Source organism: Anoplophora glabripennis, unplaced genomic scaffold, assembly GCF_000390285.2.
Source record: "Anoplophora glabripennis isolate ALB-LARVAE unplaced genomic scaffold, Agla_2.0 scaffold2, whole genome shotgun sequence".
Classification (NCBI taxonomy): Eukaryota; Metazoa; Arthropoda; class Insecta; order Coleoptera; family Cerambycidae; genus Anoplophora; species Anoplophora glabripennis.
In genome coordinates, this window is record NW_019416325.1 from 1,794,202 (window position 1) to 1,865,269 (window position 71,068).

The 71,068-nt window shown below is 34.3% G+C and overlaps 7 protein-coding genes across 8 annotated transcripts; 2 read left to right on the top strand and 5 right to left on the bottom strand.

The window, feature by feature from the left end:
- The first annotated feature begins 8,484 nt into the window (after window positions 1-8,484).
- Window positions 8,485-12,327, top strand: LOC108916904 (proline-rich protein HaeIII subfamily 1-like). Its single transcript, XM_018723225.1, has 2 exons — window positions 8,485-8,630; window positions 11,465-12,327. Exons 1-2 carry the CDS (start codon window positions 8,588-8,590, stop codon window positions 12,292-12,294), a joined length of 873 nt encoding a protein of 290 aa, XP_018578741.1. The 5' UTR covers window positions 8,485-8,587; the 3' UTR covers window positions 12,295-12,327.
- Window positions 12,328-16,565: 4,238 nt separating this feature from the next.
- LOC108916430 (heterogeneous nuclear ribonucleoprotein A3 homolog 1) lies at window positions 16,566-29,278 on the top strand. 2 transcript variants are annotated; one of them, XM_018722682.1, is made up of 5 exons: window positions 16,566-16,887; window positions 24,264-24,447; window positions 28,373-28,465; window positions 28,682-28,961; window positions 29,024-29,278. In XM_018722682.1, exons 1-5 carry the CDS (start codon window positions 16,824-16,826, stop codon window positions 29,201-29,203), a joined length of 801 nt encoding a protein of 266 aa, XP_018578198.1. In that variant the 5' UTR covers window positions 16,566-16,823; the 3' UTR covers window positions 29,204-29,278. The 2 variants fall into 2 exon arrangements, with proteins under 2 accessions (XP_018578198.1, XP_018578206.1); XM_018722690.1 differs by lacking the exon at window positions 28,373-28,465 and having other exon boundaries at window positions 16,575-16,887.
- A 1,978-nt stretch (window positions 29,279-31,256) lies between these two features.
- LOC108916614 lies at window positions 31,257-35,931 on the bottom strand. The gene is made up of 2 exons (XM_018722914.1): window positions 35,787-35,931; window positions 31,257-32,581 (listed from the first exon to the last, which is right to left on the bottom strand). Exons 1-2 carry the CDS (start codon window positions 35,839-35,841, stop codon window positions 31,410-31,412), a joined length of 1,227 nt encoding a protein of 408 aa, XP_018578430.1. The 5' UTR covers window positions 35,842-35,931; the 3' UTR covers window positions 31,257-31,409.
- A 3,927-nt stretch (window positions 35,932-39,858) lies between these two features.
- LOC108917008 (tyrosine-protein kinase Drl) lies at window positions 39,859-45,466 on the bottom strand. Its single transcript, XM_018723420.1, has 6 exons — window positions 45,221-45,466; window positions 42,984-43,111; window positions 41,679-42,244; window positions 41,196-41,624; window positions 40,839-41,135; window positions 39,859-40,776 (listed from the first exon to the last, which is right to left on the bottom strand). The coding sequence occupies exons 1-6, from the start codon at window positions 45,333-45,335 to the stop codon at window positions 40,665-40,667; spliced, it is 1,647 nt and encodes a 548-aa protein (XP_018578936.1). The 5' UTR covers window positions 45,336-45,466; the 3' UTR covers window positions 39,859-40,664.
- A 944-nt stretch (window positions 45,467-46,410) lies between these two features.
- LOC108916114 (apolipoprotein D-like) lies at window positions 46,411-48,902 on the bottom strand. Its single transcript, XM_023454106.1, has 5 exons — window positions 48,620-48,902; window positions 48,439-48,569; window positions 48,276-48,367; window positions 46,707-46,799; window positions 46,411-46,647 (listed from the first exon to the last, which is right to left on the bottom strand). The coding sequence occupies exons 1-5, from the start codon at window positions 48,731-48,733 to the stop codon at window positions 46,508-46,510; spliced, it is 570 nt and encodes a 189-aa protein (XP_023309874.1). The 5' UTR covers window positions 48,734-48,902; the 3' UTR covers window positions 46,411-46,507.
- A 34-nt stretch (window positions 48,903-48,936) lies between these two features.
- LOC111691388 (apolipoprotein D-like) lies at window positions 48,937-50,411 on the bottom strand. The gene is made up of 3 exons (XM_023454105.1): window positions 50,107-50,411; window positions 49,495-49,679; window positions 48,937-49,437 (listed from the first exon to the last, which is right to left on the bottom strand). The coding sequence occupies exons 1-3, from the start codon at window positions 50,346-50,348 to the stop codon at window positions 49,091-49,093; spliced, it is 774 nt and encodes a 257-aa protein (XP_023309873.1). The 5' UTR covers window positions 50,349-50,411; the 3' UTR covers window positions 48,937-49,090.
- A 3,236-nt stretch (window positions 50,412-53,647) lies between these two features.
- On the bottom strand, window positions 53,648-60,048 carry LOC108917027 (transcription factor Ken). The gene is made up of 4 exons (XM_018723448.2): window positions 59,619-60,048; window positions 56,636-56,977; window positions 56,205-56,546; window positions 53,648-56,149 (listed from the first exon to the last, which is right to left on the bottom strand). The coding sequence occupies exons 2-4, from the start codon at window positions 56,945-56,947 to the stop codon at window positions 55,124-55,126; spliced, it is 1,680 nt and encodes a 559-aa protein (XP_018578964.1). The 5' UTR covers window positions 56,948-56,977; window positions 59,619-60,048; the 3' UTR covers window positions 53,648-55,123.
- Between the last annotated feature and the right edge of the window lie 11,020 nt (window positions 60,049-71,068).

The following is a 71,068-nucleotide window of genomic DNA, read 5'->3' on the forward strand; positions in this document are numbered from 1 at the left end:
ACACAAATAGGCGGATCGTTTTACGTTTAATGTCGTAAATTTCGTAATAACGGCCCTTGAGATAAACCCTGAGGCACCATAAAAAAACCCTAACCCACGGAACGTCCCATAATTTATTTATAATTTATCGTTCTTTAAACATTTTGCGGAAACCACAATCAGAAACGCATTAGCAAGGGTAGCTCGGCCTAAATTCATTAAAATGTATATAAACGTGTACCTCCATAAATGAGTTCTTTTGTTCCGTACAATTATGATGATTAATAGCTACAAGGGGCTTAGGTCAACATTTCGAATTTACATAGATTTAAATTACAGTGTGCAGAATGAAACTTCACACGTAAGTTCGTAATAAAATGTAGGCCAAAGTAAGTTGGTTCAATAAAATTAATTTAACTGATTGTTTTATGAGATACAATAAAGTAACTATATAAGTATTTATTACATTTATTAAATTTCGATCTTCCTGACCTTTTGCTCGATTGTGTGGAAGGAAAAGCTGCACATCTCCCGCAAACATAATCCTGCAACGTAACACAATAAATGTATATCAAATATCAGCGGAGTAATCTAACTCATATTATCTTGCTCTGATTTTATTGGACCGAGCTTGTTCGGCGGAGATCCGTGGCTATTAACAAAAACCCAGATATTTCTTTTAAAAAGGAAACCTCAGATAAATATGTTTTATTAAATCGTCTTGGAAATAAAATGCTTTCTTATTTCGGTATCGAGATAATACAAATTGTAAAGGGAACAATATCGGAATACGGTCGATAGAAATTTATACCTGCCCTTTGTAGCTATCCTTTAACGCACATCTGAAAATAAAATTTTGTAGCTCGTTACGTTGGTTATTTGTCATTCCTGAGTAGACCATTAAGCCCTCGGATGTGGATTCGAGGAGAAAACCGAAAGTGAAAATGTTCGTGATAGAAAACATCACATTCAGTTGATATACAGTTATACTGATTCAATATATTACAATGACTACTGTAAAATTACAGTAATTAAGTTACATACTTGTTGCAATACCCAATACACGTTGTACACAATTGAAACTGAAATGAATTGACAATAACATTGTTAAGTGTGTGCAAAAATATTCTGTAAAATTACATTCTACTTATTGTAATTTCACATTTATGGTAGATTAAACATTTGGGTTGATTTACTACACGTTTACCCAAAACGATGCGATTTTATTGTAAAACTACAGTTGTGTGAATAATTGGAAGCAAAACTTCCACTTCTAACATGTGTAGGTGCTGTAAAATTACAGTAATTAAAGCAAGTTACAAGCAATAAATGTTGTGCCCAATTAAAACTGAAATAAATTCACAATAACATTGTCAAATATGTGCAAAAATATTATGTAAAATTACAATCAATTTTATTGTAATTTCACATTTATAATAAATTAAAAATTTGGATTAATTTACTACACGTTTACCCAAAAGATGTGATTTTATTGTAAAACTACAGTTGTGTGCACAATTGGAAGTAAAACTTCCACTTCCAATATATGTTGTGCGCAATTAAAACTGATATCAATTCACAATAACATTGTGAAATATGTGCAAAAATATTCTGTAAAATTACATTCAATCTTATTGTAATTTCACATTTACAATAAATTAAAAATTTGGGTTAATTTACTAAATGTTTTCCCAACGATGTTTATTTTATTATGAAACAACAGTTGTGTGGATAATTGGAAGTAAAACTTTCAGTCTAAAACGTATACTGTAAAATTACAGTTACAAAGTTAAAAGTTAAAATGAGTTACAAGCAATATATGCTGTGCACAATTGAAACTAAAATGAATTCACAATATTCAAAAGTGTGCCAAGATCATCTTTCTGTAAAATTACATTCAACCTTATTGTAATTTCACATTTCTAGAAGATTGGGTTAATTTATTACACAAAACTTGTAATTTTATTGTAAAACAGTAAACAGTTGTATGTGTAATGCACACTATAACTGTTGCAGCTAAAATTGTAAAATTAAACCAATGGTATTCTAGTATAAGGACATAGGTTGTCCTATAATGTACGGTGGCAACATACGAAATGATAATTAAATCGCATTAGGGAAAAGTATATTCAATTTACAGAAAAATGTATATTTATTGTAAAGTTTCTGTTTAATCAGACGGGTAGGAAAATTACAGCAGTCGTCAATGTAAAATTACAGGGCAGTTTTTAGAGTTTTGAATGAGTTTTAGTACATTTCAAATTTAAGTAAAATTACAAAAACTTATGTTGACATGTATAATTTAAAAAAAGTTAGTTACATTAAAATTCCATCAAAATTAATATTGATGACCTATAAATTTTGAAGGACAAGAAAATTACAGCAGTCGTCACTGTAAAATTACATAAAAATAAATGTTCTCTGCAAATTTTAGTTTATTGAGGATTATATTCGTATAATTATGTTTATGCCTGTAAAATTACATTAACCAGTATTTTCGCTGTACTTTTCCGAGAGACTCATCATAATTAGCCGTCTTTTTTTCAGTGCCTGGCTAGAGTGGCCTTTGCATTATCATAAGAAGTGGTCAGTTATTTTTCCATTCGACAAGTAGGATAAAAGTCTCCGTTATCCAAAAGTGTTCATTTAATCCGTGACGTGTCAAAACGAGTTTAGCATGCCGTTAGAGTCAAGGGGGCTATCTTTGGCTGTCACTTGCACGTTAGCCTTATGTATCAGTTACTGGGACACGCAGGCAAAAAATTCGTATATCATACATTGTGGACGTGGTATCGAACGGATTGATTGACGCTTATAGCGACCTAGTTTCGATTCATTTTGCGGCAAAAACTTTCATATGTCCGTTAATTTTTCCTATTAGCTTTATGAAACAACTTTGTACCGCCATATTCCAATGTACGAACTAGTTTTTTCTGTGCTGTACACTGACAAAACGTACCAGTTACACTTGATTAATTTATCAAATCTTGTAATGGATGTAATATATTTTTCCCCGCGTAAGCCGTTTTTAGGTCAATATTCCTAATTGGTTATTTTGTCGAATAAATGAACGAAGGTATAAAAAAAATTAATATCAGGCAGCTTCAGAAGCGACCGAAAGCCTGATTATAGGGAGCGCGTTCCTTCGAGTCATCGAGAAATTATTCTGCAAAGAAAAATCGTTCCTTTACCAATTAAGCTTTATCCGGTAACTTATCAGAAACCGAAGGTTTACGTTTACCAGGGAACTTTACCAGGAAATATCCGCTCTTTATAATTCCATTTTATATCATTTTTCTGGTTTACGAATTTGGTTACAGTAGCATTCCGTTCGATAACCAGCCATCCAGGTTCGTTAAATGAAAGGTTGAATTGCAGCGGTCGGTATAAGTTGTTTATTGCAGTTGAAACAAAAAAAAAATTGATTATGCTGAATCTGCGTGCAGTTCTACGTACATCTCGATTTTATAACTGGTCACGACCGCTGCCACAGTGTGTTTTTTCGCGGTACGTAAAAATACATCACATTTCCATCCAATCGAAAGGATTTTAATAATATTCACTGAATCACCGATTAACTCAGGGGCACCTTGGTGGTCGACCCGGAGGTTGATTCGAACATATCCCAAGGCAAAATACCATAAATCATACGCATATGCACGGCTCGTAGAAGATGAGGACAACAACGATAACTCGTAATGTTATTGCGCTTCTTGTGGAAAGAGGTGCGAGTTTCTTAAGACAGTTGATATGATATTTATTCCTTGTACAAAATTAGAGAAACATTTCTCAACTACTTTACTTTTATAAGCTAAAGTTGTAATAAAAAGGTCAGTGAAATGTTCATTTGTTCATTTGATATCCGCGAAGATCATGTAGTGTCTCAGATATCCAAATAATTTCTGTTGTAGAGTTGTATATCGGTTTTCCATTTCGCGTGGTAAAAATTGGTATGGAGAAACGGCGCAACAGAGCCATGTTGTAGCCGTTAAAACAGTTCTCTTGTTCCGCGAACGTTCGCCTACTTTATTATCCTGTCGTCGATCCATTATTGTGTATCTAAGGTCGGAATACTGCTTTAGATATACCGGTTGACGAATTCGCAGCATCGCGTGTACAATTTGCAATAAACTTTGATAGTGGAGTAAAACTTTTAACGATTTGCCATTACAGTTTGCAATAAAATGCAGCATAGCGTCGTTTAATTATAAGGACAAGACGGCACAAATACGGTTAAGAAAAGAATATAAACTACCTTCTTGCTGTTTTCGTCTAACTTCCGAACAAAAACCGAGTTGAAATTTACATGTTTCATAAATTGTTTTTTCTCGTGTGCGGAGAGAATTTTTTCGAACGATTTAAACAATTGTGTACGTGTAGTAAGCGAAGACGTCCGAAATCGATTCCGATTTAGATATCGTTTTTGGTTCAATTTAGCGGAGGGTTTCGCTTAAGAGGAGAATCTTTTTTTGACGCCAGTCGATCTGGGTACAGTATAGTCCACATTCCTAAATTGTAAAAAACGCTGACGTGTTGATCTAGCAACTGAACGCGATTTTTTTTCAATCGTACTCTTACAGGGTCGCTCTTTATAACGATAATACAAACAAGTAATGATATCATTGTAGTAACAATTTCGTTTTAATTAGAATATAAACAATCTAAACAGATTTAGTTGTTTGTTCTCTATATAAGACGCGTTGGCGTTGGAAGTCTTAATCTTGCTAAGTCAACGTGAGGGGTAAACCCAGTATTTTGGAACAAGATGCTTAAATTTACCAATTAAAAATAATTGGTTCTATTATTTAGAAGGGCAGACTGAGGGTAAATAATTCCATGTCTACTAATTATGTTGGTATGGTAAATTTATCGGGATCTTCGGTTTTGGCTCAGACTTTGTTTAAAAAATGCGTTTGTTGTGCGTGATGCAGAAAACAATTGTTACTGCTGCCAATAGAGATAGACCACGAAACATAAATTAAGTTATTAACTGTGTTGACGGGTTGTAAGTTATTGGAAATACTTTAGATAAGCAGAGCAAATAATTTAAAAAAGGTACAATATAAAATTACTTGGCCTTAATTTTGTCGCGTTACTAAGATAAGTAATTTACGGTACCTATTACTCGCCTGTTTGTTTACTGATAATTACGAATGGCTCAATTTTAGACTTGCCTAATTCGGAAACTGTTTATTTTTCTTATCTCGGACATGCGTGCTTCTGACTGGTTGTAATAAAAACGCTTCTAGGAACACATTTTTTAATATATTCAAAGAATATCTCAACGGGCAGGAACTTACTCATATCTTAAGTTGTTCCAATCGATTACTCACTTAATAATTTGTCATATAATTTATTTACAATATATTTGTAACAAGTATAGCTATAGCAATAAACGAATAATATATTGCTCTTGTGGTTCACGATTTTTCGGCTTCTGTTTCAATATTTGCTATTTTTCATATCGCAAGCTGCTTGATGTTCCATCATTGTAAACGTTCATCAAAGAGTCATATTAAACTTTGTCGGCACGAAGCGGTTTTTTTTCAAACAAAAATGAAACGAGCCGTTATTAAAAAGGTTTCACACTAATTACTGTCGTTCGGTAAAACGCTTTTTGGTTAATATTTGGAATATTTCGACTGATTCTATGTAGCAATTTCTTTAAACTTTGACTGCGAACTGTTCTGTATAACCTCAGTTCGTTGAATAAAGTTTTTATGCAACTGTTTGCAGCAATGCCTTGTTCCGGGGTATATAGTTCCACGTATCCGAATAAAGCATCGCAATATTTCTAGCTAGATAAATGTAGTATTCTTCGGAGAGTTATATTAAAATATTCTACACGGGACTATGCAGAATTCACAAAATAAAAATGTTGCGAATCTACTCGAAAGAAAATGTATTCAATTTAAATACAACTTCCAGTCTATTCGAGCATTAAGCCAAAACAGACGCATTTCATCTTGCCAGGCTGAAAGCATTTAACACGAAATAAAAAGCGCAAAGCGTTGTACTCTCGATATGATGTTTGCTAAATTCAAAACAGCGTGGACGCGCTCGTATTTGAAATGAACGTTCGAAACATGAGTAAATTTATAAAATATCCCCAATTTAGTGTAGTTGTCTAATATAAAGTCACTCCTGCACTTATACTGCTGTCAAATAAGAAAGGGAACTTTATTCTTTATTATGTGTGAAAATGAATAGTTGATATCTTCATCTGAGACAAGGTCAAATTAAATAAAAAAATATGTGGGTATTTCCGCAATTGTCTTAAGTTTTGAATATATTGAAATTTCGAAATAATTCATATGAATTTCTTTTTCGAAACATGTACTCATTCTTGATCTTAGTACAGTTGTCTAATATAAAGTCACTCCTGCACTTTTACTGCTGTTAAATAAGTAAGGGAGCTTTTTTTTCGTTTTATGTGTACTTTAGACGAAAAAATGAATATTTGACATATTTATGTGAGACAGTCAGGTTAAATCACAACAAATGCGACGATTCCCACCGGAATAGTATGTTTTTTGCTGCACTTTGGAAACAATTTTGGGTTATCCATACATTCATCACCTGCTTGAAATTCCTTTTGGAAACATGAGTAAATTTGTACTTGATATATCCCGATCCTAATGTAGTTGCCTGATATAAAGTCACTCCGACACTTATACTGCTGTTAAAGTAAGGGACCTTTATTTTTTATTTTGCGTGTACTTTTAGATCGAAAAATTAATAATTGACATATTTATGTGCGACAGTCAGGTTAAATCACAACAAATGTGACGATTCCCACCGGAATAGTATGTTTTTTGCTGCACTTTTGAAACAATTTTGGGTTATCCAAACATTCATCACCTGCTTGAAATTCTTTTTCGAAACATGAGTAAATTTATATTTAGTATATCCCGATCTTAGTGTAGTTGTCTAATATAAAGTTACTTCTGCACTTATTCTGCTGTTAGATAAGTAAAGGAGCTTTTTTCATTTCATGTGCGATTTAGACGAAAAAATTAATAGTTGACATATTTATGTGAGACAGAGTCAGGTTAAATCACAACAAACGTGACGATTGCCACCGGAATTGTATATTTTTTGCCGTACTCTCTAAACAATTTTGGATTATCCACACATTCATCACCTGCTTGAAATTCTATTTCGAAACATGAGTAAATTTGCAATGGCTTAAGGATGAAGTTACTTTCGTGCTTGCACCGTTTATAAGAAACAAGTGAACTACTACACGTTTATTTAAAATGTGACCCGTACCATTTCTGCAATAGAAATTCCCTTTAATGACAGTTTCATTATACGAGTAGGTACGCCTTTCTAGTTGAACTCGCTGATCTTTTAAATTGGATAAAAGCTACCGCTCTTTCTCTTATGGTCTATTATCTGCCTACCCCGTGAAAATAATATACCTTTTGCTGCTCGGTTGATTAGCAACTGTCAGGTACACATTAGGCGGAAGGGGAACAAACGCTTTACAATTTAAAATTGTGCTTTTAAGGAGCACTCCGCTCCTGCCGCTGACTTTGTCGCATTGCGAATAATATAATAAATCTAAATGACAAATGTGTATTCCCTCGAAAACTTGAAGGCGAAGTACAAAAATTTAAATGTACAGGGATATCCTCGAAACGTCGTCTCCGTTCTCTCTTTCACTCTTACGAAATTTGCTTGCCGTTTCAGAGCTCTTCAGACAAATAATTGAATTGGGAGATAAGGAACAGATGTGTATTTGTTAAATAACGCATTGATCTTATAGCAAGTTCGTTTAGTCTTTTTTTGAAATCGAAACGTCTTTCAGGAATGTGTTATACTATCCACTTGAAGTATACTGCGAAGCAGTGTTAGCTGCAGGTTTTCGAATAATTCGTTTGTTACTTATTGTATGCAACCAAATATACATTGGTCAATACAATTGACTAATAAATTTAACATTTGGGATTTTAAAGTTAATTAAAAGACAATTTGCAAGGCCAGGTGTTTTAGTTGGAGAAGTGGATAGTTGATTTAATAATAATAAATCCAAATGAGTCAGAATCAGGTTAAATTGAAACTGTGATGACTTCGACGGGAATTACGTAACTTTCGAATTCTTTGGATAATTTTCTGTAAATATTTTGCGGGAACTAATTTAGAATTTAGGATATATCAGTTTTTAAAGTTCCTTGCTCTACAATTCGTTTTCCGCTCTGTTTAACAAGAAAATAAATAGACAAATTATGTGTGCGAGCGGTTTGCCGTGTAATTTGCGATTCCAGCTTTGATCCACGATATTGTGGAAGTAGTTTTTTATTCCGTATGTCAGGCGCGTATAATTTAAACTTCTGCGTAAACATCCCATTGTTCTCGAATAATAATTAGATGAAACTAATAATATTCTCCCGGCATACCAAATTCCCACAGAAACACTGAAACAAAAATTTACTATGCTAAGCAATTCGCAGTCGGTTTCGGCAGGGAGTTTAAAGCTAGATAGAAATTCCCCTTCATGACTAGCAATAGGTTTCTAATTACTATTTTTGACTTTATAGAAACTGGTTTTTATTAAGTAATCATAGCTGATGATGCTCATTTATTAGTCGTAACATATTCGAAGATGGGCTGGCTCGTTTTCGTGGTTTTTGGTGCAGCCTTTTGTGGTGAGTCTTATCTTATTAAATATAGCAGCAATTAAGAAAGCTCCGTCATCGTTAAAAATAATTTATCGATTTTAAACAATAGTAATTTAATTAGAACCTATACTGTTACTTTGAAGAATTTACAAACCCGCTTTTTACGACGAATTTTTACGTTTTTGTGCAATATCGAAAATATGCTTGATAATTGAATAAGCTGATGGAATTGTACCGGAGACTTTGAATTATTTATGAATAGGATATAAATTAGGCACAATAAGGGGTTAAAAACAATCGCGGAAGTAATGAATCCTGATCTGTTTGCAGCGGGGTAAGCACCTTTGTGTAGATAACGGTTTCTTTATTATTTATTTAGCATATTTAATTTAGCCCATAAATTGACGACAAAGAAAATTGGTTCGGTTCACTTTCCCTAACGATAAACGACACAGTTACGCAACAGAGGTGTTAACATATTCAAATGAAGTCTTGTACTGGAGTCTAATTGATTTATAAAGGAAAACCTAAATGTTTGCGGTTTTGTTTGAATATGAACGAGATACACGCCTCATCGATTCGCCCGTGAAATGTTTTAAAACTTGCCCGTTTTCGTGACATTTCGGACAACGCTAAAGAGAAAATTTATCTTATAATAACCGAGATAAGCCGTAATTGAAATTTTCTAAGGAACTCGATATAGCTCCCTTCTTACGTCAGAATTACTTATTTTTTTTTCTGTCGTAACCAGATGCGGCCGGTTTGCCAAACAATTTTCATTCATGGCCTTTTATCGGTCGTGGATCCACCGGAAAACTTTACAAAGTAATTCCTCCTTTGTCCTAACTTTGATGATGTTAATAACCCCGAGCTATATAGGCATCTCCGAATATTTTCGGTCTTGAACATCAAATACAACGATTTGCCCCTTGTTCTAACGATGTTTTCAAGTCTTTTTTTATATATCAAAATATGAAAACAGTTTAATATCAAAAATTATTCGTTATAGGTACTGCTTCAGATAAAAGTTGGCACATTCATCAGGGGAAAAATTATTTCCTTAAAGCTCACGATCTTTCAGGGGCAAATTTGTTTTTTTCAAATAGCAGTGTATATTATTTTAGGCATATTTCGTTTGAAACTTTTATTTTGAAAATTGTGCAGTGTTTGGGTCATTTTGAAAGCATAGAATCGATTATCAAGTGCAGATGGTTATTTAATTGAACCACAATTGTTTGGGCAAACTACCCATTGGTCGATTTAGTTGGATTTTTTACAAAACCACTTCAGTTATTTCCTGGACGATAATTAGGTTAATAGTGTTGTTCAAACAAGTTGACGTGCCTCCTCAATTACTTAAAATAACATACAGAGTGTTAAAGAAAATATTCCTTGGCGGTGGCGTATAAAATAGTCGAAAATAAAACGAAAAATTATTCACACAAAAGTCTTTGTGTCTTCTAATAGACCAGGGCGGATCTGTTTTGAGGTGGATGTGAGAGGGGGCAAGTAAATTTTTTCTGGATTACCTTCAGTACAACTCACATAATTAGTGTAAAAAGTGTAGATTCCTAGATCTGGGCGAGGTCCGGAACATTTTCAAAATTGCAAAATACCTATTTTATCTGAGTTTTTTACTTATATCTTGGAACTTATACATTTTGGAAGAATATTGAGGAGGAAAAAAAGTTTTAGAATTGAATTTTGCGCAATATACTGCAATTTAAAAAGGTTTAAATTTATTACCGATGTTTCAAAATAGCAATAATTGATGAAAAAAAGCAAACTAATCAAGTTTTTTGGATCATTTTTAAAAAATGGGAAATGGGAAATTTCCGTTGGGAAATGTTTTTGGGACACTGTATAAACAGCAAAAAAGTCAGTAAGAGCGTGACTGCTTTTTTGTTTATAACGGTTCATTGAATTCTCCAAAATACGTTTTATATTTTATTATGTTATACTTGTACTATATTTGTTAAAAATTTTTTTAATGCGTGCATTCCAAATATGTGTTTCCGCACCAGAATTATTATATATTAGGTGCTACCTGCTATTAATGCAGCCTCGGTTATCTCTGGAGAAGTGTACACGCTGTGAACCCGAATATAAATTCCTCAATTTGCATCTTGCTCGTTATAAATGCCCTCTATCCGACGTTCTCTATCAGATTTTAATCTGGTGTAATGGATTATAGACACAAGCTTATTAATATCTAAATAAGCCGAAACTACTCAGATCACTCAAAGTCGGACCGAATTGTTTTATATATCAACCGAAGCCCTATTGGGATGTATTGTTACTATAATTAGAACTCTCTTGAGTTGTTAACTACAATAGAAACAGATGATGGAGTAACTCGACTCAACGGTTGAGGCGTTTTGTACAAATTTAGACCTTACCAACTCCGTTACAAACAGGCTAACCTCGGGCGCAAGCAATGTATCAATATGGTTAAATTAAAGCATTAAATTCAAAACTGACCTTTTTTTTGTTTTGTTCCCGAAACTAGTTTCATATTTTCTTTTTTTAGTCCACGACTGTATTCGATAAAAAACCAAACTCATCTTATATGTAGGAATCCCAACTTTTGTTCGGGGTGTTAATGAGTTCGGCCCAGGGCAGTTCAACTAAAAGGCAGTGTATGGGAATATCAAAGCTAAAGCGTAACCAACTCTTCATTAGCATTGTATTGTTCCACGAAATTGGAATTCTATATGTCACCTCACCCTCTATTGATTACTGTTGTCTTTGTGCGATTTAGTACTGTCATCTACCTACATACGTACACGTCAATTTAGATATTAATAGAGAAAATGACATAATTGTAATTAATGCTATATCAAGAAAATATTTATTTGCAGACACTCTTCTGTACGTCACGCAGGGCTTTCCATTCGAATCAAACATTAGGGGGAAAAGACATCCACAAGAGAGCGGCTTAGTTTTCCAAACGAATGGTGCTTTAAACCTAGGTGGTCTGAATCTCCCACAAGTGAGAAAACGCCTACACGACCTAGTTGACACTGTGACAAACCCCTTGAATATCCAGATCGTATCCCAGGTGGAGCCTGTAAACTATGAATACGACCAACAGTACGAGTATGGCGATCAACAGTATCAAAATGGCCCTCCCTCTTTTGGACCTCCCCCAGGGGGCCCTCCACATCACGGCCCCCCTCCGCATTACGGTCCTCCTCCAGGCGGCCCCCCACATCACGGTCCTCCTCCTCCTGGGGGCCCCCCACATCACGGGCCTCCTCATGGGGGCCCCCCACATCACGGGCCTCCTCATGGGGGCCCCCCACATCACGGGCCTCCTCCAGGCCCCCCTCCATATTACGGTCCTCCTCCTGGGGCCCCCCCACATCACGGGCCTCCTCCAAGGGGTCGCCATCATGGCCCCCCACCAAGAGGTCCCCCGTATAGACAACCTCCAGACGAACCCGTTTACGAGAATACCAATGAGGAGAACAATGAAAACTTGCCGGGAACGAAGCCCGATTTCAGCCAACAACCGAATTATCCCGGCGATGGTAACTTCGATATGAATGTCGAATACACAAGTAGCACTCCTCCAACGACTACGTCAATAAATTTGGATGAGACGGTTTCGAAGAGGGCCAGTAATGTTTCTGAGTATATAGAAGATAATTTCCCTGTTATATTGTTAAACGAAAATGAAATTAGGTGATTGTTCGGCGTTTTCAATATAGAAAAAGTTAAATTTTGTGTTTTATTTATTTGAAACCAACCAGGAGCAAGTGGAATAAAAACGTAAGTGTTGAAATGATATAATATGAAAGGGAGAAATCATTGAATCGTTGGTATTTAAATCCAGCAAATTCCCGGTAGTAAATCATAACGAGAATTGTATGTAAATTGGTTAGATTAATAACATTTACTCTTCAGATGAGTTAATATCAGTTTCACGAACTTGTCAAACTGGAAAAAGTTTCCTTAGAACGGGATCCCCGACATTTGCGCGAGGTACAACTGCAAATAACTTACCACTAAGATCATTTTTTCGTCTTTTTATGCCTAATTAGACGTAAAATATCGCGTGAATATGTTTATTTGGTTGCCTATTAATCGTCTGGATGTTCACCTATGGACCGAACTCGTACGGGTTTTACCGCAGTGATATCACCTTTCACCTTGGTATACCGAAGCTTCTAATTATTCCGCTACAGGATATATCCTGTATATTATAATTATTACTGAGTTAATTACTGATATATAAAAGAATGGTAAATACTTCGCGTTATAACTTTAGGGAGATGAGTTAATTGTGGTTTTATAATGGGTATAATTGCGGTGTTATTGTTTCATTTTTATTAGAAAATGCGCCTAACATGTGTTAGCTGTCATAACCAGTATTAATGGACAGACTGATGGGCTGGAATTGTGGTGGGGGATTTGAGACAGTTTTAACAACTTGGAAATTCCGAAAAAAAGATATGTTAATTATATGAAAATGTTTTGGGTAAAAAAACAATTGTAGTAAGATATTCTGAAAAATTGGGTGAAAGATGGGTGAAAAGTTCAGTTGGAAATAAAATTAATTAATGTTTTGTTATGTAAAAAACTATAAATATCGATAATTTTTTAAAATAAAAATCGATGATGCAAAATTCTATAAATATCTATAATTTTCTAAAATAAAAATTATCTATTTTGCGGTTAAGATTTCTTTAAAATTTACGGTGCAATCTATAAATATTGCTTACAAAAAACTTCTATAATCTTTAAAGTGATGAGAAATAAAATTAGATCCGTCGAAAAAAATGTAGAATATCATTGAAAATGGAAACATCTCGTACAAAGAAATTTTTTGTAAATAGCATTCATAATATTGACTTAGGATGTTTAATTTAGCATATGATAACTATTTTGTAAATATTGGAAAAACAATGATTATGTAAGCAAATATGTATAATATGTATGTCATACTTACTCTGAGTAATGTTTATTTTTGTTTCTTAGAATAATGATTAACAAAAATACAATACGAACAATTCTTTGATCATGGACGCCACTAAAAACATCCAAAATTTTGCATAAATAATATTGTACAATTTTTATTTTTTTTTAATTATCACCACAGTTTTAAGTAACATTTTTATATATTTTTTTTTAAGAAAACTGTTAATATTTGAAATAAAAAGCCCATAATTTGATGGAGATAGACTGTAAAAAAAAAACCGTTTTAAGTGAAAGCAATAAAGGTTCGGAGTGAATCCATTGTGTGAAATTATTGAGTACATTTTCATTCAATATTGGGCATTTTGATCATTTTACTCATTTGTGATTATATTTAAACTAAAACTGAGGCCTTTCACTCAAATATTTGTAGGTACTCCTTAAATAAATTCTTCACGTAAACTCGTATTTGGTTCATTTGTACCTAAATCAGAGTAAATGTCCTCACTTTCATATTTTGGTAATTTTTCCTACAGAATATACATAAACTATAATATAGCTCAAGAAAGTTAGCACAAAATTATTTTTTAGTTAGAGTAAATCTGACAAAACCAGCGTTTTCAGCGAGCTCGAAAACGTATATTTGGCTGCTTTTATAAAGGTTTTGGGCACTTTCATATTTTGGTAATTTTTCCTACGGAATATACATAAACTATAATATAGCTCAAGAAAATTAGGACAAAATTTTTTTTTAGTTAGAGTAAATCTGACAAAACCAGCGTTTTCAGCGAGTTCGAAAACGTATATTTGGCTGCTTTTATAAAGGTTTTGGGCACTTTCATATTTTGGTAATTTTTCCTACGGAATATACATAAACTATAATATAGCTCAAGAAAATTAGGACAAAATTTTTTTTTAGTTAGAGTAAATCTGACAAAACCAGCGTTTTCAGCGAGTTCGAAAACGTATATTTGGCTGCTTTTATAAAGGTTTTGGGCACTTTCATATTTTGGTAATTTTTCCTACGGAATATACATAAACTATAATATAGCTCAAGAAAATTAGGACAAAATTTTTTTTTAGTTAGAGTAAATCTGACAAAACCAGCGTTTTCAGCGAGTTCGAAAACGTATATTTGACTGCTTTTATAAAGGTTTTGGGCACTTTCAGATTTTGGTAATATGTCTTACGGAATATACATAAACTACAATATAGCTCAAGAAAATTAGGACAGAATTTTTTTTTAGTTAGAGTAAATCTGACAAAACCAGCGTTTTCAGCGAGTCCGAAAACGTATATTTGGCCGTTTTTATAAAGGTTTTGGACACTTTCATATTTTGGTAATTTTTCCTACAGAATATACATAAACTATAATATAGCTCAAGAAAATTAGGACAAAATTTTTTTTTAGTTAGAGTAAATCTGACAAAACCAGCGTTTTCAGCGAGTTCAAAAACGTATATTTGGCTGCATTTATGAAGGTTTTGGCCACTTTTATATTTTGGTAATTTTTATATAAATAAACCATATATAATATAGCTCAAGAAAATTAGCACAAATTTTTTTTTAGTTAGAGTAAATCTGACAAAACCAGCGTTTTCAGCGAGCCCGAAAACGTATATTTGGCCGTTTTTATAAAGGATTTGGACACTTTCATATTTTGATAATTTTTCCTACAGAATATAAATAAACTATAATATAGCTCAAGGAAATTATGACAATATTTTTTTTAAGTTAGAGTAAATCTGACAAAACCACCGTTTTCAGCGAGTCCGAAAACGTATATTTGGCCGTTTTGATAAAGGTTTTGGTCACTTATAATTTGGTAATTTTTCCTACAGAATATAAATAAACTATAATATAGCTCAAGAAAATTATGACAATATTTTTTTTAAGTTAGAGTAAATCTGACAAAATCAGCGTATTCAGCGAGTCCGAAAACGTAATATTTGGCCATTTTTATAAAGGTTTTCGGCACTCATATTTTGGTAATTTTTCCTACAGAATATACATACTCTATAATGTAGCTCAAGAAAATTAGGACAACATTTTTTTTTTAATTAGGGTAAATCTGACAAAACTAGCGTTTTCAGTTAGTTCGAAAACGTAATATTGGGCCGTTTTTATAAAGGTTTTGGGCACTTTCATATTTTGGAAATTAAGAACAAGAAACTCAACAAAACAACTCAAGAAAATTAGGACAAATTTATTTTAGTTAGAGTAAATCTGATAAAACTCGTATTTAGTGCACTTCAAAACTATCAAAATCAAAACTATGCACAACAAATAAAAAACATTAGATAATATTTTATTTTCCTTCTACAAATTTGGTACTGATTTTGCAATCATAGCTGACTTTTCTGTCTCCTGTACAAATGACCTTTGAGATTTTAACGGTGAAGATATTATAGACTTGAAAAATTACAATTTTTTGGTAGTTCATTTACACGAAAGCTTGAAAGTAAATTTAATCAAAGAAGTACAGCATTTGTTGCTTTTTCTGGCCGAGTATGTAGGCGTTAGAAAAGGCGTATTTAAATAATGTATTATCTCTCGATGCTAGTTTCTAACTGTTAGTGACTGCCATATTTGAACGAAGATATGTCGTCGATGCCTTGAAGGTAATAAATAAAACATTTTGATTTCATGAATTGATAAGTTGCAGCCTCTTCAAGTCTTACCAACGTGAAATCGACAGAACTGGAAAGGAAAGATATTTTTTAAGTTGAGTTTATTGAAACTATAATAACATTTTTATTTCTTCCACGAATTTTCGTTATTAAAATTCATAACGTACTATAAGATTGGATTACGTAGTTTTTAAACAACGTTTCGTTTGTTTCTTCTAAAACGTAACGCTTTATGAATCGTTGTGTTGAATGACATAATGGAAACATTGGCGAAATTAGCCTGACGTGAGGTGAGAATTTTTGTTAATGTTAATACGCGCGTGTGTATCTGTACCAAAACTGACCATGCGCTAAATTGTTTATTTATTTATTTTGCGTAACCTTAGTAGCAAGCTGTGAACTTGACACCGAGATAACTTACTTGCATCTTGTGTGCATTTTTGCATCTCAGTCGTAACGGGACCGTAGCTTTCCATGTAAGTAATTATAGCTTTTTTACTACGCCAAAAGGATGTTTCGTTAATTACTCGAGGAAAAATAACTTGTTTTATGTAAATCGGGAACGATCGTCTTCGCTCGGATTATTTAAAAATTACCTGTAAGGTATAAGACTGCTTAAACGTGGATGGACAATAAGAATTAATACAATCTTTGGTTATCTCTGTGAAAGATGATCGCTTTTTCTCTTGCCGTTCTCAGCGTGGTAGCTGGGGGGGTCTCAGCAGGCTATGCAGGTGAGTTTATTTGATTATAACCTGTGCATCGCTTAACGCTACTTCTGCATTTATGTAACTTGACGATTTTGCGTGTTGAAATTATTTGATCTAGAGATTTCGGCTTTTAATTAACTTTACTGAATTTTCTTAATGTATCTTCAACTAACGCAGTGCACCTTTAGGGAAAATTTAAGCGTCACATTTTTAATCACGGGGACATAAATAATAGGGTTATAAAATTATTTTTTTTATATTTTCGTAAGACGCGTCAAACCGAAAGAGCTCAAATTTTTAAACTTGCTCCGCTAGGGTGTTCCGAGGCAAAGGCATTGCTAGTTAAGATTCTGATTCTACGTTGCGTCCTGTTATTAAAGTCGCGGGAAACTTTTAATAGAAAAGCTCTTTGTGATAAACTTCCGCATAACTTAAATTCATTTTCTTCTCTGTAAGCGTAATTTTCTGCAGCCAAAAGCAGGTGAGCAACTCGGAAAAGGAATTTAAGGGATGAAAGCGTTTTTCGAAATTTCGCATTGCCCCGCGAAATTCCTAATATAGTATACAGTGAGACAAAAAATGAGGACTTTTTTAAATTATTTTAATTGGGACTAGCCCTAAAAGTGCAGTAAAATAGTGTTTATGGTTTAAGTAGGTCAAAATATTAATTAAAATTAACCTATCGCCTTTCATATTTAATTCTGTACTTAATTTAAAACAACATAAAATATGCCGTGCCTTGGGAATGTTGCTATACAGGGTGGTTCACTTAAAGATGCTCACCCCGAAATTATAAAAAATTATACCTTTGTTTTTTTCTGCAATTTTTCTTTTTTGAAATTCTTCATACCATAAAGAGAAAGCTTTATAGACTGTAAATGTTCAGTACTTTATATCTTACATCGAATTTTTTTAAACCTTCTAGATTCTGATTGCAGATAGTGCACCTCTTCACAATTTTCACATTCTTTTTATGGAGATATATCACCTTTTTGTGTAACTTGGCCAACTTTAAAATCTCTGTGTAGCTTCAACAAACACTAAAAATGTGGTGCTTACAAAGATCTGATAGTGATATATGTCTGCGTGGGGTGAAATAATTATTTGTTGTTTTTCGGCGTTGGGCCTCGTGCAAAAATATTTAACAAGCGGGAATGGATGCTTAAACATAAAAGAATTAATCACTTGCTTAACAATCTGCTTTCTCTGTTGCGTAACTTGATGACACCGTGATCATTTGTTTCGTGAATCGTTCGTACGAAAAATATCGCAAGAATTAAATATCGACGCTGCAACCGTTGCAGACGCCAATGTTATTTTGAATGCCGCATTGAATCCAACGTGAGTTTGAAAATGTTTAGGAAAGCGGGATCGAGTTGCCTTATTTTATAAAGCGGCAAAACTCCTCCTGAAGATTGATTAGCTAATTTTACTACGGTTTTGAATATCGGAACCTTGCATTTCAGCAAAAAGTTTGTTCGAGTGAGAAGCTTTATTGTAAAGAGAGTCATTCCAAAAGTGAAAGAGTTGCCAGGGTGAAAGTGCATTCATTTCGTGCCTGCAGTAATTTTAAAACATTAAAGACAAAGTTCAGGGTTAAAAACAATCCCTTTCATTGATATTAACGTTATGCAAGACGTGTGCGCGTCGAAAATATTGTAATTAAAGTTGTTTTATCGTCCCTTTCTAAAATCTTGTTTATGAATATTACTTAAAGCGAAGAGTGAAAACCTATAAATCTATAATTCGTGAGGATAATTGGTAATGTTTTTAAATAATTTAAGGTTATACAGCTTAATCTGTAACAAATCCCATTATTTGTTCAATGAGAAATTTACTGAGAAGTTTCTAACAAACATTATTATAGCTAGTAGCCATAAATGTTGAGTTTTCATTAAATAATGTCTTTGTTATTTCGTTAACTGCGTATTTGTAATTAAGATCTAAAAATAAACATGTATTTTTTTATGAATTTATGCACTGCATTTCAATGGCACACATGTTCAATCTATGAACTTTAAATAAAGCTGATTGCTCAATAGAAAATTTAAACATGAAGATTACACCATTGTTGATAGATTGTTGCATTCAGATAAACATTCAAATGTTCGAAGCCATTATTTACCGGAATATTAAATCGGATTTAAATTCGTGAACGCTGGTGTAGAATAATTATTTACTCTGTAAATTAAAACGATTTTTTAAATCTGTATTTGTTTTCGACTGTTGTCAATATCCACTTTGTACGGTTTTCCTTGAAATATGTAAATATGCTAAAGGACAACTTCCTAGAAAGATTATCAAAGAAACATTATTAGAGAAATTGAATTGATATACAGGGGAGTACATAGTCGCCAGTTACAGGGTGTTTAAGTTCCAAAGAACCTTACAAACAGAGTAAACCAGCCACTTCAAATAAGCGGAAATCGTAAAACCCTCCAAAATTATACTTATTTTAATTTAGTACTAGTACAATGTAGAACAACGCTATGCTATTAAGAATTCTGTCACCGCGGTCTCGTGGGGTGAAAACTTGATCAGAATGGATTTACTAAGCGATTAGGCCTATTTAACTTTCGAGGATGACTAAAATTCCTCCTGTATTTGACATGATATTGCTAATATAATGTAGAACGATTTTTTATAAAAATTTCTGTCACCGCTATCTTAAGGGGTGAAAACTTGATCAGAATGGATTTACTGAGCGATTAGGCCTATTTAACTTTCGTGGATGACTAAATTCCCCCTGTAACTTCATAATTAAAAGAGATGTGTTAACCAATATTTGACAAGGCACTGCTAGTACAATGTAGAACAACGCTTTGCTATCAAAAATCCTGTCACCGCGGTCTCAGGGGGTGAAAATTTGGTCAGAATGGATTTACTGAGCGATTAGGCCTATTTAACTTTCAAGGATGATTAAAATTCCCCCTGTATTAATATTTGACATGATATTGCTTATATAATGTAGAACAACGAGTTTTTATAAAAAATTCTGTCACCGCTGTCCCAAGGGGTGAAAACTTGATCAGAATGGATTTACTAAAAATAGGAAATATGAAATGCACAAGTATGGAAACAAAGGATAATATAATATGATTGACTGCCGTTAAATAAGCTCCCTTTTCAGTTCGTGATCTAACATTTATGTCATTCATCAAAATAAAAGTTACACTTCAAAATTTCCGTCTGTTTTGATGGAATTCAAATGTTTGCAAATTTTATACTGGAATAATTGAACCAGCCAGAAACGTGTTTCACGTTTCTCTTGTTCTATGTGTGGAACAATTCTTCTTTACATAGTCGATATATTTTTTGTTGGTTTGCACGCTATAAATTTTAATTTAATCAAATAACTGAAACTCAGTGGCGAGCAACTTTTGATTTCGACGCCTCTGGAAGAAATGGGTACGTCAATGACACACAATCATTAATTTTAAAATAATTAACACTCTCCGAACAATAAAAAATAATAATGCCTCAACCCCGTCCCACACAATCGTGTTTAGATGAGCGTTGGGATTCTTAATTCAAGTCTATTTATAAAAAAGTGTATGGGACAGTAATTATGTAACAAGTCCATAGTGTCTCTTTCGCTTTGTATGTTTAGGGCTTTTATTTACGTGTATCGAAACCGCTCCCTAACAACCCCCAATAATAGGATTTAATTTAGGGTTTGTCGCCGGGCATGCATTGGGTCTACTGTTAATAATTGCTCTTTGATGGAAATGCCTACATTAACAAGCAGGGTAAACTTAATCAAGATATGTAAGAAAATTATGTTTTTCTTTCTTTTGTTTCGTGGGTCTATTGATGAGGTTTGTCAACCCCGGAACGTGCCTGTGTTTGCGGCAACGGATTTGGATTGTTTTGGTTTGCAAGTTTGCTATTTATAAGTGTTTTAACTGCCGTGCATGTCTAATGTTTATTAATTGAATAAAAAATTCCAAAACCCAATTAAAGTTGGCAATAAATATGCTAAATTCGTACTAATTAATTGATATCAACTACTAAAATCTATTCACAACATTTAAATTCGCCGGACTGTGAAGCTTCTGTTTACGAAGCTGCCCGGAAATCCCACTCGCGTATGCATGTTCGCTTCACGAGATAATTTAATAAAATTTTCGAGGAAGAATTTATATATTAGATGCTGTTTAATGTGGGCGAATTAAAAACGTATCGATTGAAACTTCCAACTGAAGGAAAGGAAGGAAATATATAATACCAAAAGAGAGATACAATTAAATGAAGTTAACCAGACAGTTGATTATTTTTTGGGCTTCGTACTGAGGTGCTGTTTATAAGATTACTGCCTCGAATATTTCTGTTTATAAATTCTCCAAATGAGGTTTGTTATTGTACCGACTGTATTTTAAAACTCCGTAATAGGATCAAATTTCATGGAATGCCTTTTTTACGTTCTTCAACTTTACCGTATAAAACTCTCCAAACTCCGCTTAATAAAACTAGTAACTCGTTTGGCTGAAGATATGAAACAAACTCAAATTTGTGCACTTTTTACTTTGGAGTGCCCCAAGGGGCTCCACTTTAAGCCTCATACACGTTATTTTTCGGTTTTCAGTACATGAAAACAGAAAAAATAAACTACAATCTGTCGGGCACGGAAAAACTAGTAGTCAAAATTTAACGCGAAACGAGCGGCCTTCTAAAATTTCGGGACAGGTCAGTCGTTTTATCCTCCTACTCCTACGAACGTTGAAACAGATATCGATTCCGTCGACTAGGGCAAGGCTTTGGAGACAGTAAATTCTTAAAAGGAAGTTCCTTTATAAAACATTATTGGGGATTATTACTGTTTATTGCTATATGAATTTTCTGCGATACTTGCCAGAGTCAACTAATAATTGAGTCAAACAGGGTGGTCACTTCATGCTCGTTAGCAACTGAGAACTTTTGCTGGTACTCTCAGAAAAATATTCGATGATTCTTTAATTTTTGCTTCCCTTTCTAAAGGTCCACGAGTCTTTGATAACATAGCCACACAAAAAAAAGTTGTCTGTACTTTTCATGCGACGTATGTTAAACGTAGTATTTTTACCTCCCGAGCACGAATCCGGTGTCAGAATTGAGCTATCACATCACAGGAATTTCCTAACCTCAAAAAACAGGTCAAAAATAGTAAAAATTCACGAAAAAGTGCTTGGAAAAATACAAAAAATTTCTTTTTTCTATATTCAAATGTTCATTTATATGGTTAACACCCCGCCGAACGTGAACCCGCGGTCGGAATTGATGGTTCTTTTTCTAACCTCAAAAAACTGGTCAAGTAAGGTCAGATATCACGAATTTTCAAAAAATAACCCATTCGCTCTAAATTTGGTATACGGGGGTTTTCGGGGTCGCTGATCACGGATCCGAGGTGAATTTTGCAAAATTCAAGATGGCGGATCCAAGATGGCCGACCAAATTTTCAAAAATATCAAATTTGGCGCTAATCTGTTATTTTCTGAAAATTCGTGATATCTGACGTTAATTGACCCGTTTTTTTAGGTTAGAAAAAGAACCATCAATTCTGACCATGGATTCACGTTCGGCGGTGACTTAACCATATAAATGAACATTTGAATATAGAAAAAATATTTTTTGTATTTTTCCTAGCACTCTTTCGTGAAGTTTTGCTATTTTTGAACTGTTTTTTGAGGTTAGGAAATTCCTGTGATATGATGGCTCATTTCTGACACCGGATTCGTGATCAGGAGGCAAAAATACTACGGATAACATATGTCGCATGAAAAGTATAAACAATTTTTTTTTGTGTATAATTAATTATTCGGGAAATCTAAGCAGAGTTTTATTGGATGTTTTTCTCATAAAAAAGTTCTTTTCAATGCAAGAAACTTAAAAGTATACCAAGGAAACCCCGAAATGTTGAAACCGCTGCAATTTTTCGTTCATTAAGATCCGATCAATTTTGCATCTTTTATTCATTTTTTTAAATTGAGTGTTTTTTTCGCAAAAATCCATATTTTTTTCTATCCTATAATTTCTTAAAGATGGCTATATACGATCATTTTTCGCTAAGTTACAGCCTTTTCAAAGTCACCAAAATATTTAGGATTAGTTTTAATCCCTTAATTTTTGTGTCTAGTTTGTTTGTTTGAGATCGTAAGAATATTTCAAAAAAGTTAAGGGTGGGGAGTGTGGGAGGGCGGGGTTAAATGTTATGCATATATCCCAGTAAAAATTGTACTACTCTTTTGCACACAATCGAAGTCAGAAAATCACATACATCTTAAATATTTTACGCAATTCTCATTGAAAAAATCAGTATAAAAGAAATTGGAAACATCCTTATTCGTATAGAATGAAATATGTAACCTGCAGAAGATTAAGCGTGATAATAAACTAAGGAAGGGCAATGTAGAAGTAGAATAAAGGAGGATAACTAAAATGTATGGGTGTAGAAGGAAAACACAATGGATCTCCTCTTTGAAATATTACAGAAAAGCAGCTGTTCAAAGTTGCTGGTCGACTTTGTCCCGTTCAGAAACCTGCTGTGATTTTTTTGTATAACTACATTTTTACTATTAATTTTAAGAATCAGCATTAAGTGAATATTATTCCTAAAAAATGTAAAACCTGCTTGGCCACCGTGTGAAAACTTTGAAATGTATATTTAGAAGCAAAAGTCACCTTGTATAGTTTGCCTTAAAACTTTAACTTTCCCTAAAATAGATGGCAATGAAATAAATTAATCTTACCTAGCGACGCTCATTTCTTGTATCGCTGAAATAAACTATAAGCCAAATACATTTTTTTGCCTCCTGTTACGTTTTAGAGATTGAATTTATGTGTTAATCGTTTTCTTTTCATTAAAAAGGTAATGAAACGTGAAAGTGGGCTTAAATTAAATGGGACGTAGGGAATATAACGACATGATATAATTTGCCGTGAACCACCCGGTCCAAACGGCTTGAGCATAATACCAAATTGTATCGATTTGTAATTAAAAGCTATTACTTTATATTACATCCCTATTTTACTTGTCAAACGTAATAATAATTCAGGTGGCACAACGGTTAAGGTGTTTATAGCTAAAATATATACATTAATATATTATTTATAATGTAACGGCTAATAAAATTTAAATACCAGTTAGTCCCTTACCCTGAAAGCTAAGACTTTAGCCAGCAAGGCGTGGTGGTGGTATTACATATACAGGGTGATTCAGAACTTATTGCAAAAAAACTTTTTTGAATGTAGGAGGGACTCTAAATACCGTCTTTCACTGCTGCGCGATGGTAACCATAACCACCACTGTAAACACTTTACCAATTTAGATTTAATGTGTTTCATAAGTCTAATCGATTTAATAGATAACATTGTAGCCACTTATATATTCAACAACTTATGTCACTAACGTATGTTACTTGAAGGTTCGAATTCTGGAAACGACTTAGGTTATGGTGGTTCAGGGGATTCCTATGGATACGGATATTCCGGAACCTTTTCAGGCAGCGAGCCCGTACCGAACTTCGAATTTCCAGGGTTCGATTTTCCTGGATTTGTAGGCAACTACGTCAATTCCTTGAGCAGACACCACGAAGACTTTATCAGAAAGTAAGTTTGTATCGTTCGAAATAGCTTTTACCGTTGTTGAATGAGGAAAGTATGCATTGGTGTTTGGTCTTGGTTCGTTGAATCTTTAATAAAGAAATATAGCGATTTGGAAAACGAAGAAAAATGTAAATAATTTTAAAAACGTGTATTGTCCCTTTTGTTATATTTTCTCTAGTCTTTTCCTGTTCCATGGCGTGGATTTAAGTGGATTTGCAGATTTTCGTATTTCTGAAAGTGAATAAGGATATTAACTGACTTTAGTATCGATATAAAGCATCTTAAAATTCGCTAACGTTTATATTTGAATTGTTGCCGGCGTAAGAAGATTATCGTGGCAAAGCCTACTACTTCGCATTTATATAATCGCTTTTAGTGGATTATTTTTCTGGATGCCGTCCATTAGAGGAATTGGGTTAATTATTTGCCTGTGACAATGAAAGCACCTGCAGTTTTTATTGTCACAGAGAGGCGTCAGATTTTCGTATGCAATTTTAGCACGTTATACTTTTAGTAGACCGGAATATGAATCGTTTTAAAGTACAGTTTGCGTGGGGCTTTTAATGAGTATTTGACGTGTGATAGAAGCAACAGTGAGCGAGTGAGAATAATCTACTTAATTTGAATCAGAGTAACCAAAACGTTGAGATTCTATGCATTGGCCATGTTTTGGTGGACAGATTCATACTACAAATTTTAATTTCCTTAACCTGTTTTACATTTTTTAACCAACAAATTGTTACGATTCTCTATACAGGGTGTTCTGCTTGTACTTAAAAGGGCGAACTTAAAAAATATTTATTTTATTTACTTTAAATTAATATAAATATTTACAATTTCATTGTTTGATATCTTGTGCCACTTAATATTTTTATATTTACTTACAAAGAGCTTAATCTTCATTTTTACTTTTAATATATTTTTCTTCATTTATACCCCTCCAGCTATTCTTATTCACGCCACTGTCATCGGAGATAAAACGTTTGCATGTTTGTCTTAAGACGCAGTTGATATTTGTAAGTGTGCCAATGTTGACATGTTTAATTTTTAGTCGATTTAAATATAATTAAGAAAAGCTTTTGTGAATGTAACAGTTTCAACACCCCATATCTCGGAAACAGCGTGCTAGTTTTTCTGATGTATAAACGGGACACCTGTATTTACTTTTCACGCTTTACAACAAATTGGCCAATTTACATGTCACATTTGAGGCTACCGATACCAAACCACAAACCATAATAGACCTATAACTTGTGTCAGACTTACGTAACTGCAATAACGATGCATATGTATATTAGACCAGGGCGGATCTGTTTTGAGGTGGATGTGAGAGGGGGCAAGCAATTTTTTTCTGGATTACCTTCAGTACAACTCACATAATAAAAGTGTAGATCCCTAGAAAAAAAGGCAAAATAATCAAGTTTTATGGATAATTTTTTAAAAACATTTTAATTGCTCCTAGGGCATTCTAATTTTGGTTAAAAAAAACTTAAGAGTATAATAAAACAATACACCGAATTTCATTAAAATCGGTATTACGTATTAAATTATTATTATTATTTTTAGTTTAAATTACTATGAAATTGACCAAAGTGGGATTAATTCAAGAGCGATTTTCTCAGAAACCGTTAAAGATGACGATTTAAATCAAGAGTACCTTTTTGACGTAAAACAGTTCGGGAAAACGGAATTTGCTGTCCAATTTGTTAAAAAGTCAAAGATGAAAAAGTTACACACGCAAAGTACCAAGGGCCCCCCCGTACCCACCCCAATGGACCTTGTGGAAATAAATGGATTAGTCCATCAAATTGCTCATCAAAATTTAGCTGTGTATACCAAATTTCATTCATTTATCACAACGCGATTGAGAGATATTGCAAAAAATGATTTCCATTCCTCCCTCTTCAATGGGTGCCTGTGCCCTTAGGAAGCATTTCGGGACCCTTGTTCATATGAACTTTTTTACTTAGTTTTGATCATAGAATCGGCCTGTTCAGGGTTGGCAGCTAATTATGAGACACCCTGTATACGTAAACAAATTTTTTCATAGAAAAAATACAATAGCATAGGGTAAAATATACAGTATATGTAATGCATAAATAATAAACTTTGTTTATAACAAAATATGTGCAAATTAGACACTTGCGAGTCATCGGATTAAGAAAAAAGATCGAAATTGGTCCAATAGAAACCGAGATAATGCAATTTTTTTCGTACCTTCGCATTTTGAACCTCCAAATTCAGTCTCGGAGCGAAAGCCCCCGCCCCCACATTTCGTGGTTTGAGTCACTTTTCGCACGTGCGAGCGACAGCTTTTCCGCTGATTTATCTAAGTTGCCGCTAACTTATGGATATGAAAATTTTTTCCAGATTAGAACTCGGAAAACGAAGTCACTGGATCAAAGATTGTTGCTAAATTGTTTATAAATTAACGGTAAATACCGATAAATTTTGACCGCTTATATTTCGAGAACCAATAAACGGAATACATATAACTTTTTTTTTTAAAGAAGCGTCTTTCCGAGTACTTTAAAATTATAATTTTTGAAAAAAACTAAATTGCAAATTGATGAATGTAATCTAAAAATAAAAAAGAGTGTCAACTTTAAAAATTTACTGTGGCCGTCCTAATCAACCGATTTCAATTTTTCAAAAACCATTTGAAAGGTTGGGCGGGCTTTTCTTTGTGAAAAAATTTTCAAATATCTAGATGCTTTATTTGAAGCTGTGCAACATTTTGAAAAATTCGAAAAATTTTTTTAATATTTATTTCATAACATTATTTTGCGAAAACTATAGAACCGATTTTAATGAAATTTGGTGCGTTGTTTTATTATACTCTATAAAGTTTTTTTTACCAAAATTAGAATGCCCTCGGAGCAATTAAAATATTTTAAAAAAGTTATCCAAAAAACTTTCCTTTTTTTCATCAATTATTGCTATTTTGCAACATCGGTAATAAATTTAAACATTTTTAACTTAACAGTATACTGTGCAAAATTCAATTCCAAAACTTTTTTCCTTTTCAATATTCTTCCAAAATTCAGAGGCTCCAAGATATAAGTAAAAAACTCTGATAAAGTAGATATTTTTTAAAATTTTTTGAACATTTTTGCAATTTTGAAAATGTTCCGGACCTCGCCCAGATCTAGGGATCTACACTTTTATTATGTGAGTTGTACTGAAGGTATTCCAGCAAAAATTAGCTTGCCCCCTTTTACATCCAAGGAGTGGGATATTTCGACAGATCCGCCCTGGTCTATATGTATTTTTTAAATATTTAAAATAAAAATGTCAGAATTGAGTATAATTAAAATTCTTAGACTGTATAAATGTTAAAAGTCACTAAAAATCCCCGAAATTGCAAATGCAGTAGAACCTCGATAATCCGAACTAATTAGGACCGAAGGTAGTTCGGATTATTAAACGTTCACTTGAACACACAGCAAATACAGGTTTCAGTAATGTAACTGTCGAAACTTTAATCACAATTAAAATAAAAACAACCTGAACAGGAATCAACCAGAAAGAGACGAAATTACATGTAGTACTAATTTGTTTGCCCTGTGGCTATGTCGCTTATCTCGCTCTCCTACCTGACCACGTGATTTATATCGTTCGGATTAGTGGGGGGTTCGGATTATCGAGGTTCTGCAGTAAATTAGAACCAATCCCGTTTTCTCCAAGCTCTTGGCCAATTTATTGAAACTAAGATATGTGCCACAATTTATGTATTACGTGTACCACTATAACTTGGCCAATAATTTCTTGATAAATATATTGGGTGACAAATTGTTAAATGTAAAACAGGTTTTATATTTCTCAGCATAAATTTGAGAATTAAGTAGTCCAAATCGTTTTATTTCTTACCAAAAGACATACTGAAATGTTACTTAATGTTTTCTTCAGTTTTGCACTTTCTCTGTAGAGGTGGTGGTGTTTTAAGCTATTCTTACGCTTCCTCTAGTCCAACAGCTAGCGCTAGAGCCCAGTCTTCCTTAACTTTCAAAAGTAGTAACGGGTAGGTACCCCTTAAAAACCAGTTCCACCGTTCTAAGATATATTTCGTATTATTACTCATTAAAATTGCATCTCAGAACGTTGGACGTACGAATTAAGTGAAATAACGTAACTTGCATGTGTTAATTTATTTTAATAGTCCTTATGGTAAGTGGTTAGAACAATTTAGTTATATTCCTCTTTTTTTCAACACTTGGCACTTGGGTGAATGTTTCAGCTTACAAGCCCACGTCGGTTATGGCCAACCGGGAGGTTATTCTGGAGGATTTGGAGGATCTTTTGGAAGCGGAAACGACGGAGCATTTAGTGGTAGTTACTCCGGACCTGAAACTTATTCTTATTCCTCCCCAAACACCGGACCACGTGTTTACCCCGAAAGCATAAATTTCGCTCAGAGGGGTGCCTTCGGAGGCCCAGGGTCTGGAGCGGCTTCTTCAAGTGCATCGATCGGACCTGGAGGAGTCCATCAAACTGCTGCCGTGTACCCGGAAAATCCAGTAAGTCGAACAGTTCGAAGTATAACATTCATTCGTTCTTACCATATCTTTTTTTTTTTTAGAAAAAACCAAATGTTAATACCAGATACGCGGCACCGGCAGGTGGAGCTTTCCGCAGCGTTATCACCGCCAGCGAAAGCCGCACAAGTAGCGTCGGCGGTAAGCCAGTGACTGTGCAGAAGGCACAGACCACTGTGAACGATAACGGAAAAGTTACCACTTACATAGTTGAAAACCCATAATTATAAAATTATACTGTACTTATATTTTGTATTATATTTCTAAATATTCTTAATAAACAACCTTTAAGCTTTTTATAATGATCGTGTTATTTGTCTTCTAAATTGCAAACGTACTTTTTTTAGGGAGAGCTTCCAACGAGAGGTAGTTCAACTCTAACATTTCGTTGAACTTGTGGAAAAGTAATTATTGTAATTAAAATAAACTACCTACAGAGGCTTTCAAGGAGAATTTTATGTATACAGGGTGGCCCGAAATTAATGCAACTTCAATGGCTTTCTAGCTAATTAATAATTTTTAAGAAATTCGAATTTTCGACCAAATTTTTTTGGTTCCAAAGACAAGGGGGCCCACGAAAAAGTGTCTTAAGGGGGTTCCTCGCCAAAAAGCGTAGCACTATCAGATTCCACATGTCATAAAACCCCTGTGTACCAAATTTAGTGATTATCGTACAACAGTATTCTGAGATACAGGGTAGGAAAGTACCGATGGTCTATCTGAAGTTACGTGAGAGCGATAAAGTAAGCCATAGAAATCCATGCGATAGAGAAGGATGGCTATAATGAAGGCGTCTCATAGTCACCGCCCGTTTCGCCCTTCCACAAATAAGATCCACTTCTTATTTGTGAAAGGGCGAAATGGGCGGTGACTATTAGACGCCTTCACTATACCCATTCTTGTCTATCACATGGATTTCTAACTTCAGATAGACCATCGGTACTTTCCTACCCTGTATAAAAAATACTATTCTTAGGGGCAGATTTTAGGGGACTGTAACTCCGAAAGAGGAGTCCACTTGGCAAAAAGAAAAAATACGGGTCCCTTAAATTTATCTTAAGAATCTATGACCAAAATTTGTTGCATTAATTCCGGGTCACCCTGTACAGGGTGTGCAAAAAATTATTAAGCGTTAAGGAGAATTTAGATGAATCATTTGTAATCAAAACTTTTGCACCTCTTGAGCGATTTATTTGTGGTTTAGGATATCTATAATTTTTTTACGATTTCTCTCCAAACTCCAAACATAGAGAAAAAAATAAATAATAGAGAAGGTTATGCTAAAATCACGCCTAAAAAGATGGCGGCAACTATATCACTGATAATTCAACGATCTTTCGAGTCGCGACCAAAAGTCGGGACTAGAAAAAGTACTATTTTGATGTTCAACTGGTTTACATTTCTACTACTTTTCTGGGCATACGGTACTGAGTAATCATTAATAAACTATCTTTCACTTAACAATCCTTGGAAGGATCATAGACCACTAGGAATCATCTTAAAGAAAAAAATGTAACTTGTCTATTTCTTTGTTTTAACGTAAAAAGTAAGCTCTAAAAGTGTATTACAATTTACATCCTGTATATGAATAATATTTGTCAATTTGTGATTATTGCATACAGGGTGTTAGAAGTTTGACTGCCTTAATTTTGCCTGCTTAATTTTATAAAATAATTAGCGTTGTAATAAATTTAAAATTCGATAAAATTCATATCGTGCAATGTGACAACGGGGGGCGGTTTATTAACACGAGGTACTAAGGTGTCCAGCAACTACTAATACGCAATTCAGTTGGTATCTGGATTCGACCGTGTCGGAGTGTTTTTTGCGTACCACTATTTCTTTTTCTTGAGGTGTTTTATATTTTTCAAATACGTAATTTGATTCAGAGTTAAGTTCCTGTTTTAAGAGATTCATAATTACTAAAATTCGAGCTAAAATTTGAGCACAACACTATCTTCGTACTACAAAATCGATACATTTTATTTTATTTATTTAAAAACTGGAAAACAAAATTGTCTTGAAATTTACTAAATGTTTCACAATAATATCTGTTTACATTTTTTCCGTAGGACAAGTCTGCCGCGTGTACACGTGGTGTGCATCGGCAGGTTAAGCGCTGTTGTCACGTTGTGATGAAACTCCCCAATATTAATACTGGCTGTATTTTGAAAACTGTTATGCCCCTGTAATATACAACTTTTTTGTTCATTTATGATGACAGTCAAACTTCTTACACCCTGTAGCTCATTTAAAATTTTCAGAACACTACAGGAATAACTTTAAATAACATTTATTTATTGGTAATTTTCTAAGTACATATCTCTCCTCTGTCATATTAAAAATGTACCATGCACTAGAAGGTTTTTGTGAATATTTATAATTTTATTTTTATAGACACTTTTTAATCCATAAAATAATTTAAAATCCTCAATTCAACGGCGCCAGTTTGTCGTTAATCTGAGATCCGGGATCATTAAACGATGGAACCTTCCTTTCCACGTCAGGGTACCATCTTAAGCCATTACCAGCTTCCGGATGTTCCTCTTTGCATGTACACTTCACCCCTTCCCCTCCTATGGTACTACCGTGTCTGTGAGGTACCACTTTCCTGTTCCACAGGGATGGTGTCCATGTTGATTTGATGGTCTTAAATTCTACAGGGTTAAAACCATTAGGTCTCTTGGAATACCAAACGTACTGTGGTGGGGGATTTTCGCCATAGTAATGGTTGTGGTAGGAGGGGTCAAAGTAGGGAATTTTGATTTCTATCCCATTCTCTTTATATTTAATATCTTTATTACCTTCAGAACCACCAGACACAGACGAAAGTGGTTTGAACCCTTCAGAGTTACCTGTTAACGGATAAAATCCCGCTTTGGCTGCTGGGTCCAGTTTATCAAAAGATCTACTGATGTAATCTACTCTTGAAGCCCCAGGTGAAGACTTAGTAACGTAGAACCCATCAGGGGGATTTAAATTATCGAAAGAGTTACCGAAACCATCGATTCTAGAACCCACTGATGGCGGGTTGTTGCCATAAAAGGAGCCAGGTCCTACTGAAGAGTCTAAACCATCGAAAGTAGTACTTACAGGACCTACTTGAGACACTATTGTCGGTGTTAGTGAACTAGGGGGTTTAAATTTGGAATCGAAGTTGGAAATTGATTTATAATTTGGTACTCCAGGCGTGTCTGGCACAAATATAGATTGCGGACCTACGGAACGACCATTATCATCATCGACGGTAGAGTCTAGTTGAGAACCTCCATAGCCTACCACTATAGGAATGTCAGGAGTCTCCCCAATCGAGTCAGTTGATTCGGTTTTGTTCTGTTTGAAATCCACTTTGGTTTGGATGTGCACGAGTACGTCTGTCTGTATGCCGTCTTCATTTTTGGTGCTGCTGGTCGATTCTGAGGCATTGCAACCGGTGGAGGTACAAACTACCCCTATGTTTTCGAAGTCGTCATTGCTTTTGATAGTTTTGCTGTATTTGAACGGAGTAAATGTGTTTCTATCTTTATCCCCGTTTCTTAAAGATGAAGTGGATGAGTGTGAGGTTCCAAAGTCCAACTTTCCATCTATCCCGATTGCAGTGGCTAAAAAATAAAATAGAGATGCGTTAAAGGATATTTGTAATAAAATACAATTTATTTTTCACTTGCTTTGAAATTCCTGTACTAGAGGGTAAAGTATCATGCATTAAATGTAAACGTATTTGCAAGCGGAGATTCCGAACAACAAACAATATGTTTGCGGCTGTTGAGGCGTCAGAAAGCACTTCAATTAAAGCAAGTTAGGTAGGATATGAAACGAAGGGCCTGTTCTGTTTGGAACGCTCTATTGAATAAATGAACTAATTAAGATTGTGGAATGGTAGTAAATAGTGCCATATAAGTTATGTGCGGGAACTATGGGATAATTAAAACAACTTTAATTACAATTCCGTGAAAAGGTTAACTTAGCTCGCTAGGTACTTCTTTGATATACCTTCAAACATTACGCGAATAAAATCTTTCACTGTAATTATATTTGCTTATTCCACCTTTTTAATTAAATTCGTTATATTTATTATAAATCCTTGCTAAAAGTAATGAGTGCCCCTTTAAATCTAACTGTACCGACTTCAGAATAAGCTGATTACGCGTTATTCGTTTCCTTTAAGAAGCTTAGCTGATTTAATACGTTCCTTGTTTATTAATCCCTGTTGGATAAATTAATTTCTGCTTCCACTTGTTGATTGCAATTAATCAATGGATCTATTACTTCCCTTAACAAGCTCTGCTTATCGAAATGAAGGGGAATGTTCAGCCCATCTCGGGAGACATCGGAACAGGGCGTGTTTATAAATAGAATGTGAAAATGTTTCGGCTACATATTAGTAAAATTATGTGAGTATATAATAGTTTAAACAAAACATATTGTTGTTCGCTACATACTTCTTGCTGACATAATGAATACATATACAGGGTGTGTGGGAAAATGTGGGAAATCTCTCGGGTGCAGATAGAACATGAAAAAATAAGATGACAAGTCCCTATATTTATGTGATGGACACTAGTAAGGACCTTTAAAAATAATGTCCTAGTGTCCTTGAAACATATATAGCTTTGTTGTCGAGAAAAAAATATATAAGTCATGGCCCTTTTTATTAAAAATAAAATGTGAATTTGTTTATTATTCTTTTTCTAGTAAATGCTACAAGAGTATTTTTTTTTAGTCTAAGGTTGAAACTACCCAGATTTATTATTTTAAAGTCTTTATCATACAGGGTGTTAAAAATTTAAGCATTAAGTTGTAAAGCTTAGTCCGCCCCTGGTAAACTAAAAAAGCTAAATATGTTTCAAGGACATAATTTTAAGTAGTCGTTACTAGTGTCCATCACATAAAATTTTTTATTAAATTATATTAAGTACTTTAAAAGTTAATCAAGAAAAACCGATTTCCAGCGGCGTTGTGCACATATCTTCCTACGGAAGGCCTGTACGAAAAAATGTTATAGGAACTTGTCATCTTATTTTTTCATGTTCTATCTGCACCCGAGAGATTTCCCACATTTCCCCGGACACTCTGTGTATTTGTGTAGAAGCACACAAATTAACTCATTTTTAGAACTGTAAATATAATTTGCTATCGCACTTCTTTTAAATACTGTTTTGAATAGCTTTATATCAATTTAAATAAGAATATACTTAAAACTATGTTTCCAATCGCAAGATTATACTTTACTAATGATACCAGGAAATAGTACTACGGACTGCTCGTGTTTACATTACATTTTGCGGTTAGATGGTGACACTGATTAAAATAATTTTCATAACATGTAAATAATTTCCATTATTTTATCACAGGAGAAACATTTATTACCTAGATGAAATAAATTACTTGGTGTTACATCAGAAATGACTTACTCTGCCTCAAACGCCAGTTCCAGGTATAAAATTATTATTCAAATCAGTTTATAAACAGAAGAATTATTTGATATCACGTAGATTTTTTATTTTACCAGCGTCACAACCAGGATCTTTATCCTCCGAGTGTGGAGTAATTTTTTGGAGGATAGAAAAGCTATAATTTAGAATTAATTGATCGTCAGTTAATTACTAACAGTTTTTTAAACATTTTTTATTCAAGACTGGGTCCGTTTCAGTCAATTCTGTCTGCAATTAAAAATATATAGTTTGTCGAGACCATATGACACTCGTATATAGCAAATCAAAACTTAATACAATAATATTGCCATATTATTAATTATTTAGTTAATTAATTTTTTCACAGGTGGAAAATACTCAAACAATAAAATTCTCCCCAACAATTTCAACCTTTCTAAATTAAGTTCTGAAAATTTTCTGCTAAGACAAAAAGTTGCGCACCTTTTGAAAAGTAATACTGTTCCAGGCGGATTTGTGCTTAAAAAAATTCGTCAGTTTATAAACAAAGCAAAGAAAACCAGCTGCACCGGATGCACCTTGACATTCGAGATTTTAGTAAATCCTATTTCTTTGTATCGGCTTCATCAGAGATCTAATTAAAAGTTTTAAACAAAGACTCAGGCAAAGTTTCTAAATCACGAATACATAAAATAACTTCGAGTTTAGCTATATAAGTTTTAGTTAATATTTCGCAACAGTGAAATTTTTCATTAACGAATGTTTACAAAAGACTGACGTTTACGAAATGCTACCCTCTTTGTCTAGACTTCCGACAATCGCCAGTCACATTTATTTTGATAAAAAGTTGCAATTTTAAGAAATTTGTAACTAAGGATACAAGTATTGTCTACCAGAAAAATCTTCCTCTCACTTCCCGCCAATCCTATCAAAAAGTCGGGTAAACACAGCTTAATATTTTAGTATGTGTACAATTAATAATTTCAAAGATAATATCTGCCAATTCAAGGTGACCAGTTATTTAAAAGCGATTACCATATTTAGGTTATTGGTTTTTATGAAACCGCTAAAGAAATAAAACGGAAACATATACAGAGTGAACAATAGTTGAATTGATACATTACTTAAAATAAAAATCTGATTTTTTGTATAATAGGCAATTCGCTTGTCTAGCAGATCGATATTAATTATTAAACTTACGTTTTTAAAAAAGCAGAAATCATTAGTCTAAAAAACTGCTGGATATTTGGCGTCAAAAGCTATTCATTACGAAATTTAGGCGCGATATTAAATAATGAATATTCTATAATTCAAATTTAAACTGTTTCGTTTTTTACTGGATAAAAAATTATCATTCAAAAAGCACATAATTCCTTTCAAATTGAGAAAGCAGGAAATTAAAATCGATACTCACTGGTGAAGAGAAGATGCGACGTGATTAACAATCCCTTTAGCACTTGGTAATGCATGATTGTGCGTCCGGAACCCTTTGATTCTTGCCTGAAACTGAGACGACAATTTGCGTGAAGACACCTATGGCGTGACAAATCCTGAGCAAATAATTAACTAACTATTTCCAAACAGAAAACATAACGTGGATGTTGGTCTCCTTCATCTCATTTTCAAGGTTAAAAATAAAATGTTCTTTGATCATAATTGCATTCATTAAAATTTTCAGTATTGCCTCTGGTACTATAGCAACCTGTCGGAAGTAACACAGTATCAGGTGAGTCACTTGAAATTAATAGATTGTTATTTCTAACAATATAAAACACCAGACAATAAATAGTTAAACCTATACAAGTTACGTAACGTCTGTGTTTCAGATCAACAATGCTTTGGCTGCATCTCGAAGGCCAAAATTATCAAATCATCCGAAAAGGTGTCGTTTACTCCATCCCATTTGTTTCCGATTATAAAAAATCACCACCATTTAACATCACCAAAACACTTATCTTCTCATTTTTCTTTCAACTGATAAGGTCAATTTTATAAAACCTACTTTAAACACAGCTTTTCTTATTTTGAAAATTTCCTTCAGTTTGGCTTGAGGAGTATTTAACACATATAGTTAAAAATCGAAAATAATTTTTTTTCAATATGGTTTTTATTTTGCGTACCTTTGTTATTTTGATTGTTGTATACCTGAAATATGTCACGTCTGTTTTGTAAATCATATGGAAATGACGTAAACGGACTTGATACTTAAAGAAACCATATTCTGACAACTCTAATGATAAATATCTTGTAGATTTGATGTTCAACGCGTTTATTTTCAATGAAATTTGGCAATTGTTCATGTAACACACAATCAAGTTTAAAATCAAAACTACTGGTTTGCCATGAAATGTAAAGAGGCGCAATATATACACATTTAATTATTCTTATTACAGGTCGGAGACCGAGTAAAATATATTGGTTGTTATGGTATCTACAAATCTTGGAAAGCACAGAAACCTGTTTCTAACTAAAAAGTATTTTTGAACGGAACTTTTTTTAAATTATTTTACCATAATGTGAATATTCGATTTATTTTGATAAGGTGAAAATGCTTGTACATATTTATTTAATGTTTTTGATCTTTTTATTTTCTTAGAAATGCTATTTATTTAAATAAACGTTTTAAATACATGCTATTTTAATAATTTCTATTTTCGAGCACGTTGATTGTATAAACACGATTTTTTGTTTTACACTATTACCAGTAAAACAACCAAGTGCATGAATCAATTTTCATTTCATATAAATATGCCTGCAACCTGCAGACAATTTATTCAGTTACTTAGATTAGGTCTCTTATGTTAATGTTCTTTTAAAACCAAGAAAATTTCCATCTACCTGGAATAAGCTTTTGAATTATTTATTCCCACATAACAGTTATTTAAAAATTGGCCCTTAAAGCTTCGTATTTTTGTGAAAACAACAAGAAATGGTTGTACAGCGATTTTATAAATTCCCTACGTAATAAAAACACTTAATTAATTGAAAATTTTAAGTTTCTTCTCAATTGTGGAATTGACGCAATGACGCCAAAGAAACGCGCGATATCTCTTAACTATATTACGAAACACTGGCTCTTTTGCAACAGAGATCTGTATTGTGCGTACCAATGCTTTCAAAATCGATAATCCAACTCCATTGCAGCCTCTTATAGTTTCTAAAATCAATGAATATTATTCTATGCAGTAACTGTGAAGTGAAAACGTACATAGGTATTGTATTTTTGAAACCGAGTGAGTTGCGCGAAACTAAATGTGTACAGGACATAGCTAGTAGATACCATTCGAAACATCGCCATAATTTTAAAAATGTTGTCACCGCCGTTCTTGGGGGTTAAAATTCGAAAAATTTAGAATTATTCAAATTTCGTGGCTGAAAACGTACATAGGTTTGTATTTTTGAAACCGAGTGAGTTGCGCGAAACTAAGTCTGTACAGGACATAGCTAGTACCATGCGAAACATCGCCATAATTTTAAAAATGTTGTCACCGCCGTTATTGGGGGTGAAAATTCGAAAAATTTAGAATTATTCAAATTTCGTGGCTGATATAGGTAGGTAGGTATTAATCTAGGAAAGTGACATTGTAAATAAAAAAATTGGCATTTTGTATAAGCAGATGGGTGGGTATATGTGTATAAGAGAATATATTTTCAATTCAGTGGAATTATAATAAAAGGAAATGGTAAAATGTTGAAAAAACGGCAAAATTACTTGAGTTGGGAAAGATCTGCTACTCTTAAGATTATCAAATTGTTAATTCATTATTTAAATTTAATAAAAAAAGTCCAAGAATAAAACAAAACGTATTTGGGTATCAGAGATCTTCAGATAAATCAACAGAATGTCTCAAGGAGCAAGTAACAATCTACTCAAAACAATGAGGATTTATGACAAAGAAAGCTATTCCAATTTTTTCAGAATGTTTCCTGAATTCTTTGATAAAATTCAAAATAAAATGCTGTTTGAGCTCTCATATCCCCCACTATACGATTCAAACTTGCCCGCTCTAGAGTTTAGTCTGACAATCTTAATGTAAACATTGCATTGGCTGGAAGTGTCTGTCAAAATATTTTGACAAAAGAAAGTAATTTTGATACACTGAAATTAGTTTTGATGCCTCTTATAACCATTATGTATGACGTCACTTTTAATCACTGAATCTCTGCATATTTGCAGGGCCGGCACAAGGGGCGAAACAGCGAAGCAGATGTTTCAGGCGACATTTTTTTAAGGGCGGCATTTTAAGACTTTATTATTAACTTTTTATAAATTTCAGAAATTGAAAATTGCACAAAAATCTGAAAAAATCTTTTTTCGACTCCGAATGAATGCTTTGTGCTTTATTGTGAACGTTACATATTCTAATCCATACTTCATACTTATTCGTTTACTCGGTTTATTCGCACTAAACATGTCAACGTTAACATGTGCCTAACATCGTAGTATCTTTAAGGATTTTGTTAACCATTCCTGTTTCTGTGTCCAGTAGAGAACGTTCCTTTTCAAAATTAAAAATTACAAAAAATTATTTACGATCAACCACGGCGCAGGAACGGTTAAGAGACTTAGCCATCTTGGTATCAAGAAAGATATAACGAATAATTTGGTTTACGATGATATTACTGAAGACTTTGTTAATGAAAAATGTAGAAAAGTTGATATGTGATATGTGTAAAGATCCCGTTTTGACATTATTTAGTTTCTTTTTTGTTTTTATTGAAAATTTTTTATTTTTAGCTTTATTGGAATATCTTTTACTTTTTATAGGATTTTTCTTATAATTTCTGTTTGTTTTTTTGCTAAAATATTTTTTGATTTATTTTTGTCAATTGAAATATTTTTTATTTTTTATAACTTTTTATTAATAAATTTGTTATTTGTTCCAGCAGGTGTAACATGTATATATTTTTTCTTAGGGCGGCAAGCAAATATTTGCTTCAGGTGCCAAATACCCTGCATATTTGATTAATGATTAATGTGCAGTTGAGCAAAATTGTTCTGCTAATGTACTTGTATACATTCTAATTAAGACCCTGTGTTTTGCATCAAAGGAGACATACAGGGTGATTCAGAACTTATCAAAAAAAAATTTTGGATGTTCACCAACGTGTAAACACATTTGGACCCGTCTTTCACAGTTTCTACGAACTATCACAAATGTTATGTTGTTTCACCATAACCATGCTTCACCATAACATATATATTGCCTTGCTTCACCATAAATTAAAACAATATCCATCAACTCCGAGTTGCTATACACGTAAGCAATTGTACTAAAAAACTGTGGTAAATACTATCGCAATTAATTGTAAAATCGGATTTGAGTATTTGGAGTCGCTGGGGCTAGGTGGCTCTCCACGCGTACAACGTGAATGAAATACTTTTTACTTTTACAGTTACCGATTTGTTTATTAAAAATATCACCTATTGTATGTTACATATATCTCGGGAAAATGCAATATTGTATTCGAAATAAAACGGCAAGTTATAAAATTTTCAAATTTAATAATCTTCATATAAAAAATACATTTTGTAAGCTGAATTTTATAATATCTCCATGGAATATAACTTCTTGCCACACAGATTACATAAAAACTGTTTCTTATTGTCTTACTAAATACTAAGTGTGATCGACCAAAGTTCTGAAGCAAAATGAACAAAACTCTTCAAGGGCTGTTAAAATTTTAGAAACTTTGTCGTAACTTGTTGATAAAATTAGTATTTTACGAATTGTTTCAAGTGAATCTAAGTTTATGTAATCTGTTGTCCTCTGTAAAAGAACTTACAAAATCAAACGCTATTCTAGACATTTAAAGCACTCTTAAATTAAACAGTCATAGATACACGTAATAAAATACGAACTAATATAATAAAAATATATAGAGATCACAACATTTTAGGTACAGAATTTAAAAATCTGTTTAAATAAAGTTAAATAAAATAAGGGATGTATATTTACAACGTACCCTAGTTTAAACATTTATATATATAATAGTATCTTAACTTTCTTTGATTTAAATATCTATTTAATATAATATCGTGAATACATCTTGGTAAAATAAATATAAGTTTGTAATACAAACAGTAAAAAAAATTTGGCACCCAAGTCAAATAACAACAGTGCCAGGATTCCCAAGTATTCCCGCATTTTTGGTATTGATAAGTTCTACCAGTTCCTATTTGAGCCGAATGCAGTAAGTTAAACATTCGGCATGGAATTTAGTCATCGAAAATAGAAAATGTTCTGGCACGATCGTTATTAGGAACATTTATTTATTAGTCTAGTTTGCGTCACACGTATCTGGTCAACTGTGCATAAAACTCTTGAAGACACACGTGTAACTGGGTAAAAGTCGGTCGTTCTTCTGCGCTCATCGCCCAACAGTAAGCCATCACTGCAAATCTGACAAAAAAAAGGCACATGAAACGTACCGATATTTAACAGGCTTCATAAAATACACTTACAGTTCATCTGGGCAGTTAATCGGCTGAGCCAAGCGATACCCATCCTTCAAATAGGCAGCCATTTCAAAAGGATCGATTTCAGTGTACGGTTGTTGAGCGAGCGTCGTCAGCTCCCAGAGCAACACGCCGAACGACCACACGTCGGAGCTCGGCGAGAAGTTTTTGTGCAATAAACTTTCAATAGCAAGCCACTTCACCGGTCTGTTCTCGTTGTCGCCTAGACAATGGTAATCCGAAGGAAACAGGTCGCGGGACAGAGCGTTATCGGCTACTAAGACGTTTAGCTTGTCGTCGACCCTGTAAATATGAATTGCATCGTACATTTTATAACACGACTGCGTAGTGTGTAATACTCACACGCAGTTTCTAGCAGCTAGATCTTTGTGCAGCAAATGCTTTTTATGCAGATACTGCATACCCTGTATGATCTGCAAGGCCATATCGACCACCTCCTGCGTGGTCAAAGTGTGGTGAACGCCCTCTGAGGAAACTTTGCATTTCTGCAGGAAAAGCTTCAAATTCGTGTAGTTCTTGTATGGGTAAAGCAAAAACGGCGCGGTGTGGTCTTCTATGGACACTCGTAATATGCTTAGAATGTTTTTGTGGTTTAACGAATACATGGCCATGCCCTCTTGGAGCAAGAGGGATATTTGGACCTGGCTTGCGTGGTCGGTTACCGTTTTCACTATGACGGTTTCTTCGGTACCATCTTCGTTCGTGTAGGAGCCATGATAGACCCTGCCAAAGGTTCCTTCTAGAATTATGCTGCTCAGGCGAACTCTACACCTGAAACGTTATCGATTAAGAAAATTAAAAAAAAAATGGAAAACCTTTCCTTACCTCTGCACTGTAAGTTCGGCAATTCTGTCCTGTAAATCCTTGGACCTCTCATCGATCAGGGAATAACTCGGCATTCGCCTAAAGCTACCATAAGACGAAGCGTTTACACTGTTCCGAGGTAACGCCGCTAGAAACGTTGTAGTGGTCGTAGTGGGCCCACCAGCGGTTTCTATAGTCCTTCTACTTTTCTTGTCCTTTATGTAGTACAACGTAACCAGGAAAGCAAGAATGATGATCAGTATCACAGCACAGCACACTGCTATGTAGAATATATTAGTCGAATTAGAGAATTGCGGCATGGAATCCATAGAAACGTACATCGTAGACTTTTCGAATTGAAGGCAGATTTTATTTCGTCGAAATGTTAGAGTTGTTACATTGTCGTGTGATACTGTTATATTTATCGTTATGGTAATATCCACTTCTGCCTCCACGACTCCAGAGCATGGGAGAGAAACGGTGAATGTTTGCGGTGACGTTGGGATAGAACCACTGCTTGATATGTTTAATTTTGGGGGAGGTAGTGCGGGGGAGTTTGAAGTCTCTACCTTTATCGAATAGGGTAGCTGAAACGATAAGGAATTAAAATAGTGTATAGAGACAGACAATCCACTTTGCTTCGAGGCTCTGCGTATGAGAGCTTTCCATTTTAAAAAAAAAAAAAATTAAGCTGATAGTTTAGGTGAAACGTATGAAAAAATTACTTAAAGTTTCCTCCGACTTACGTCACATAAGAAATGCGCATGCAGGGAGCCTCGAAGCAAAATGGATTCAATATCTCTAGACATTAGTAGAAATAAATGCTTAAATAAGTCAGTTTAAACCTATGTTGTAACCTACAGGTGAGTGTTAAACTAAACGTTTAAATTTTTTAGCAGGCTAAACTGAATGCAATGAATTATTTGAATATAAAAAACATTTTTATTTGCATAGAATTCTTAATTTACTAGGTACTTATTTCTATTTATATCTAAAAAAAAAATAAATACGTTTCAGTGTGTACTCATTATTTTTAATTTACACAGTTGGCACACGTGAAGAAACAATTCAAATATACCGGTAACCTCAAAGTTTACGCAAGTATCGTTTTGTGTGCAGTGATTTTGTGTAAACATTTTAATAATTTTTGTTAAGGTAAGTCACTTTTGTGAACCACTTTTTGTTATTTACATATTCTTTATGAAATTGTTACTATTTTGCATCTCTTGCCTCCTATTTTATTTGCGATTCAGAATGAAATATGAAATAAGTTTGTATTCTTGGATTGTATTCTTTATGAATTTGTTTTAACAAAATTATACTTACCGGTTGCCCAGCTAAGCTTTCCCATATGAAGTGTAAAGAGTCGATTTTGGACGGAACTGGAACGACAAAATTTAGGGCATAATTGTTAATATTGCCGTTTCTGATGTAATATAATTCGGCTGCCAAACCTAAAAAGTCGCTTGCAATAAAAACTTTGTTAAAGATTAGACAAAAAATTTAAAAAAGGCACACAAAAAAGGGTTACAGTTGACCGAAATTGGGAATAAAATGTTTCTTTTTGCGTATAATTTTGTTATTATCGTCACTGTCATCAATTATTCATAATACTACTTGATTAAGTGAATTAAAGACAGTAGTCTTTAATTCACATTTTAGATAATAAAATTAAATGTAATCTAGTCATTAATGCCAATTGTGACAGTTGAAATCGGTACATTAACTTTTAGTGTTTGCCTGGAGAATAAAAAAATTATAAATTTTTTGTTAGGCTTTTTTGCACAACTAAAATTAAAGAGTCTTGCAATGAAAAAGATTTTTTTTATCTTGTACCCGTTAGTTAAAAATTATTAATGTACAAAAACTCTGTATCCATTTAGAAGCATTGTTGAGTCCTGTTATTTTCTGCAGAAGAAATATATTCATTTTCTACATATGACGCCAACGAAGTTCTTTTATTAAACAAATACGTCGGCTTCTTGGTTCTTTGAAAATATTTGACCTACGTAACCCTAGCAGCTTTGTATAGTATAATCTTATCGTCCTTAAGTGTAAATAATAATAGCGGCATTATTAAAGTTGTGTCGGAGAAACTATAATTTCACTGCATACTTATTTACCATTTTCGAAAAATGGTAAATTATACCGGTTCTTTTATGTTGTTAAAACCAACACACGATTTTTTTTACGGACACGGATATAAAAGATATACAGGATTATAGCTTTAATATAATTACCAAATTTTTAACAATATCTACTTCATTGTGGCCTTATGACCAAGAAAAAAAAAGTTGATTTATAATTTTCATCACTGTTATAGGCAAAAATATAGCATAGTAATTAATGATATATAATGTAAACATTAAATTTAATCGACTGCACAACTGATTTTTCAAAGTACGGATGATCTTTAAATTCGGTAGGCCAATGCCCTCAAACAAGAGCTCCATACCAATTTCCACATATTTCTGTCAAAAATAGGTAGACCACTAAAAATACCTTTATAATTTCATGTGGTGTAAACACTTAGGATATAAGTAGTAGGGTAGACAGCAGTTTCAGTAATAAAATGCACAGTTTCAAATATAAATCCAAAGGCCCGTCCAAAGGTATGTAAAACAGGTACAACAAAAAAAATTAAGAACTGCAATGACATCTCTCAGCATACCGTAGGATGTTCAACTTACTGTCAAGTAAGGATATTAAGTTTATAAATATTGTGACATAAATGATGTGAAGTTAACTTTCGTATCTACCAAAACTTGTTTGGTTTCGTTTGGTTTATATCTTGGTTTGTAAGCAGACGCATCCTTGCTGCATGGAATCATTGGCGTTACATATTTTTATTAATGTTTAAAAATCTTCGTAAACATTTTGAAACAAGGGTACATTTTATTTTATATTTTTTATACATACATATTAAAAAAATAATTTGTAATATAAAGGAACGAATCTTAAATATGGATTTGTATTTTTTACTATTTTCTTACTACTTTGGTGTTTAATTTTAATTAAAAGGTAGGATACATTTTTGAGAGAAAGTAATGTTGCAGTTTTATTTTTTCCACAATTTCAGAACATTTTTATATACAACTGAAGAACAGTGTTGGTCACACATTCCGATTTTTTGCTTTTCGTAAAACGTTAATATTAATGATTTTTTCAATAAAGTAATAAATTTTAATATCTCCTAGTAGGACGATCAGACTATTCTTGATACGCCTATGTGCGAAGCAACTCATCATTTGTTTATATAGACCACAGTACTGTGTATGCAACAGAAACAAATAAAAGCAATTTTTTGTAGCTCTTTAATTAGAGAGGCGTCATATATTTTCAACAAGGATAGTAAAAGCAACTCGAGTGTATTTAAACCCATGATGTGTAAGGTGATGGGGTATACAGGGGTATAGAGACATGGGGTTGCCTGCTAAGTAGTGTTAATCATTCGTCACACTATAATGTGTTTCTGGTCGATCACCACTACACATGCGCAATAAATTTAAAAACATTAGAAATCTATTTATAAACAAATGCACGTAAAACACAAATTAACTTACCCAAAAGCCTTTGCACTTCCGACAAACTTAGGTATAAATTTAAATACGCCTTTACAGAATTTAAATACGTCAGTATTAGTAGAGTTATAATATGATTTGGTACGAATAATTTCATTTTACTTTGTTAATTTCTTTACATGGCTTAAATGATTTGTTAGGATGAGAATTTTGGTTATGTTTACACCACACTGTACTGCACTACATCGTTGTTCTTTTGTTATTTATCTCGGTTTGTGCTTTGCCTTCTCCGGCTCGTATGCTTTAAAGCAACGCCCGCATGTCACCATGTGCCCCAGCAGCAAAACCGCGTTGCCAGATTTCCAATGAAAATGTATCTAACTTGATGTCTTGCACCTAAATTTGAAACAAAGATGACGGTTTATATATATTTAAATTTAAGAAAGTTTTAGTTTTATTTGAATACATTCGTATTCGTAACTTTTGCCTATTTTATAACCACAGACGTAAACATAGTAACAAGAAAGGAAAAATAACGTAGGTTTTTTTACTGAAAAAGACTTGGTTTAGAATATTTATTAAAGAAACTATTATAATTTGTGAAGTTAAGTCAGAATAAGGATAATAAAATATACCTTTACCACGAAATAATTCAGTTGTTTCTAGATATTTCCCTAGTTTAGAATAGGTTGCTGCGACCTGACAATGGCGCTTGAAAGATTAATGTCGATGACTCCCGATGGCTGTATGCCTACAAACCGACCCAACCCGACTTATAACAAGATGTTGTATACCGGCTATTTTTCTAACATCCGCTACCGTAACTGCAAACAAAAATTAACATGGTAGAATTTAAAGACGTTTGGCTCACCGGGCTAGGCTTCACAATACTGTGTTTAAATTATTAGGATTATAAGATTTCTTATGTGCTTCAGACACTGTACCTACTGGTACCCATAAATCTAAATATTTAAGTCAAAACATGAATGATTCATTCATAATTAATTAGGTAATTAATTAAGACCCATATTTTACTTCTCTCTGGTATTTTTAAGCCAAAATTTATTTCGATTAATTTGTATTTTGCCCATTTTAAATCTAAAATTCTTTGAATATATTTTTTTCTGAAATTGTGTATTTAAAAACAAATTCAAATTGTTTAGTTGTTTGCTTACATGGGGAGGATATTGTTTATACAGAAATATAAATCTGAAAATTTTATTTATGTAATTTTTACATTTACATCAGCCTTAAAATTAAGATTTCTTATTACAATGAAATAAATAAATAAATAAACCTACACCATTTCCCAAATTACTTAGAGTCCTTTTAGTTACTATTTGGGCAGTTCTTTTGATCAGTCCTGATGAAATAGGCTCTACTGATGTTTTGCTTGTCTAAAGCAGCGTAAGCTTTTTCCATTGCGTCAAGCGAGGGATTTTTCTTTCTGGTCAGAATCCAGGCGTTTCCTACAACAATGCAGTTAATCGAATTGTATGATGGTGATTTCAAATTTATTTTTTCTTACTTGTGCTTAGTATTCCGAAATTGTTACAGGACCACACTACAGAATAGTTGTCATAGTCCGTGGCTATAACCCAATATGGAGCGTCAAAATTAACTAAAAAAAAAAATTGTATAAGCTTAAATTTAGTTTTTATTTTGGATTTTTTTTTCAGAAAAACCGAGTGCAACGACAGCGATAGAGTATATGAGTATATGATGGTAAGTAGTCTGTCCATTCTTTATAAGATGATATCTGTATTCAGAAAATGTATGCCTTAGTGATTAGCTTCTGTAAATGTAGGATGTAGCATTTAAAGCTGCAAACGTTTCCTTTTATTAATGTTCGAAACGTTTTATGCACGTATGCAGTTATTATTTACATGTTTCCTGCATTTAAATGCAGACGATTCACTGAACTGCGTTTTATTTTTCCCATGACATTGTTCTGTCGGGTTTATTTAAAATCATTTACTTAAACCAATAATATTTTTATATCTACTTATTCAAAATATGTGATCATCCGATTCGCCCAATAATTTCATTTCTATTTTCGTCTAATTTTATTTACAATTGTGATTGTGAAGACATATCCCAGAGTTTAACTGGATTAATATTTTCCTCCCGTTTAAATAAATTTTTATCTTATCAACGCCTAAGTCGAACCATATGAAATGGTATCAACACCTGGATTAATATCTTTGTAATTTCATACATAAACCTAAATAATTCAAAGCTGTCAGCTGTAACCGGTAATCTCATGCCTGTATTTTTAATTAATCTGTCTCTAAATTGTGGAAAGGTTACCTAAATTGGCAAAGGCTTTTGCAGTACATATAAATCATTGTATACGAAATAGGTATAATTGCATTATTCATATTATTCAGAACAATGGTTAAAATTAACAGAATACTTGCTTTTAGGAAAATGAACATTTCTTAGTGTCAATTGCAAAAAGTAAATAATATGGAAATATGTATTTGTTGACATAAACAATAATTGATTTAATGGTGTAGATAGCTGTCGATTAAATGTTAATGTACGAGCAACTTTAAAAGCAACTGATACTGCAGTATATAATTAAACTTGTCATTTTAAAGGCATGATATATATTTAAATATTTAAAATTATATATCGTGCATTGGAAAATACATAAAAAATGAAATGGTAGGAAAATTTCGTAGAAATGTTTACTAGACATTAAATGAAACTTTTTATGCATAAAAATACATATCTAATTTACTAGATTTTTTTAAGGTAATTACACAGTATGTTGTCCCAGATGAGTGAGAATCGTTATAACGGTTGTTCAAGATGTAGGTTGAAGAAAGCATTAATTAAATTATTGCTTTAAAAATTTTAACGTTCGCTAATTTTCTGAGAAATACTTGAGTAACAGAAATTTAAAATGTTCTTGTAGATATAAAAGTAAAAATAAGTGAAAAAATTATGTTTTGCAACTCAGTTATATGAGGATATGCGATAATTGAAAAGTTTTATGAATTCTTCGGCGAATAATTAAATGAGATTTTCACTTTGTAATGAAATGAATAATGTAGTTTTAGTTGATAATGATATTAATGTATAACCTTACCAGGGAGCGATGGAAAATTGACTGTCAGCTTCGCCTCGTCAGATCTTCCAACTTGATTAGCATTTCCTTCAATAGTAGATCGGATACCAGTTCTGAAATAAGTTAATCAATTAAACTTGATCCCGAGAAACTAGTTAATTATACTTGAAAAAAAGACTCGTACAATGCACTGATTTGTTGATTGACAACGTTCACCGCTCCGTCCTTCCTCACTTCATAGTTAGCTGTGACACATTTTCCTCCAAATTCGAAAATCGCGAAATATCTCTCCGCCTCGTACCATTTCCCCAAATACTGAAAAATGCGCTTTAAAAACAATATTAATTTATTATCGTGTTACCTACTCTCTGCACATCGAAATTTGCTGCCGTCGACACATTAGGGCAAGGCCCAAAAAAGGGCACCTGAGCTTGAGCGAAAGAAAATACGGAAAGCGCGAACACCAAGAACCGCAACATATTTGGACTTGCCGGTACGACTTTGCCTTTTGATGGTCAGTTACGTATAATGTGTTAACTGAATTCTGCAATTCTTCCACTTCTCACTCACTAGGTCAGGATAACGGTGAAGAACTGTCAAACGCGGTTAATTCTTATACGATTTTATACCTCAACCAAACAGAAATGTGGATGCGCTATGAACAGTAAAACAGGTATTTACGTCACTAGCATTTTATTTGTAACATTAAATAAATAAATAGCACTTAGTGGAAACATTTACACTATTTGTACAACGGTTAATTAGTAAGTACAGAAATAATTAAATACACAGGGCGTCTTACATACATGAGAATACGCATTTTTACATGTTACATGTTACTGATCAGAATTTTCTTTTTCTAAGTCCTCATCAGGTACTGTACCTCCCTCAGGGGTAGTACCGGTTGCATCTTGGCCTTCAGCATTGCTTAAAATCACCTCAGCGACCTGTTGGGGGTCCGCATCTTCCGCGCTCTTTTGTTCATATCCAGTGGCTTCAGCCACGGTCGATATGGAGGTGATTCCATTAGCTGCGTTGATGTCGGAAGCGGCCAAGGCGCAACCCTCTTGGTCTGTTTTGACGAAGAAGGTGCGGCTGATTTTGAACTTGTCCAGTACCCCGTATGCCGTTTGCAGAACCGGTCCGGGGGGTATGCGGTCTCTTGTCATCACCCAGACGCTTTCTGAAGTTAAGAAAAAAAAATAAAAAACGTGATAAAATTTAATACGGGTTCACTTACGTGCGTGGATCGGTCCAAAACCGCTGCAACTCCATATGACCGCGTAGGAATCGTAATCGGTGTCTAGAACCGTGAGGGTTGTTTCTGTGGAGATGGGGGTCGTGGTGTATTTCACATTTAGTTTGCCCTCGCCATCTTTGCCCGCTAAGTCAATATGGCCGCCTATTATGCGCTTTACACCTGTTCTGAAAAAAAATGTCGCTTTGAAAATAGGCCGTTGATAACAGAAATACGTCGAAAATACTTTAAGACCATGTGCATGGGAAATTAAGCGTATTAGGACATGTGTTGTTAAACAGTGACGCATTTAGGCGTATTCCATGATGTAAAATGTAAAAAAAAACTTAATTCCCGCTTCCTCGGCTTTTTAATATTTACATGTTCCTCACGATCACAACTGGGGTACAAAAAAGCGAAAGATAATAATTCATCTTATTGTAACAACTTTAATTACACTTTATAATGCGTGTATAAAAATTACCCTAGCACTATGGCTGTTATTTAATATACAGGATGGTTTAAATTGTAGTGTGTAGTTAGTTTGGCGGTTTATTTTTCAGATATCAAAAATAATAATGTAACAATGTTTCATATTAGAAATTTAGTACTCACAGTCTGTTGGTAACTTCGTTGGAGACGTAAATCTTTCCACTGACAGCTCTGGCGTAGTCCGTGACGACACAGCGAGCCGCAACTTCAGAAAATTGGAAGTACCGCTCGGCCTCGTACCACTTTCCCAAAAATTGTTCCATGTCAAAGTCGGCCATGGGAAGATACTCCGGACAGAAGCCCAAACTGGGGATCTGGGCCTTGCCCACCGCCGCAAGCGCCAAGAAGATGTACACTCGGATCATGGTAGCGGTAATTTGAATTCCCGACACTTGAACGTACTTATATAGTACTGGCCGTAATTGGAAAACTGCCTCAAAATCGTTAAAACAAAAAGAAACGATGCCGTCTAGGCGGTCATTTTGATTGAATCGGTTTTGTTATTATTAATTAAGAAACGGTTCTCTTATACTTCTTTTAAGAAGGCTAATAACCTGGCTTGGCCTCTCGAACTATCCTCGTTCGATCTGTGAATAAATATTGTTGACAAACAGCCGTTTAACTAGGAATTTTAAAGTGTTCCGTCCTGATTTATTTTCGTCACGTTTTTGGTTCACATATTGTCTATTCAGCTTTTCGTATGTTAATTTTTATTTACCAAATTGGTGTTAGCCTAGTGGAATCACAAGTAGCATTTGTACAGGATGCAGGAAAGAAAGGCGTTCGCGCATCCATCAATCCATTTCAGTTAATTTTTAAGGCATAAGTATAAGTATAATTAAAACCACCTCAGTTTAATAGTATCCCGAAAAAAGTCTTAATTTGATTTATATTTGCTACAATACTATAACTATTTAAATTATTTTAAGTACACATCAAAATTTGTCTGGTATATTTGATGAAATATTTTATTATTTCAAGTTTAAATAAATGTAGAACATCAACACTTTCAGTAAGCATCTCGGAGCAAAACTAGAATGGAGTAACTTTCCCGTTCACGTGAACTAGTCACATTGAACGTATATATTCCATACATAAATGATTCAAAATGTTCTTGATGGAATAAGTGTCTATCGTATATCTGTTATTTATTTTTATATAATAATTTATTTAATTCAAACATTTAGTGTTTTTATGAACCTGCTGTGTGCTTCCATCTATCATAAAACGTGCTAAGTTGTGTTGTGTAATAATTATTAAAGTTAACTGCAAATCTATTAATTCATACGTCTCCCGAGAGGTGGCGCGGTAGTTGTTATATAACTCGCTAGTTAACTGTAACGTAAGTGAGATGGCTATTTGTATTTCCACATTTATTTGGTTGCGGGAACACAGATGGCGCTGCACACTTTGTTGTTATAACGATTTTTGAATACATAATCATTGATTATAATCCTGCCGCAAATTGTTTTCTATAAATGAGTAAGTTAGCGACGAGAGTTAATCATTGTCATTACATTATAGTAATACCTGTTTTTTTCATCTATAAAATACGTCGTAAATACAAATCACGCGATTGCTAACATACTTCGAGTAAGTAAAATTTGCAGTAAAAGCATTTTATTATCTGCTGCTTGACAATGCCGGACGAACGACAGGATATATTGTTTAAATACCGACCTTACAGTTTTTATTACTAGAAAGTTATGTTCAGGTGAACTATTTGTTTATTAACATTTCTGATAATAGCACTTCTAGACTTTAAGTAGATTAAAATAAATATATTGAATTATATTATGTATTTCATTTATTCTAGTCTATGTTAAAAAATAAAATTAGTTAAAATTTACGTATTTTTCTAATTCTAAATATCTACTGGATCTCCAATTGTAAAAAAATGCAGACCTCTATCTAGTTTTTTTGTTTGTTCTTTGTGCGAATCACCACCGTGTATACAGGGTGCCTCAGAAATAAGTGCCAAAATTTTTACCACGCTTTTGAACAGCAACAGCAACGTAATTTTTTTAAATGTTAAATTTTTGTGACCCGCCACTGGGGCATAATTTGGAACGCTTAGCAGAGTTGAATGGACAAAAAGAAGCACAAAAATGGGAACTAATTATTGCCAGTATTTATGCTGGCAAAAATGTGGAGATAGCGAATCATTTCATGAAACATTCGCATACGTTATTTAGGTATTTCTTTAATCTACAGGCAGTTATTTTAATAGGTACAAAATACGAGTGAGTTTTCGAAAAAAATTATTAGACGAAAGTTGTTGCTTTTAATGATCAGTTAAATACGTGGTTAATGATTTTGGCACTTTTCCTGGGATACCCTGTATATTCCAAGAGTGAAACCAATAAATATAACTTTATTGAACATTGTTATTTTACTGGTAACTTTGAATTTTTTGGATACGTATTTTAATTTCGCTATTTATGTCGTTCATCTGCATTTCTTATCGCTCGAATTCGAATAGGCCTAGTTTCCGACATGGGCGTCCATTTGTTTTTCTGCTGACCTTAATTTGTCTGTTTATGTGACGTCCACATTACTCACTGACCCTTCTCACGTTCAGTTTTTAAGTGGCAAATTAGAATCGTCACAGTTATCGCTTATTTAATGGGCGCTATGGCTTCATGTAGTACAAGAGCTGTGTGAGAATTAGTAACAATTTATAATGGCATAGTCGATGCAGTAGGCGAATTGCGACACCAGATGTAGATACTTCGAACAGAGGCGTAGCCATTTAGGAAAAAAATAATGAACTACCAACACTACTTCGCGCATAATAGCGCAATATTAAGTTAAGTGAACGGCACTTGTTCCCCATTTTGCTGGTGGCAGAAAATGCCGTATATTTGGAATTTATTGTTTTTATCGTTATGGACAATCCTTAACCTGATGAAAATGTTAAATTGTAAAAAATTGTTTCTCAAATGTAATTATACTGTTTATAGTTAAAAACGACAATTTGGTAGTTTTTTTACCGATGTTTTTAAAAAATGGTACAAGTCCTGTGCTTCTTTTACTAAAAAGCGACCTTTTAATGGGGTTTTCGTCTTTCTTGTGCATAATAAATGAACTATAGTTAATGTTTAGAACTGAGGTTCTGTTATATCTCACTTTTCAAATGTATACATTGAATTGGGCAAGTCTTATCATTAAATTATTTAGTATTCAAATTAGTAAACCAAGCCAATCAGAAATAACTTTGTCGAATTCATGTTTACTACTTATCTGTGCATGTGAAAATGTATACAGAATGGTCTTGTTGAAGGATAAACATAGATTTTGTTTTCGTTATTCTATGGCATCTTTTTTCGAAAAACGTTAATGTGTTTTGGAAATATGATATTTAAATGAAATTCATTGCATGTACTATAATTATCTGGACATTTCGTTCAAACACATATTACTTGGTATTTCAATGAACCAAATATTAGTTTACACTTAAAACTAGTTCAGTCTTAGAGGATTTTATAAATACTCAGGGTGTTCCTTAATCGCTTACCGAAGTTTTTTGGAATATGTGATTATTTTATACATGATCTATTATGTTTTGACAAGAACACCCCGTATATGGAAAATATACAACTGGTTTTAACCTGTGCTGTGAAGTAAAGGTACGGTACAAGAGAAAATATTTTATTTCCTTACTTACATTATTTACAAAACTATTTTATTTACATTTTACAAATCTAACAAAAAAAAATACTAAATTACCACATTTGTACCACGTTTCGAAAAACAATCGTGCCGACAAAATTTGTTCACGTAATTAAGTAATTTTATTTATTAAAAAAAAGGTTTGTTCTAAAAGAATTTAAAAAAAGACGTGCGAAGTAGCGGCCAAGGTATAAATTAAAGTAGCATTCAAATTATACAAAAAAAAAAAAGAAAACTAGCTAGAGCATGGCCTTCGAACTTCCCTTAGGGGAATAAGATCTATAGAAAAAAAAAAGATGAGAGCAAATTATAAGAGAGATGATTAGTTTACAAGGATTGCAAATCAACCTAATTTTTACTTCTTTGGTGTGTATATTAAAAAAATATACGTCGTATCTTCCAGTTTTATAGTAAAAACTTCATAAGCAAGTAATATACAAGTGTTGCATACAAAAACGAAAAATGCTTTGCACAAATAATAAGGAAGGAAATAATAGTGTACAATTTGTAAAAAAACACAAAATATTTCCAAAAGGGATCATAAATGCCACTGTTTTATTACAAATAATTTGTGTTAAGCTTTGCAGTAAACTAAAAGGATTGTCGTCTGAAAAATGAAAAAAAAAAAAAAATTATAAATATATAAAGTGATGAATTAAGATATGGCGTTTACTCTCCAGTTTGGAAATATTTTTTTATGTGGATAGTGCGCGTCTAGCTTTCGCAAAAGGAAAAATAAAAAGTTTGTCTGTATAATTTTGTTCTGTGCTAGGTCTAAAAAAATAATACAGAAATTCGCAATGAAATTTGACAGTGATTCGGAATTGTCAAAACGCTGGAGTATTTGAATTTGTTTTGGTGTTTAAAGTGGTATAATAAATATCAGATTTGTGTTTTCCTGTCAAATGTCAGTGTTGGTCGAATTCGCGAGAAGGAGAAATTTTGGGCACCCATTAGTCGTAACCATAGTGAGATCGTGCGAGTTAAAAGTTGGTTAAAATGTTCCAGCATTTTTGGTTAATGTATAAATATCAATCCACTTGTGATGTATATAACAGTGGATTCGTTTTGACCTTTAATAATTTATATAAACAGTGTTTGCAATTAGCATCGGGCTAGCCGAAAAAAATTACATAAAAATCACTTGTCATACACACCACGCGTAGTTAGGTACGTAAAGTCAAACTGAACACAACATCGGTTGAGATTATGTCTAGGCAATACAACTATAACACAATTACAAAGGAGGGCGTCGATTATAGTGGAAGGCACGAATTGGTCCCGTAGTTTGGTGCCTGACCCTGGGACAAAAAACTACTTACTATATCCCTGAGGGTAACCGACTACACCTACGTCCACGCGAGATACATGAAAGGCACTGATAGGTTCAGCATATCACAAGATCCGAGATGTGGTCGTTCTCAATATTCTATACGACCTCATCGTGGGCAATGGAATGTGAATGGAGCTACTTGAGCTCGTGCATGTTTTTACTTAACAATAAATTGTTGTGGGGCCCCGACAAATGTCTGATCAGCTCGGGGAGCGATTCGAACGACAGCGGGCAGAAGCAGCAGTTGAACCTGCCCGAGTTCCCGTCGTTCGACGATATAACGTTCCTGTGCACAGAACACAAATGTTTCAGCAAGTGTGCCTTCTGCTTGAACATCGCCACACACAATCTACACGCGAATGGTTTTTCACCTGTATGTACTCGCAAGTGGGTCTTCAGATTCCACGACATACCGAATTGTTTGCCGCAATATTCACAACGATACTCTCGAACTTGAACTGCGGGTAAGGATTGTTTACTAGTCCCGGTGGCGTGGGATGAACTTTCGGCTGTGTCATCGTTGCCGCTTGCCGAAAACGATGCCGGAGGGTCTCTGGTTTCCTCGTTGCTCGTCGGGGCGTTTACTTGGGTTTGACACAACGACCATGCTCCCCAGGTGTGCTCGAAAGTTTGATAAGTATCCGAGGTTAGCCCTTGGTCAGCACTGGGCGGTCTGTACTTCACCACGACGTTATCCGGTGCACCGGAAGTGTCCGGGTGCTGTCCTGGGGTCGGGGTGTGGGTCCTGTCCACCAAAAACGGTGGGGCCGATAACGACAAGGGATGGTGCGCTGCCAACAATGGAGGGAGCGTCTTGTATCTGTGGTGTTGATGGTGACTCGCGTCGTCTATGTACGACGGGGAGAACGGCACAAATGGTGGATTTTGGGCTGGGGAATTATGGAAGCCCGGTCTTCTTTTCCTGTGCGGTGTCACTACGTAATTGTCGGGGCTCTGTACGAGCGATATCAGTTTCTGATCTGCTATGGGCGGCTTCAGCTGCGCCAGTTCCTCTTGGTGTTTCAAGTCTATAGGTTCCGTGTAAATACTTTTACGTTTCATTCTGTGATGGTGGTACTGCGACAGCTCGTGCACCTTCGGAGCAATTTTCACCGTCGATTGGCCGATTTTTAACATGTCGGGATTTTTTTGTTCTGTTTTCTATTTAAGACAAAACCTCATTAAAACGAGTTAAACTGTGCAAAAGCAAACTTACCTCAGAATTGCTCTCGTAATCGTTATCCTTATCGTCATTGTCCGTGTTCTTAGTGTTGAGAGATAAGTTAACTGGATTTGGTGACACGGTGATCTGTTCCTGCGTGTTACTATCCACGGTGTCTTCGTCGTCGTCATCGTCTTTTATTTCACCCTCCTCTTTCTCATCGTCGTCTGTTTCCCTTTTCACGTGCACTGATTCCGAATTTTCATTTTCCGTTGGAGTCCAACTCCGATCGTCTTCGGACTGAGTTTTGGCCTCTTCCGTACTGGAAGACTGCCACATGTCCGACTTGATCTGAAGCAACTCGAAAAGTTCCTGGATACTGTCCAGCTCGTTCGACTGTAACAAAGAATGTTTCATTTTACCCAACTTTCGAATTTAACAAAGCGACGGAGGAATGGTTTGGGGAATTGTATTGTTACCGATACCTTTATACAAGCTTGTCCGTTGTAGAGGAAGTCCAGGAGGTGACGGAGGTGGCAACTTTTGATCCCTGGAATGAGAACTACGCTGGGCCCGTGAGCATGGGCACTCTCACCCAGGATGCGGCGGACTAAAGGACTTGCTGATGCCATTATCAACTTGTGGGCACTTAGAGTTGTCTTGTCATCGCACACGAACGTCATGTCTGCGTAATTCTCAGAAGCAAAGCAGGTTTTGATCTCGTCGACTATGGTAGCATGATGTTTCCCATAATGCAAGGTTAATAAGCCGTGCGAATCTTGTTCCTCCGAGTACATGGCGAATTTCGTAATTTGGAAAAGGACAACCTGAAGCAAAAGGGCCGTTAGGTCTCGACAGAAACGGTTTCTCTAATATAAAACTCCAAGAAACTGACGCACCGCATATGGAATGCGAGGGTTAGGATTGGTGCTATGGCCTGGCCAGCACGAGTCCAGACCTGAATCCCATTATTAATTTGTTTGGAAATTAAGAGATCATGCAAATCGGTTTGTGCCCTTATCGAATTGGACTGAGTGCAAACGACATTCGAACAGTCGATGTGAGAACGTAATCCGAAACAGAGGTGAAAATGTTTGATTAACTTAATTTATAGTGTTAATTATTTTTACACCAACAATTTAGTACTTTAAGTGTTTCAAATTTGGTTTTAATTAAATGTGACACATGGGATGATATTCACATATTTTTTTGTGATTCTACTATTACAAATTATCAGAATATGAAGTTTAAAGTTATTAAACTTACTTTAGCGCGTCAATTTCTTGGAGCAGTGTATTAATACAATCAAACATTCAAATTGTAATAACAGATATAGCAGGGCAAATATTCTGCATATAACGGCCAACATTAAGGGAAAAGCGTATTTTTCATTAATTAAACATATATTTTATTACAGAGAATTTTATTACATCGTTATAAAAATGATACCTTTGATAGCAAAGGAGGCACAGCTGTTTAAAAAAAATCAATATATGACAAATTCTTTAAATCTCATATGCCGTCATGGCAAAACGTTTTATACAGTGTGTTTAACCGAAAACAAACAAATTAACTTCTAAGGGTATCATTAAATGTTTTTTTTATTTACAGGCAGACATTGATGCAAAAATCAGCCACCACGTGTTTAGGTAAGTTTCGGTTTTGATAAGTTTTTGGTAAATTTGGCATATTTAATAAAACATTACATATAGGATAAAATTAGTATGATAAGCATAAGTTGATCAGCGTATTGAGTTTGCCAGGTTGTTAGGTATAAACCCAAAAATTCTTTGCTGAATCAAATCTTTTTTGGGGCATTATGAGTAAAATATTATTAAAAAACCAAGAGTAAAATAAAAATGGGAAATTATTCGTTAAAGTGTATTACCGAACATGCTTTGCTTGTTTTGGGATCCCCAAAACGAAGTTATATTTATAGTAAGGTAAAAAATTACATCCCGTATTCTTATAATTTTTAAATGTTCGCTTTTATGTCTACTGCTATAAGAATTGAATATATGCATTTATTATTGGAAAATAATCAATAGGGTCACTATAAAACTAAACTAGATGGAAAATTTTCAAATTGAAAGATCGGTTAATTTAAATTTTACGCGTTGTATTTTGTCTCTAAAAATATTTATGAAAATCAAGACTTTTGTAGGCATTAACTTATTAGTTATGAAATGTCAGAACCCGAATTTTGATTTTTTTATGAATTTGCTTAGGGAGAAGCGGGAAAGGAACGATTTCAAACGTAATTTGAGTTATTCGCCGCTTGCTGTCAGTCTTAACTTTCTTAAAAATGATTTCTTAAGACCCGTAGTTTCCGTTAAACGAAAGTGTTCGGTTGCACAATTCATAACAAAGAATTGCGAAGGAATAAAATTTCAGTCCCTAATAAAAAGTCCTTGAAATTCCGACAATTTCTATATTCCAACGAAAGGATAAGAAATGTACATGATTGTCTGAAATTGGACGGAAAAATAATATAATGCAACATTAGTTCAATTACGAAAAAACTATAATTACAAATAATGAGGTATTTAATACTGATACAGCTATATTTTTCTCAGTAATTTATCATTTTTAATTAAATCGGAGATTTGCATTTGTTTTGAATACTAATCATTGGTTACATAACCCGGTTATAGCATGGGTAGTAATATTTTTACATATATTAACTGTCTGATACTTAAAGAAATATCGAAGTTTGGTGACAGAATCAAAGGTGGCGTGAAATTTCGTTTGCTGACTGCGCGTTGCGATCTCCCAAAATTATTAAAAGAAAAAAAAAAAATGCGATTTCGCTTAAAAAAATCATTCCTGTCCCATTTTCCCCTCCCGCTGTCCGAGACGAGAGTCAGCGGTTCGGTTTCGCGTTATCGAAAAAATCCAACCATTAAAGGTAAACAACATTCTCACATGCAGACGAGAGCTTTGGTTAATTGTACAAATCGGCACGCCTCGGCGTACAGGTGTTCATGTGAATTTGCAGCACATTTGCAAGGAGTTACGCTGGATACACTTTCATTTTCGTTTTAATGGCACCTTACTGTGTTAAACGTATTCATGAATTGTGTCGCGAGTCACACATGAGAAACACATCGTTGCGAAATATCGTATAAATATGCCTCGTATAATCTAGTGTGCAGTAAAGCAGAATTATTTTGAACGTAGTTTATCGGGTTGTAGGGTATGAGTGTGAGAATTTTCAGAGTAGGACTGCAATTTAGTAATGGCAGTAAATGTGGTGTGATGTAATGAAAATAATAGAAATGAGCGTTACATAATTTAAATTGAAAGCAGTTGAGGAATTGCACGAGGCGCGCTTTGGCCGTGCGCGAGTAAAATCAAATGGTTGACGTAATAGAGCGCGAAAAAGTAAGTAAGCAACAGGTTGGAGAGGGTTGTGACGTTGGGCGACGGCCGAGCGATGGTGTGACGGACAGGTGAGGGGTGGCTTACCCGGAGAAATATTTAGTCCTATAGGGCACCCGCGACTGTGTTATCCAAAGGGTCGCGAGCACCAGAAGAAGTGAATCCACTACCGTGACACCGAGCCATAGCTCCACCACACTACCACACTGACGATGTCACCGTCGCCGTCGCGTTTAGTGTGCACCGCGTTGAATCGCGTCTTCTCGCTGGTCTGCCTTCGCGTCGAGTGTATAATATTTTTGGGGCACGAGTTTTCAACACTGGATTGCGCCACAAATGAAAGTAAAAGTGAACGAATGCGAGCCTTCACAACGGAGCGCGCGGTGTGTATTGAAGCAAGTTTCCTGAAGTCCTGAAAATTAGCCGCTGGGTGTAGTTGGCGCCGTTGTACGGTGATGTGTGCCACCCCCGAGAGCCTGAAATTATGTGTGAATTATCGACATCAGCTCTGCTCACGGGATCACACATAATACTACTTAACTCTTAATTTCTCCCTTTACTTTCCCCTCTTTTCTTTTGGTCGGCTCCCCCCACCGCCGGCACAAGTTTTTTTCCTATTGCTGGCTCACTCGCAGCTTATCTTTCTCTACTTTCAAGGTCGCAGGGGAGCAGGCGGCTGCGCGATATTCCGTACTTTTTGCTCCGCGTACTATTTGGCAGTGTCGGCTGTGGCGGAATTTCGCCACAGTACAGAATCTATTTTAGTTCCCGTACGCGCGCTACGAACTGGTGCTGTAATTTTGCATTCGTCGCTCTGCGACTTGCAGCGAACAACATTCCGAGCGTTTCATTTGCTTTCACCGGCGAAGCCAAGGAGACTCGTCGTAAACGGGGCCCGAACTGGGGCCACAACCGGACTTTCACAATACCCGCGCCGGTGGGGGAACTGTTGTATAATACCGATGCAATAACAGACCTATGCTGGGAATAGAAAGATCTAATGCATCTGGAATTAAATCTGTAATACTACGCTCACTCATTCCTAACATTTCTGCCACGGCTCGTTCGCCATTCTGCCGCCGCTCGTACCGTACCCCAAAAACGCCCTACGGACCGCTCTTGTAATACCCCATTGTCTTGCCGTATTATGTTAGAATTACGTTATAGCAAGGGAAAGTGGCCGATACTATAACACTTTCACTATCGCGTAATGTTGTCTGGACCCGCAGACCTGCTCGACCTCCAAAACATGCACTACTTAATCCATTTAAAACATCACCGTCGCCGTCGGCCGGGACCGGCTCGATTTTTAACAACTTTCGGCCCTCTTTCACCCGCACCGGGTGCAACAAATTAATATGAATGCGCCGATGTGAATCTCATAAATAACAAATGGCGTAATACACAGCAGAGCGAGCGTTTGTATTAAGTAATTGATCGTTCTGTGTTGGTTCAACTGTCCTCGAGACTGATTTTACCTGTTTGAAACTTTCAAGGTCTCTGCTTTGTAGGGAAGTGAAAGTGGTCTTGCTTCAACTGACACGGCAACAGACAACGGGCGCACGGTGCGATGCGAGGTACCCGCCGTACGCGCCAATCCGCGGCTGGAGAACCACCCCCTCCGCGTTAACCCTGTGTAACCCTTGGAGAGCACCGCGGCGATAATGCGTCTGGCCCACGAGGACGGGTCGTACGACCGGCCGGCCCTTCTCATCTCGCTCCCAAAAATTCACCGCGGTTTCCATTTAACGTTCTTTACGAATACCGTCTCCAGAAGCCATTCGCGTAAAATACTTCATTTTTTATTAATTATCATCCTTTTGTGCAAAAAAATGCCTGTAAAATATTTAACTTAAAATTATCGTGTCGAATGGAGTAGTTAATAGAAATTTGCGCAGTGGCGGATTGAAGATATTTACTTTGGCGTATTTAAAATCAAATTCAACTTTTTGCAAATCAAAGTCACTCTTTTTCAAATCAAATTCAACCTTTTGCAAATCAAATTCACCTGTTCGCAGATCAATTTAACTCTCTTCCAAATCAATTTCATTCTTTTTCAAATCAAATTCACGCATTCACAAATCAAGTTTATCCATTTTCACATCAAATTCACCCCTTTCTCAATCAAATTCAACATTTTGCAAATCAAATTCATCCTAATGGGTTTAATATTTAACATGATTGTTTAATCAATCATCTCTCACCAGTTGATGCGACAGGGTTTTTCTATTGAAATCTTTGATTGTTATTTTTTTATAACAAATAAAACTCGATTACATTTTGTCGACGTTTCCGCCTTTTTATTACGGCATCCTCAAAACTCAGGATATGTCGAGTTTTATTGAGTCCAAAACTGTAAACGTATCTAAAGTACATTTTAAATATAAAATTGGGAATATTGATATTTTAAATACGAAAGTAATTTTAATGTGTTGTGATTCATTAAATATAAAATTGAGAATTGATCCCCAATTTTGTATTTAACATGGCCTTATATACTTTGATTTGCAAAAGGTTGAATTTGATTTGAAAAAGGATGCCGATGATTTGAAGAAGGGTGGACTTGATTAGCGAACGGACAAATTTGATTTGCAAGTGGTTGAATTTGATTTGGGAAAAGTGAATTTGATTGGAAAAATGGCGAAATTGATTTACTAACGGTTGAATTTGATATGCAAAAAGTCGATTTTGGAGTGTAAAACTTTTAGTAGCTTCCAGTCGCGTAATGTAAATCTCCAATGGATTTCCTAGCAATGAAAAGCCAAAGCAAATATCTCAAACTGTCGATTAAAGCTAAAGTTATTTGCGTCTATAGAAATCACAGATTCGGTTGTGTATTTGTCTTTAATCTACCAATGCTCAAATTAACTACGTGCACAAAAATAAAATTTTAAGGGCCGAAGCCTGCAATTTCACTTGACATAAAGAGAGTTCGCTGATCAAGTCCACCCTTCTCCAAATCATCGTCATCCTTTTTCAAATCAAATTCAACTTTTTGCAAATCAAATTCACTCTTTCAAATCAAATTCAACTTTTTGCAAATCAAATTCACTCTAATTCAAATCAAATTTAACCTTTTGGAAATCAAATTAAATCAAATTCACCTGTTCGCAGATCAATTTAATACTCTTCCAAATCAATTTCATTCTTTTCCAAATCAAATTCAATCTCTTGCGAGTTAAATACACGCATTCACAAATCAACTTCCTCCATTTTCAAATAAAATTCATCCCTTTCCCAATCAAATTCAACCTTTTGCAAATCAAATTCACCCTGATGGGTTTAATATTTCACAAGATTGTTTAATCAATCATCTTTCAGCACTAATTACATTTTGTCGACGTTTCCTCCTTTTTATTACGGCAGCCTCAAGACTCGGGATATGTCAAAAACTATAAACGTCTAAGTACATTTTAAATATAAAACTGGAAATATTGATATTTTAAATACGAAATTAATTTTAATATGTGTTGTTTTTTAATTCATTAAATATAAAATTGGGAATTGATCCCCAATTTTATATTTGATTAGCGAACGGATAAATTTGATTTGCAAGTGGTTGAATTTGATTTGGGAAAAGTGAATTGGGAAAAAAGGTGAACTTGTTGTTTATTTTAAATTAAATTGTTTTACTACGTTAACTTTTGGAGGGGGGGGGGGGGCGGCGCCCCAGAGCCCCCCTCAACAGCCACCACTGTTTAAAGAGGTGGTACACAACTCTGTATCGAGCGGCATTTTTTTGCATTGCATTTAGCGTTTTTATTTGCGGTAGCATTTAAAGTTTTGTTCCGATTCAGTAATTCAAAATAAGCATTCCTGATGGTTAGTTAGAGGATGGTTCATCTTCTCAGTTGAGATAGTTCTACAGGGCGTATCGCGTACAATTAAAAAGCAATCATCGGCGTATTTGTTAAACTGAAACATTTATAGCTAAACTGTTTGTCGATTTAGTAACTGAAACTCTTATTTTGCCCCAAAATATCGGTCGCTGTTCCCAACCGCTTTGAAATCATGATTCATGTTCCTTGGAGAGTTGATTTTAAAGTGACGTTAATAACTTAATTTCGCAGGAACGGTAAAAAACGTACTCGACATACAACTAAAGAAACTATTATCTAAGCGATAATCGCACAGATGAGTGCAGTCAACCTAATATTTTCTATCATGCTTCCATAACTCTTTTATCAGCGAACTTTGTGCACTTTTAGAAAGTTCAATCGGCAGAGCCGATACATATTTTACACTTAAACCGAATGCAACTTGTTAATTTTTTGTGATATACTTGGATTTTAAACTTTCCTCCGCGAGCTGTGCGCTGTGCATAGTATTTTTCTAAAATTGGTCACAAATCTGTTGTGGGTGCCATTCGGGATAGTCTGCGATGATTACATAATCGGATATGGGTCGACAGTCACATAGTAATTGCTGTGGTACGGCATACGGCAACGCATGTAATCAGTGTTGCCAATTCACGGGGCATATCCCTATTTCTAATGTCTGAAGTCGAAATAGCGTTTGTTAAATGTTAAATAAACATTATAAACGAGAAAAATGCTTTGTTATGCTTTTAGTGTTTTGTTGTCTTCACGCAAAAATAATACAGCGATCGTAAGTGTCTCGGAGTGGCAAACGGCATTTATTGTTTTTTTTTTAAGACGCGGAAAGTTTTTATTAGTCAGCTGATAGGTCTCTGCATGGATTATCGGCAACAATGCGTGTTAATAGTTAAGCGAGAGCGAGACGGGACCAGAGCATCCTTGAAACTTGGAACATCCGCTCTCTCGTCGCAGGATCACTTTGCACTTACTTGATCCTCAGGTAAAAAATGTACTAATCACTAATTGTGGTTCTAACAGTGGCGGGCCGATCTACAAATCGTCGTCAATAAATCAATGAAGAATAAGGATTGGCTCCAATTTTTCCACAATTTTAAGCTTCACAAAGTTTTGATTTGGCTTTTATTTGTTTAATTGGTAATGGAAAGAGAGGAACTTTTTAGACACAAAACTATGAAAACCAAACACAGTTTTAAACGATCTTTCGAAAAAGAGTACCAAAAATTACCTTGTGAATTAATTTTTGGATGATTACACAGCCACACAAAAAAGTGGTCTGTACTTTTCGTGCGACATATGTTATCCGTAGTATTTTTGCCTCCTGATCACCAATCCGGCGTCACAATTGCGGGATCACATCACAGGAATTTCCTAACCTCAAAAAACAGGTCAAAAATAGCAAAAATTCAAGGAAAAGTGCTAGGAAAAATATACTTTTTTTTTTCTATATTCAAATGTTCATTTATATGGTTAAGACCCCGCTGAACGTGAATCCGCGTCAGAATTGATGGTTCTTTTTCTAACCTCAAAAAAACGGGTCAATTAAGGTCAGATATCACGAATTTTCAAAAAGTAACAGATTTGCTCCAAATTTGGTATACGGGGGTCTTCGGGGTCGCTGAACACGGATCCGAGGTCAATTTTGCAAAATTCAAGGTGGCGGATCCATGATGGCCAAATTTTCAAAAATTAACAAGACTCGCATCAAATTTGGTATAAGGTGGTTTTCGGAGTCGCTGATCACGAATTCGAGGTCAATTTTGAAAAATTCAATATGGCGACCGACCAAATTTTCGAAAAATAACACATTCGCGCCAAATTTGGTACACGAGGGTTTTCGAGGTCACTGTTCACGAATCCGAGATCAGATTTACAAAATTCGTTTTTAAAAATTTAATCAATTACCTACTTACTTTATTACCTGAAATTAGGCAGAAAACCCGTGAATAAATCTTTTACAGAAAAAAGAATAAGATATTGCCGAAAAAAAGTAAGTTAAAACATGATTGGGTACTCAGGTTATAAAGTAAAATATTACAAAATGAATTTAGTAATTCTGACCTCGAATACGTAATTAGAGACCCCGAAAACACCCGTATACCAAATTTGCTGCGAATCTGTTATTTTTTGAAAATTTGGTCGGCCATCTTGGATCCGCCATCTTAAATTTTGCAAGATTGAACGACCCCGAAAACCCCCGTATACCAAATTTGGCACGAATCTATTATTGTTTGAAAATTCGTGATATCTTTTCAAGAATTTTTTCTATTTTTGACCTGTTTTTTTGAGGTTAGGAAATTCCTGTGATGTAATAGCCAGGAGGCAAAAATACTACAGATAACGTTTAGTTTTATTCTAAATATGCGTTTTAGCCCTAGTATTTTCACTGTGACGTATTAAATAAATAAATCGAATAAATAAAATAAAAAATAAACAACACAGCGACCTCGTCGGCACATCATTTTGCATTGCGCAGTCTTGAATGGAATGCCAAACCATTACAAATAAATTGATTACGTATTCGCTCTCAGTATATCATCTACATGCTTCAATTTTTAATAATCTCTGTCTCATCACTTACACGATGTGCATACTTGTAACAATTCGCTTAATGATAGTAGGTATTTGTGACGTTTTTCTATAGTAATATTTTAGCATAACCACGTTCTGCCGACTGTTTATGAGAATCGGTCGGATTATTTCGAAAGGTCCTTCCCAGAATAGCCGACATAATTATGAATTTAATGTCGGCCAGTAATTAGTTGCTATTTGTAACGTTTTTTTAAATATAATGTGTGCTCTTTGCGTAACAATAATACATACAACTGAGAATGCAACCGTTTCACTGCAACGTACCAAGTGAATTATTTACCACCGTAATTCCTTGACTAAATGGAAAAAAGCTAACGTGCGTAAATTATAGTTTATTATCCCATCTTGTGGAACAGAACCAGAAAAGTTAATCTCGTAACTAGCCTAGAAACCATTAAATGTGATGTGATTATATATTGTTGTGTAAGTTGGGAGTGCTGAAAGATGATACTTCAAATCGCTCACGGTCTTGTCCCCTCGATTTCAACCGATGCGAGTCGCATATAGGACGAGACGACGAAACTAGAATACGCCTAGATTGGATATTTTCAAATATTTAAGCTGCTAACTATGGACTTTAAATTAAATTGGCATTTGTTGGACTGTAACTGTTACTAAAAGTGTGCAGGTATGGAAGAAAACCAATTTTTTCGATGCACTTCTTACGGATGAGTTGTCGATATGCCACAGCGACTTTTCTGTTGTGCACACTCAGAAAAATTTTACTTAAAATTACACAATCCGCAACTTTTCTACGGTACCTTTTACGTATTTATATTTTTTCAAGGTTGCAAGACGCACCTAAATGAAAAGAAAATAACGTTAAACAAATTGAAAAAGATTTATTAATGCAATAAATGAGACATGTTCCTCGGAGTGCAATAAAAACGTTTAAATTATACATAAAGACAAATAATACGGAATATTATTTAAACTTATTAATTAAACAGCTTTCTTAAAGTACGAGTACAATGAAGAACTTGACGCAACGTGTTTAAATTAACAAAGTCAGTAACACTTCATGTGATTTCTGTAAAGAAGCATAATACCCACTTATTTATGATAAAATATTGTATAGTATTTAATTTTACACATGTGGTCACATTGAATTAATATCAGGTCTCTTTAATTATGAGGAATGATTAAATGTTACACTAATGCAAACAATTAAAGGGTCAAAAGAATTTCCGAAAATTTTCTGTGATTTTTGTCAGACGGTATTTAGGTGAAAAATGGTCGCATCGGGAATTAAAAACAAAGCATTTTGAAGCTTTAAGATTCTAGTTTTTAGATCTTTCGGTCGAAATTTTTTAGGAGCTACGATTATCATGGAATTCTAAGAAATAGCGCGACAAAAGAATTTTGCAATTTTTTTTTGTCCGAGTCCACGAACTTGGAAAATTTATTTTTTTTCAGCTAAGCCATTGCATGGCCCAGATAGCCTGTTTATTCAGCTTCAATTTCCTTTTTTTAAATTTCGATACGACCATTTTTCATCGAAATATCGGACCTTCAACGGAAAAGGATCCTTTTGTCTTCAATCATCGATATCTCGGCGACAAATGGTCGTACAGTGAATTGAAGGTCAGTTTTGAAAACTGGAATAAGTTTCCTATAACATGCTGCCAAAACTTTTCGGAAAAAATTTTTTTTCCTCTAACACGAATTTAAAAAAACAGGAAAAAAATGGTAATTTACGGTTTTTTAGAAAATTGATGGCTAAATTAGAAATATTCACGAAATGACTAATGTTAAGCATGACTTTTACAGTTCGATATACCCAGAAGAACCCTGCGAAGTTTCATCTCGATCTAGCGAACCGTTTCTTTGTTTCAAACAGTCAAACTTTTGAAATAAATTAAAGGGTCATGTTTTTTGAGCTTAAACACTTCATAATCATGATTAAAATGGAAAAAAAAAATTGTTTAGGTTTCCTCACATTTTTATCACAAATAACGTTTAAATTGATGGAAAAATAATTTCGAAATATTTTCGAAAAAATTTTCAATATTTTTGTTTTTTTGGAAAACCTTCCGGACATTGAAGAAAACAAAATCCAATTGTTTCCAGCACGATTCGGCTTTTGAGACTTTCTAATTAATTTTTCATCAATCACTTAAAAAACAGTTTTTTTCAATACTAACCTTTTTCTTTGAAATTAAATTTCAATTTTTTTTTATCAATTTAAACGTTATTTGCGGTAAAAATGTGAGAAAATCTCAAAAATTTTTTATTCAATTTTAATCATGATAAAAGTTTGAGTGTTTGAAACAAAGAAACGGTTCGCTAGATCGAGATAAAACTTCACAGGGTTCTTCTGGGTATATCGAACTGTAAAAGTCATGCTTAACGTTAGTCATTTCGTGAATGTTTCTAATTTCGCCGTCAATTTTCTAAGAAACTATAAATTAAAATTTTTTTTCCTGTTTTTTAAATGAAAATATTTTTTTTCCGAAAAGTTGCTGCAGGATGTTATGTTATATTTCGATAAAAAATGGTGGTATCGAAATTTAAAAAACAGGAAATTGAAGCTGCATAAACAACCTATCTGGTCGATGTAATGGCTTATCTGAAAAAAACATTTTCCAAGCCCGTGGACTAAGAAAAAAAAAGAAAATTTGCAAAACTTTTTTGTCGCACTATTTCTTAGAATTAGAATAACCGTAGCTCCTAAAAAATTTCGACCCACAGATCTAAACACTAGAATCTTAGAGCTTCAAAATGCTTTTTTTTTAATTCCCGATACGACCATTTTTACTCTCTGTCTGTCAAAAATCACGGAAAAATATCAGGAATTCTTTTGACCCTTTAATTGTTTGTATTAGTGTATCTATCTCGATCTGAATCGAATGAAACACATTTTCTTTTATAGAAAGGCTTTTTAATATGAACCATTTCGAAGTAATGACTACTTCTAGAAATAGTGCAAGTAAAACAATAAGTAAAATAAGTATTAAATGGTAAGCTACAATTCTGACGACCGTGTGTAAAAATATATTAATGTAAATTTTAAACACAGAACAATGTGATTCGTTGATTCTTGTATGGACAGTAATGTCCCACGGGACAAACACCTATGCGTCTGCGATTTATATTGACAGTGTTGATATCGCTCAATTTGCTGATAAAGAAGCGATGACTATAAACAAAAACTGCATCTGAATACCGCAAATGTCGTCCTTAAAAGTTTCATCGGTATTAATAAGTTTATGCCTTATATTAAGTCGGATCCCATTTACTGTAAATAGTAAATTTGTATTCTATTTTCTAAGTTGGCGTGTAATATTAAAAAACCGCAACTGGGTCACAGAAACAACAGGACAGAATATGCGTTTTGCTACTTATTTAAAATAAATACAGATTTTGTAAAAAAATTTATTTGTCCATATTAAATAACCGACGCAATTCTGGTTTTTTTTTTATTAAACTTAGAATGTTTCCTTTGAAAGGCGAGCCACGATTGTAAATTCAGTTACAGTTACTAAGTATTAAATTTGCTTTGGTTAGAATGAAAAATTTTAAATTGTTGGAACATCTCTAGTTTTGCAACAAAGCGATTAAAATAATTTTGGCAGATACACAAACAGGTAATAGATTCAGTTGTTTATAAAGAAGATTTCACAAAAGCAGCGGTAAGTGCCAAAAACTTAATTAGTAAGGCCATGATTCGAAAAATTCCTTGTTTCGTAGAAACTTGTATTTTTGATGAAACTCCCGAAATTAAATTAAAAATGATATTTAATTCGTATAGGTGTGAAAGAATTTAACTGCAATCGTAATGTCAAGGATAAAAACAACAAAAAAGAAAGCGATATCGAATTATGTCGATCGGATTTGAATAGATTTAAAATTACAATAAACACATACAGAAAAATATTAATCAACACTTGTTAATAATAGGAACATTTTAAATTTATTTCATCCTCAATATTAACTTAAAATAATTAAAAGGAGTAATAAAACTTGATAATACATTTTCTTCAGCTACCAAAAGTTTGAGAACCGCTGTCGCGTAACGAACACATGCACGAAAAACGGGTGCGATGTTTTGGTTAGACCGTTTTGCATTCAACAGTTTGTGTTGTATTTCTTGTTCCAGTTCGGTATTTATAAACATCTCCGTTATCGCAGAAGTTTCTAAAATCGGCGGCAAAAAAGTATTACAGGCTCGCCAGCCCAACGGACATTGTTGCAATGGAGTAATATTTATGACGAATCTGCGGCTGTAGTAATTCTAAAAATAACGGAGTTGTAGCCACTTTAGCACGTGATCTTATAGGAACTCGCTAATAGTAATAATAGCGTATGTTTCAAAATAGCAAAAGAGTGAATAAATTCAAGGATGAATTGCAGCACTTTACGGGGTTGAACAAAATAAATTGACGGCTGGTACGGAGCGGAATTAGGTCAAACGCAACAATGGAGTGTTGCAGAACTATTGGTCTCAACCAAAACAGACTACAGTAAGTTAGGATTGGTGCTACGGCTTGGCCAGCACGATTCCAGACCCCAGTCCCATTGAACATGTTTGGGATATGATTGGAAGACAACTAAAAGATATGAATCGGTCTAATGGCACGTGGGACACAAAATGGCATTCAAATCGATGGGGTTTAATTCGAAACAGACGTGAAAATACCTGATGTATTCTCGATAAAAAAATAGGTAAGGCAGGGGTGCTTCTAATGAAAAAATTGGTTTTGATTATCTCGACAATAAGGATTTGATAAAAGTGAACATTTCTTTAATGATAAATTGAACGTAATTTTCGCACAAGCTTCTGCGAAATACCGCGGATATTAAAATTCGCCGGTTGCCCCGGGTTATAGGAAAGTTGAGAAATCGGTGAAAAGGGTGACCTTCTGTAAAAAATATTTCGAGTAAAATTAGCCGGTACGTGAGAAATGTTTTTATTGTTCCGAGCCGGTGGTAGGTGTACGAAACCACAGAGACAAATGAACGGCGATATTAATTTAAATTCATAAAAGTATCTGTAGCATATTTGGGTCATTGCCAAATTTGATAATAAAGATAAATGTTTGTGACTTTCGTAAGGGACTACATAATTGTACATGAAATAGTACTGTTTACAAAATTTATAGTTAGGTA

Bases quoted from the DNA above. Each gene is read 5' to 3' on its own strand.
- LOC108917008 (XM_018723420.1), bottom strand. From the start codon at position 45,335: ATGAAATTATTCGTACCAAATCATATTATAACTCTACTAATACTGACG. The intron at 43,112-45,220 runs GTAAGTTAATTT...GCGACTTTTTAG, and splicing joins GGAAGTGCAAAGGCTTTTGG to GTTTGGCAGCCGAATTATAT. The intron at 41,625-41,678 runs GTAAGGAAAGGT...ATAACGTTTCAG, and splicing joins GCCGAACTTACAGTGCAGAG to GTGTAGAGTTCGCCTGAGCA.
- LOC108916114 (XM_023454106.1), bottom strand. From the start codon at position 48,733: ATGTTGCGGTTCTTGGTGTTCGCGCTTTCCGTATTTTCTTTCGCTCAA. The intron at 48,570-48,619 runs GTAGGTAACACG...CGCATTTTTCAG, and splicing joins CAAATTTCGATGTGCAGAGA to TATTTGGGGAAATGGTACGA. The intron at 46,800-48,275 runs GTAAGGTTATAC...TTTTTTTTTTAG, and splicing joins CAATTTTCCATCGCTCCCTG to TTAATTTTGACGCTCCATAT.
- LOC108916430 (XM_018722682.1), top strand. From the start codon at position 16,824: ATGATCGCTTTTTCTCTTGCCGTTCTCAGCGTGGTAGCTGGGGGGGTC. The intron at 16,888-24,263 runs GTGAGTTTATTT...TGTTACTTGAAG, and splicing joins GGTCTCAGCAGGCTATGCAG to GTTCGAATTCTGGAAACGAC. The intron at 24,448-28,372 runs GTAAGTTTGTAT...CTTTCTCTGTAG, and splicing joins CACGAAGACTTTATCAGAAA to AGGTGGTGGTGTTTTAAGCT.
- LOC111691388 (XM_023454105.1), bottom strand. From the start codon at position 50,348: ATGATCCGAGTGTACATCTTCTTGGCGCTTGCGGCGGTGGGCAAGGCC. The intron at 49,680-50,106 runs GTGAGTACTAAA...ATTTTTTTTCAG, and splicing joins AACGAAGTTACCAACAGACT to AACAGGTGTAAAGCGCATAA. The intron at 49,438-49,494 runs GTAAGTGAACCC...TCTTAACTTCAG, and splicing joins TTTTGGACCGATCCACGCAC to AAAGCGTCTGGGTGATGACA.
- LOC108917027 (XM_018723448.2), bottom strand. From the start codon at position 56,947: ATGTACTCGGAGGAACAAGATTCGCACGGCTTATTAACCTTGCATTAT. The intron at 56,547-56,635 runs GTATCGGTAACA...TCTTTGTTACAG, and splicing joins ACGGACAAGCTTGTATAAAG to TCGAACGAGCTGGACAGTAT. The intron at 56,150-56,204 runs GTAAGTTTGCTT...TGTCTTAAATAG, and splicing joins ATTACGAGAGCAATTCTGAG to AAAACAGAACAAAAAAATCC.
- LOC108916904 (XM_018723225.1), top strand. From the start codon at position 8,588: ATGGGCTGGCTCGTTTTCGTGGTTTTTGGTGCAGCCTTTTGTG. The intron at 8,631-11,464 runs GTGAGTCTTATC...ATTTATTTGCAG, and splicing joins TTTTGGTGCAGCCTTTTGTG to ACACTCTTCTGTACGTCACG.
- LOC108916614 (XM_018722914.1), bottom strand. From the start codon at position 35,841: ATGCATTACCAAGTGCTAAAGGGATTGTTAATCACGTCGCATCTTCTC. The intron at 32,582-35,786 runs GTGAGTATCGAT...TTTATTTTTTAG, and splicing joins GTCGCATCTTCTCTTCACCA to CCACTGCAATCGGGATAGAT.